Consider the following 72,089-nt stretch of genomic DNA (forward strand, 5'->3'; position numbering starts at 1 on the left):
CAGGGGTATCATCACCTCCCTGCTCCTGCTGGCCACACTGTTTCTGATACAGGCCAGGATGCTGTTGGCCTTCTTGGCCACCTGGGCACACTGCTGGCTCATCTTCAGCTGGCTGTCATCAACACCCCCAGGTCCTTTTCCGCCGGGCAGCTTTCCAGCCACTCGTCCCCAAGCCTGTAGCGTTGCATGGGGTTGTTGTGACCCAAGTACAGGCCCCGGCACTTGGCCTTGTTGAACCTCGTACAATTGGCCTCGGCCCATCAATCCAGCCTGTCCAGATCCCTCTGCAGAGCTTTCCTACCCTCAACCACATCAACACTCCCACCCAACTTGGTGTCGTCTGCAAATTTACTGAGGATGCACTCAATCTCCTCGTCCAGATCATCGATAAAGGTATTAAACAGAACTGGCCCCAATACTAAGCCCTGGGGAACACCACTAGTGACCGGCCACCAACTGGATTTAACTCCATTCACCACAACCCTTTGGGCCCAGCCATCAGCCAGTTTTTCACCCAGCAAAGAGTGCGTCCGTCCAAGCCGTGAGCAACCAGTTTCTCCAGGAGAATGCTGTGGGTATCAGTGTCAAAGGCTTTACTAGTCTAGGTAGACCACATCCACAACCTTTCCCTCATCCACTAAGCGGGTCACCTTGTCATAGAAGGAGAACAAATTAGTCAAGCAGGACCTGCCTTTCATAAACCCATGCTGACTGAGCCTGATTGCCTGGTTGTCCCGTACATGCTGCGTGATGGCACTCAAGATGATCTGCTCCATAATATTCCCTGGCACTGACGTCACTGGCTGACAGGCCTACAATTCCTCAGATCCTCCTTCTAGCCCTTCTTGTAGATGAGCATCACGTTTGCTAACCTCCAGTCTGCTGGGACCTCCCCGGTTAGCCAGGAGTTCTAGTAGATGATGGAAAGTGGCTTGGTGAGCACTTCCGCCAGCTCCCTCAGTACCCTTGAGTGGATCCTATCCGGCTCCATAGACTTGTGGGTGTCTAAGTGGTGTAGCAGGTCGCTAACCGTTTCCCCTTGGATTGTGGGGACTTCATTCCACTCCCCATCGCTATGTACCATCACAGGGGGCTGGATACCCTAACAACTGGTCTTACTATTAAAGGCTGTGGCAAAGAAAACATTAAGTGTCTCGGCCTTTTCCTCATCCTTTGTCACTATGTTTCCCCCCATGTCCAGTAAAGGATGAAGATTCTCCTTAGCCCTCCTTTTGTCGCTAATGTGTTTATAGAAACTTTCTTTATTGCTTTTTATGGCAGAGGCCAGGTTAAGTTCTAGTTCGGCTTTGGCCCTTCTAATTTTCTCCCTGCAAAACCTCACGACACCCTTGTAGTCTTCCTGACCTGTCTGAACCTTCTTCCAAAGGTCATAAACTTTTTTTTTTCCCCTGAGTTCCAGCCAAAGCTCTCTGTTCAGCCAGGTCAGTCTTCTTCCCTGCCGGCTCGTCTTTTGGCACATGGGAACTGCCTGCTCCTGTGCCTTTATGACTTCGTTCTTGAAGAGTGTCCAGCCTTCCTGGTCTTCTCTGCCTGTCAGCAATGTCTCCCAAGGGACTCTGCCCACAAGGCTCCTAAACAAGCCAAAGTTTGCCCTCCAGAAGTCCAAGGTAGCAGTTCTGCTGGCCCCCCTCCTTAGTTCTCCAAGAATCAAAACCTATCATTTCATGATCGCTATGCCCAAGACGGCCTCCAACCATCACATCACCCACAGTCCTTCTCTGTTCACAAACAACAGGTCCAGTGGGGTGCCTCCCCTAGCTGGTTCACTCACCAGCTGTATCAGGAAGTTATCTTCCACTCACTCTAGGAACCTCTGAGATTGTTTCCTCTCTGCTGTATTGTATTTCCAGCAGACATCTGGTAAGTTGAAGTCCCCCATGAGAACAACGGCTAGGGACTGTGAAACTTCTCCCAGCTGCTTATAGAATATTTCATCTGCCTATTCATCCTGGTTGGGTGATCTATAAGACTCCTTCCATGATATCTGCCTTGTTGGCCTTCCCCCTGATTCTTACACAAAGACACTCAACCCTATTGTCACCATCATTAAGCTCCAGACAATCAAAACACTCTTTGACATACAGGGCTACCCCACTGCCTCTCCTTCCTTGCCTATCCCTTCTGAAGAGTTTGTAGCCATCCACTGTAGCACTCCAGTTGTGAGTAGTCCCACCATGTTTCAGTGATTGCCACTATATCTTAGTTTTCCTGTTGGACAATGGATTCCAGCTCCTATTTGTTGCCCATGCTGCGTGCATTGGTATAGATGCACTTTAGTTGGGCTATTGATCCTTTCACCTTTTTGAGGGGAGAAGCCCTGATTCCTTTGTGACTATTCTCAGGTGCTTCCCCAGTTTTTAGCACATCAACAACCCCTGCGTCTTTGCATGAGTCCCCGATGGCAGTCCAAAGGCCCTTGCCAGCACACTGCCCTTCAAACACTGGTGTGCTACCCCCAGGCTCATCTTCAGTGAGCTTGCTTTTATCCCTTTCCCCCTTCAAATCTAGTTTAAAGCTCTTTCAATGAGCTGGGTTCCTTCTCCCTCTCAGAGACAGGCATTCCCTGCCTGTCACCAGTAGGCCTGGTGCTGTATAGAGTGACCCATGATCAAAGAACCCAAAATTCTGGCAATGACACCAGTCTCAGAGCCAGGTATTGATCAGTTGGCTTTTCCTGTTTCTTCCCTCATCATTCCCTGCCAATGGAAGGACGAAGGTGAACACCACTTGTGCTCCTGATCACCCAACCAATCATCCCAAGGCCTTGAAGTCTCTCCTGATTGCCCTCAGGCTTCCTGTTGCAACTTCATCGCTGCCTACCTGAAGAATCAATAATGGATAATAATCTGGGAGCTGTACCAGGGTAGGAAGTTTTCTTGTTATGTCTTTAATTTGAGCCCCAGGGAGGCAGCAGACAGAAATGTGTCTGTTATTTAACTTTCTGTTCATCAGAAGACTATTTCATTAGATAATATATGGAATTTGGTGAATGACGGTTAACAAAGAATAGGCTTACAAAAAAATCCATAAATACTACGTGCCAGGTGGCTGTTTCAGTCAAATATCATGGAGAAAGTGCAGTCTAAACTTTCAGAGGATTTTGGCAATTTGCAGTCTTATCAGGAGTCAGTAGAAAGTTACTCATTAGTAACCACTGTTTTTCAAAAAATGTGCATGGAAATCACTAATCAGGAGTAGGTTTATTTGTGCTCAGTGAACTAAGACTAGAAAGCGTTGTCTCATGCTAACCAGAGATGATACATTTCTGCCTTTTTTTTTTTTTTTTTTTAATGCAGAGCATTTGGCAATGTTCTTATTACAGGCTTTCCAACTTCTTTTCCATTACTTCTAAAATACAACACAGATTCCTGGGGAAAAAAAACTGAAGTAAAAGAGATTGCAAATAAGTGACTAAAAACCAGTATCTACTTTTACCATAACTTTTCTTCTCTTTAAAAGTAACCTTTCTTTCAAGTGGATCTATATGGATATTATATAGGTCAGTCTAAGCAGTTTGTGCTAACCAAAGATTCTATGTCAAGGGGTAAAACTAGCTGGTCAATGTATAGTCAGCATTTGGAGAATGTATAGGCAGAGATCCAGGTAGATACATGATACTATATAAATTTTCCTCAACACAATCCTGAAGTAATTCATTTGACAGAACGCCTCTGAGAAGCATATGCCAGTATCCACCAACATACTGCAGTAGGTCACCATTTGCTTTATAAAGAGTGATGCTTAGATATGGAAGTAATCAACCCGCTCCAGCAGGACACGGACACTGGAAACAAAGAGAAATTCCTACTGACATCAAAACTGTGAAGTACATAGTCATAGAGGACACACATGAAAAAAAGGTCAGAGATTAATATCCAAATTAAGAATAAAGTCTGTCACTGTCGGGAAGGGAAATGTGGAGCAGGTCCAAATAGACACTTTCATAAAGAAAAAAGAAAGATACATTAGCCACACAGGACTGAAATGACCCATATTCCTATCAGTGGAAACAGGACCGTGAAAAGGTACCTCCATGAGTGAAACAGGAGCTACGGAGAACCCAGATGTTTAGGCAACCAACTCATCAAAGCGAACAGCAAGGGAGTCATAAAGCATTGAGAAATGCTGCCAGGTCAATATGATTTGGGTAACCTTGTAAAAGACTGGTTGATCAGCTCGTGATTGTTAGACATGATGGTGAAGCAGACCCTGAAAGGCTCAGAAAAAGTCCAAATTCTTTTCACTATGGTAAGAAACCCAAAATAACCAGGAGGACCGCAGGGAAGCGGGTGGGGATGGACAGAAGCTGCAAGCAAAGCCTGTTCATTGTACTGTTAGCTTAGCAGACTCTTTTACTGTTATTTCTAGCTGTTAGTTAGAGCTTTTCCCCTTGGAGAAGAAAAGCTCCCTAGCAAGCAGAGGGTGAACTGTGAAACCTTAAAAAAATTGGAGGAACTGATCAATAGAGACCTTTTAAAGGGCAGGTTCGGAGGAGACTGCATCTCCTTCAATACAACACATTACACATGGTAGAAAATGGGAATTTACAGCATTTGTGAAAACTCCAGCCTGTGTTAAGCTGGGCTTGCAAAAGTGTGCTTTCTTTCCTATACAATAATTTGAATTATTAAATATATTTTCGCCTTTGCAACAGGCTTAGAAATAGCAGGAAAATGTTTAGTAAAGCATAGCAGTTTAAATAGTCATTCTCAGTGGGAGGGGAGAAATAATAAGAGAAATATGGAAGAAACAGTTTGTCTATGTCTATGCCATGACACAGATGTCAACCAGGAGTAAGGATTCTTGCTCAAGATATTCCAAAGAAAGCAAAAATAAAATAAAATAAAATAAAATAAAATAAAGTAAAATAAAATAAAATAAAATAAAATAAAACAAATCAAAACAAAAATAACAGCAACACTATAGTTTACAAACTAAGAGGACAGAGGATCTGCACACCAAATGCAGCAGAAGACAAAGCTTACATTGCTTCTTTATACTTGTTGTTTAAATAATAGACAAGTGTGTAATACTTGGAAAGGAAGCACCTACAGGACCCAGGAACTAATGATGTTCCTTTAGTTTTCCTTTCTCTGTACATCTTGACATAATGTGATTTTCCATTGAACCTAAGACTGTGAATTTGTATTGGATACAGATATATTCCTTTTTAAAGGTTCTCATACATAATCTTCTGTTTTCCCATGTTTCTCACATATAAAACTGAAGTCCTAAATTATTTGGTTAAAATACACGAGTTTAAATGAACTGACTCAGCTTTTTGTGCAAGTCTTATCAAAGTTCTTTGCCGTTTGTTCCACAGTTTTTAGACTGATGAAAATTACTCACACTGGAGAATGCTTCAAAATAATTTTTGATACACAGTATGTTGGAAGTCTTCAAGCATTTCAAGTCTGGACATGACAACAGATTTCAGATTTCTGTTTTCCAACAAGGCTCTGACAAGGCATGTTGACAGGAACAGAGAGAATGAAGAAAACCTAGAAATCTGGCATTAATACATTGTATTTCTGCTTCACTGTGTACAAGTCAGTCTCTAGCTTGGGTCATTAAAATGTAACTACTCTGTGTTGCAACTGAATAAATGTATATATACATATCAGTCAGAGAATTAAAGAACACTGCAAAGAAAGTTTTTAAAAAATTGCTCTATCTGACAGGAAAATGGAACATAGAAATTAGATACCAAAAATCTTCAGATTGCATTTTCAGGATTATCCCCGTTAGGAAGAAGAAAAGTGTTGTTTGTGATTCACTCCTATGGGCAAAAAAAGTAAAGGGAACATGAGAGCAATAGTTCAAGTCACACAGATGAAAGCCGTGAGTCTGGGGGGTGACAAGGAATGAATCAATACTGAAGCCTCTCAGTGGACATGTTGGTTACACTATAGAAGATCATACAAATCATATTCCCTTCCAAAACAAAATGAACACTAATGAGTTAAAGGTGAACAAATAGAAGTTCTTATTCTTTGTGAAAAATCAAACATTCAAGGCCTACATTTCTGGGGACAAGTTTGCACACCCCCGGCAGAGCAACATGCTTGAATGGTGTAAACCAGGTTGATTGCTTGGACTAAACTGGAGAAAAGTCACCGAGGATCTGCTTAGAAACCACCAAGACATCTGAGTTAGTCTTCACGGAATGGAACAATCCAGAGGAGCGGGGATCACCCCAAGGGACAGTGCAGCGACGTGCCTGGCAGCGAGCAGGTTGGGACCACAGTGCAGCTACGGATAAGGAAAAACCTGAATGTTTTGGGACTGCACGACCATATGTCAGCACCTCTGTGAGTTTCTGCGTACATCTTGTTTATGTGAAACTTAAGGTTCCAGCTCAAGGTTGAGTTTATAGTGTCAGGGTGGTAGTTATAGCGTAAGTGAACCCTTGCAGTTTTGCAGTTCTGCCATGCCTCTTTATGGACATTCATCAGAGTGAATTAAAGGTTGCACATATTGAAAATTTAATGGTGTGTCCAGAGCACGAGTTTCCCACCTTGCAGCACAAATAGGCACCAACCAACACCCTGATGTATTTTGCAAGAAGTCATCTGAAGCTAAACATTATGTACACTGACCTTATGAATGCCCATTGCACAGGAAAGTTTTAATGTAACAATATTTAAGCAAATGGGTAACTTTATATGCATATGTATTTTCCTGAGGTCAAAGCTATTAACATGTTAAAAATTAATATAATGAATAATATTACTGGGACCTGGAAGAAGTTTAAGTTTTCTTGCCATATTTAGCTTCAAATATCTTTATAGCAATAAATAAATGTGACTATTAATTCCCAGAAATTTATTAATGTCTTTAGTAAATGTTTTTGTCTGATCCCATGCAGTTTTGTCTATTTAATGCAGCTCAGCTGACAAAAATCAGAGGAGAACAGTGATAATGTTAAGATCTGATTCAAGGGAAACTGTCGTCAATCAATCTGATTCCTGAAGTTTTGGGGAGAACTGTTAACAGAATGAACAATCTCAACATTTTCTTTAAGTTATTTTTATTCTGCCTATTGATTTTGTGTCAGATAAAGCGTAGAAAAGACTTGCCCATATGTAATAAAGGTATTTCTGCCAGGCATTGAAGATGGGCACAAACCGCAGAATTCCACATACGCAGGTCAAAGTACATGTAGAACTGGGATCCTAATTATGTTTTCATTTCAAGTTACTCAAATATTTTAAGTTTGAGAGTCTGCTTGAAATTAATACACTTTTCTCAGAAGCATTTTTGGAATTTCTTATACAAAGCAACACTAGAATAAACATTCCTGTTAGCTTTCTGCTTTGGACTTGAAAAGAAAACTTGATAAAAGGAAAATCTTATGAGTTTAATTGGAAAGTATTCATATTTGTGACACGTATTTAAAGACAGTTTTAAGAAAATGCTGCTCAAAATACTTTTCTGAAGTTGATAAGTGTTATCCTAGTTCTTTCTTTCAACTCAGGAGCTTACTTAGGAACTCATGTTCAAATCCTGGATTTAGCGCTAGCAGGTTTGACATTTTCAATAACTATTTAATGTGTGACAAATCTGCCTGCAATTCTTCATACTACTTCATTACAAAACCTTATCTTTGACAGGGGTTGCTTCTCCAATTACATCAAACTTGATTTTTTTCTTTTTGGATGGAAGAAGCAAACAATAAGGACAACAGGTGGAATACCAAGAATTTATTATATTAAAATGTCATTCAAGGCAGTCTGAAATTTACTGTCCTGCATGCTTTTTTTTTATTATCAATTTCTCCAAGAGAAGAAAAACCTTCAGCAAATGATTATGCTGTCTCAAGAATAAAAGTGGTTAATGCTGAAAAAGGCTTCTCACTAATCAGACTTGGAAATCAGTGCCTTTCACTAATCATGAAAAGAAATCTATTAATTTAATGGAAAATGTGGAAAGAAAACATGCACACAAAAACCAGCCAGGTCTGTTTCAGAAAATTTCCCAAACTGAGCAGGCCTTTTAATAATCCTTTTGCCTCTTTGACCTAACCTGTATTAGATCAACTGTGGCAGTATGAATGCTGAAACGGAGCTTTCTGGGGTGGCTATGAAGTAAAGGCATCTCCTGAAGTAATAAGAGAATGAGGAGGCAATAGAAATAATATGGAGAATGGGATGAAGCCAATCAGGATGAGGTAGGTAAAAGAAACAAATTGTGGGACAGGAGAAGATCATGCAATATTGATACATTTTTTCCAAGTGAGACCCATCTGTTTGTTAGAACAAAAAGAGCTTAGAGCATGCAGGTATTTTTATGTTTTCCTCATCTCTTATGCTCCAACATACTACGACATAATAAAATCTTTAACAGAATTCAGCTACAAGTGAAGATGGACTCACTCTGAGTGTTAAATGCTAAGGATGACATAAATATCTCTGTCTTGAGAGAGATACAGAGTTCATCTCAAGATCCTTCTCTCAACCCATTTTTACCCCTTCATGGATCATCATACAGAGCTCAGGAACATCTGATTCTTAATCCAGTGTTCATGCCATTTGAATACAGTTCATATAAAATTTTAATCTCTGTGAAATCTATGTAAATTCATAAATTCAGAAATTCATACCACCATCAGTCAGGTCATGTTTAAGAAAATAAAACTGACTCATAGTAAGGCACAGCTGAAAATTCTGTTTCTGTGTAAGTGTTGTGAAAGTGTGGTTAATGCCCTGGGACATTTAAGGAAGTTTTAAATGTTAAATGGCTTGCTGGGATTAAGGGCTTTACAAAAACCATTTTTGCTCATTTACAGAGGGTTAAAATTACTACCTTATTCCCCTCTGTTGAGGCCCAGCTCCACATTTACAAAGAAATATTGTATTAAGAGAGACCTTGGAAATGTGTTGCCTTTTTGTATGAGGACCTATTAAAAACTCATCCTAGATTGCCGTGATGATCCACCAATGAAGATTGCTTTCCTGTGAGGCCTGCAGGGAAATGCATACAGCTTTGTAAACTGTGGTATACAACAAGCAAGTCTCAGGAACGTGAGCAGTGCTTAAGAACTTACAACACCAAAACACAGTAATTGTCTTTTGTGCTTGGTATTAACCTTCAGAAGCAAAGGTGACACAAAAGATGACTTATATTTATGTTTGTTAATAGATAGCATACAAAGTTAAATTCAAGAGTGAAAAAAGTGTATATTAATTGAATGATGCTGTATATAGTTTACTGAAACAAAGCAGAGGACAAGACTAATCATCTAAAGCTGTTTCTATGACAAATATAGATTAAAGCTAAACTGAGAACAGGGTGCTTCTTTTTCAGCTTCCACAGTCTTCTGACACTTTAAAATTCAAGTAGAGTAGTTTCTCCTGCTTTTTCATGGGTTAGTAATGTTATAATTAGTAGAAACATGGTATGGTAAACCAGTAGAAATTAAGAACATTGGAAAGGTCACTAAGGTAGATGGTATCTGCTATTTATAGAATATGATGAGTACTCATATTCCCGTACATTTTCTATGACAATTTTTAAAAGATAAAATGAACTGCAAATTAATCCCCCTTCGTCATAAAATATGGTAATAAGACTGAGAAAATAGCACTGAATTATGCCACTTGTTACTAGTTTGAAACACCATCATTTTTTCATCCTCTTCATCCTTGCTCATTTATTTTTATTTACAATTCTTTCACTATGTACCTGGAAACTTCAGTCTGGACTCCATTTTCCTTACTTAATTTTGTTTGTGCTACACAAAGTCAAAAGGTCAAATTCTGCCCTAGGACAGATGGTTTTTTTATTAGCTTTTGCAAGAGGTCGTGCCCGTCAGCCTACAACTTCGAACTGCAATGACTACAACTGTCTCAGGCACAGAAGACATCTGTAATAAGTATTTATTAGAAATACTGGGTTGACAAGTCACTCGAGCAATTGTAATAGGAATAAATTTTCGTTTAGATGAGTAAACTGCTGCTAAAGCATTCAGTAAAGGATTGCCTGCTAAAGGTAGTAGTTGAAAAAGAAGATATTTATCAGATTTTGCTTTGATCTTCTTGATGATCTTTTAGAATGACAGTGTGGAATAAACAACTCATTTTACCTGACCTCTGAACTCACCTGTTTTTCAGTGCTGTCAATATGAGTTTTGAAATATTCATTCCACTTTTAATGTATACATTTCATCCCACAGAGTGAGTTTTCTGCTCAGCATTCACTTTTTCCTTCCTTACAATTACCTTTTACAACATCATGTATATAGTGTATGTACATAAACCTATGTGTTTTTTTTAATTCAGTCTTTAAATTGTATTAGAAGTAGTCTTAGCATCAGAAAATGTTGATAACACAGGTAAAAGTTTTGAATTTTCTCAAGATTTTAAAAATAGATTTTATATTTCAAGGAAACTTAATATGGGAAGATGTATTGACCATATACGTATGTATATGTATGGGAAAATATATTGAACTATGGGGTTTTTTTTCAGTGGACTAGGGATGGCAGTTACTTCTAGAAGTTTTTCTTTACATAAAAGCAGCTCCATTTTTATCCATGCTAGAATAAGTAAGTTCATTACATCATGTGTCATTCACATGGGTTACTAATGCTGATTTTCTTTAGAGTTTCACAAACCATGACAGCAAACAGCTCCAGAAAGCAATCAAACTTTTATTGACATTAATCTGCATGCATGTTTTCATATTTTCAAAGTGACTGAAATGATCAAGGCATGGTAAGGGCATTTTTGAAACTGAAATAACTCAATAAAAATGTATTCAAATTTCATTATAATTCCTAATGCTTTTTTACACCACTGTCAGTGGCCAGGTTTGGGTTAGGAACATGGAACAAACAACTGCAGCACCTGAAGGATGAGTAATTTAATTTTGTCCCATAGTTCAGTTACTCTCCGACAGGTATGCATCACTGAGCATACGCGGGAGGGTTCACAGGATAATGGACTAGTCCATTTTCACCACTAGTGTTGTTCAGCATCATAAGTAACATGAACAGACTCCACTCAGAAAACTCTCTCAAGATGAGGACTCTCAGGCACTCATCCACGCAACCTTCCCAAAAAAAACCCTGCTTTTTTGGAAAGACAGCTTCCTAGGCATCTGCCTTCAAAGGCTGCTGTGAAGTTGAGACCAACTTTTGTTACCTATGAGGAAGGTTTATGGCAGAGCTGTTTTCATGTTGCAGGCTCCCAAGAAATCTTTCAGGAAAACAAGTCATAATTCTGACACCATCTTAGAAACAATTTACCAAAACATGCTTCTGGAAGACATTTCGGTTCGAGGAACTTGGCATTGTCCTGTTTAAATGTTATTACAATAGAAAAAAAAATGCAGTCAGCTCTAACTTCAGATGCCTTGTGCTTTTGGTGAATTATTATGTGAGTAACATATGCTAGACCAAGCACCCGCAGCTTTCCCACTGAACATTAAAAAATATTAAAGTAATAAAGGATATCTGTGCTCACAGCAATTGAAAAAATATCTAGAACTTCATTTTTGCTGCCCTTATACATACACACTCTTATGCCAGTTCTATATTCATTGTGTTTAGGCTGGATATTAGGAAAAATGTCTTTCCTGAGAGAGTGGTGAAGCATTGGAACAGGCTGCCCAGGGAAGTGGTGGAATCACCATCACTGGAGGTGTTCAAGGGACGTGTGGACGAGGCATTGTGGGACATGGTTTAATGGGCACAGTGGTGTTAGTTGATGGTTGGACTTGATGATCTTAAAGGTCTTTTCCAACCTTAGTGATTCTGTGATTCTGTGTTTAAAAGTGACAGAAACCTCATCCAATTTAAAGTCTTCCCAGAAACCTTTAAAATATTTTCCATTAATTCACTTTCTTTCTGGTACTAATAATAACCGACACATACTTTTTGCCTATTTTTACAATTGCACTTGGTGCAAAATGGTGGGTTTCACCTAACACAGGTAACTCAACTATTTTAGGTGATGTAGAAACTGGGGACAAGTTAATGGCTTTTTTATAACTGCCACTTTGTAAGGACAAGAGTTTCCCATTGGTCCACTTCCACATTTGCCAACCCCTGAAGAGGTCTCAGGTACACTGAGGAAACACAAATACAGTTAGAAGTCTGTGTATAGGCTGCCAACATTCCTAAAGATCTGTATTATAAACTTTTTTTTTTGTAAACTCATGTACAGAAACAGAATTACAGATTTTTGCAATAACAGTCTATATAGTTGAAAATAATTTGCCTAATAAAAATGTGGAATAACATATAGAGTAACAATCCTTTATGACCCATATAAAAACTGGTGATACAAAGCCTCACATGGATCACGGTTTTGCTAAAACAGGCTTTTGTCTGTTCTTACTGTGACAGACGTAGTAGAAAAATTTATGATGGTGCTTGGAAGTCTATTAATGCCTTGGCTCAGAAAGGGATGATGGCACTAATACAGGTGATGGTGTACAGAACAAAGCAGAGATTTCAGCAAGGTTGCAAGTTGATGTTCATGGATTAAACTTTCATACTAGTTGAAACTGTGAGAAGGGATTTTACAGTGGTGGTGTTGAAAGACCGGACCACTGACCAAATTTACACCACTGACAATTTGAAACCTACCTGGCAACTTGGCATTCTGTGGTGTTTTTTTTTCCTTAACGGGCTCTGGGCAGAAAGCAGAATCAGGGATTTTTTTATATATTTGACTTTTTTGTCACCCAGCTTCTGTGCTGGGTAGTCTGAAGCTTTTTTGCTTCTGGTACTGGTATATTTTTATACAATCTGAGAAAAGGCTGTTATCCCTCTGTTCAATATGTCAGAACCCAGAGGTATCACAGACCCAGTACCCCTTCTCCAGTTCAGCTGCAGGGAACATCAAGTGCCCCCAAGAGCTCCTCTACTGCCGTGGGTGCAGAGGGCCTGGCAGGTTTCAGCACAAGGGTGGCAGAAGGGAAACGAGCTTGCTGTTCACCCTGACAAGAAGCTTGAGTAAAATGTGCCCTTGACGCGTCCACTTTGACTTTGACCATCCCTAAATAGACTGCCAGGTGTCAAAATTCTCAAAAATAACTTTGGAATGTCTAAGAAGGTAGTTTTATTTTTTTTGATGAAGGGATAGTGACTACTAAAATCACAGGCATTTATCCTGACACTGAAAAGAGCATCTCTGGGGATCAGAGCTAAGAGCTCTGGGAGCTCCCCAGCTGATTTTGCTGTGACAGCCCATTCATGCTCCCATATAGACCAGATATTAACACCCACTCTCTTTAGGTGGTCTGTATTTTGTTGTGTTGCAAGATACAAATACTTGAAGGTAGCCTCTGCCAGGCGGTTCCAGTGATTTTCATGGTACCATCCAAAACAACTCTGGGAACGTCACCAATTACATTCAAAAGCTGCAACTTACGAATTACTATATAGCTGTCCAAGAAATAGGCCCACGCTTCATATTCACTGCCTCAAAACTCATGGCAGATTTCAGTATTTTTCCTTTTGGCCACATACATAAGTCATTAAAGAGAGGCTGTCAAATACCTTTTTTCCTCTGATGACAGCCACCCAGTGGGAGCCATAACATAGTGGTTTAAGAACCATAAATTGGTACATGGCCATGCAAGTCAAGTCCACTGCGGTATACAGAAAGGGATTTATACAGTGATACACCTTTACATTTTCAACCCTCTCTTTTCATACAATGTGGACTGAGTCATCACCATAATCTCATTCCTGTATGATCTGCAGACCTCTTAAAATTTTCACATCTTCTTACCAATTATAAGATGGTTCCTTGTGCAGGTCAAAATGTTCTGGTGAGCTGTATGCCATGCCAAGAGATGCTTTTTTCTCCCCAAGCACTAGGTTGTCCACACCACAGCATTCCAATTGTGGAAAAGAGCCTATATAGTCTTGACTTTCAGTGTTGTCGAAAAAAATGAGGGAATTTGCCATTTATGTATACTGGTGAGAATAAAATTCTGGCAAGTGAATTGAGGACAGTCTACTTTAAATTTCAAAATCAAATTCACCTGATCCATTAGCCAGTCACCTTAGGAGAATGGCAAACGTACTTATGCAGATAATTTTGTGTTCCTGTGATGAATCTGGATTCTATGCTGTAATTACAGAGGAAAAATAAAACCCATAATAAAATCTCTTCAGCGGATAAAAGTGTAGATTGCCTGTAAAACACAGTATTTAACTTTCAGTGGTATTGTGTTGTCCTCTAACGTAGAGGCTAACAGCTCAATCGAGTGTGAATTTGAAAGGATTCTTAGCAACAGTTTTTCTACAGAAAGAAGTTTTACTACTAAACATTTTGTTTGTTTAGTAGCTTTCTAATTCAAACATTGTGCAGACACAAAATGCTCAGTTACATTACCGGAATAGCTGAAGGACAGAACAATGCCGTAGAAGTAATAAGACTACACTACTGATATAACTTTTAAGACTTGCATAATATTTGAGTTTATGAATTTCTGTGCGTGAAGTGAGATTATTACTTTTGCAGCATATTTTTAATTTTTACCCTTTTCATTTAATTTAAAAAAGCCCAAGGTTATAATTTCTCCAGTGTGCTACAGCTTGTCGTACAAATTCCCTCCCAAAAACAGCCTTTAGCCAATCCTGGCAACATTCTAATTAAATTCAGCAAAAGGAACAATGAGCAAATATAAATGATCATTTTAAATGAAATCCGGATTACCATGCCGGCAAAAGAAATGCAGTTCCCGTCATAAAAATGCCAAAACAGTTTAAGGATTAGAACTTATTCTGCAGGAAATAAGATATAACTTTCAAGATCAGCTAATTAAAGTTTCCACTTGCCTACGGTCAGCATTACTTGGCATATTTTTTGACGAATGGCTTAAACATACGTCATGTCCCAGAGTGCTCCGATGAGCTGCAATTGCCGTGGCCAGCCTCTCCTGAGACCCCCACCTCTACTCCTTGTCCATGGTCTAGGGGCTTTATTTCAGCTCAGACACGTCAAGAACTTAAAGTGTCACAATTTCAGTAATCCATAGTTATTAAATAATTTCACCTGCAGCAAAATACATTCTGATCCTTGCAGAGACCAATTATCCTACAATACATCGATTAAGCGGTCAGAATGTGCCATAATTAGTTGGTATTACTTGAAGAGAAAAGGTCAATATTCTTCTTATTCTCCCTTTAATGTGTATTTCCATTGGCAATAAGGTTAGAGGGAAGAAGGAAATTAAATAGTTTGCATATTGCAGGGGATTGAAGAATTACAAATGGATTATTTCTAAAGTCATTGGGTTTAGTCATTCAGATTTAACTACCGTATAGCAGCTCACCAGTGACACACATTTACAAACCGTATTTGAACTTCCTTAAATAAAGAGATTTTTAAAACGCAACCAAACAAAAAGAAACTCAATTGAATGGATGAAGCATAAAATCATGTAAACAAATGTAATCCAATAAAAACTGAATCTGATGAAACACACCAATATTAACACACCAGTCCCATCATTAAATCATTATAAAGTCAGAAGTATGCCTCTCTGAATCTTGTTATTGTATATACGTGGAAACTTCCTCAGGGGAGTATTTGAATTTTAGGAAGTTTGTTGTGCTCAAAATTTTCTTATGGGCTAAATAGAGACAGCATGATCTGGAAAGCCAAGAATATACTAGTAATGCAATTAAAATCATAATGCTCTATCCAAATTATAACACATGATAATTGTTAGTCCAGTTACAATAGTGCTAAGATTTACAGTCCAAATGAATACAGGAATGCCTCAGTAATACCATTTAAGGTGCTATACAAAACACCAACCTCCTAGGACCCATATTCTTGAATGTTATAGTCGCTCAGAGGTCCTCTGGGTCCTGAGGCTGATGGTTTCTGCTCAGGTGGTGTGGGGAGCTTTCAGTGCCCTGAGGCCTTGGCTGGGAGGAGTAGGATGTTCATGGTATCGTCCTCCTCTTTGCCAGGAGGAGGACGATGTTGATATTTCTTCTTCATTCTTGGGATCCACTTCGTTCATTTATATACATTTTCCTAGCACAATCTGCTAACGTGCTCCTTCTCTTCATTTGTTCCCTATTATTCAGCTGTTCTCTTCTGTTATCTCTGAAACTGGTTTTACCTGAATGATATGAGGTTTTATCCCTGTAATGACCACTGACTGACCATTGTGATTGGTATTAATGGTGTGAGATTTCTGGGATCACCCTGTAACTAAAATCTTCCCACACAATATTTTATTCTGGATGGCAAAGACAACTCAATCCACATAGAATAATTACTTTTTATCTCTCTAAACTAAAGTAAAACTAAAACAAAATGAGGCAACACTTATCTGATTGCTAAACAACTGTTATCAAACCTAACAAAGCTAAAATCCACTCAGCCTAAGATAAACCCAGGGAGGTCCCGAGACCCGGCACTGTGCAGTCTGTACAAAGCCTCAGGCTTTTTATTAGTAAAGGCAAAAATCTTTCCTGGGATGAGAGATGTTATAATGCTGTTGACAGATCATTATCTAATTGACAGATTATTGAGAGAAAATACCTTTTTCTCTTCATGCCAGAAAGAGGAGATTTTTATATTATATTACAAAATAATGTTTGTTTGATTATATCGCAATGCAATAAGTACAGCCAACATTTGGAGCTCCACTGCAACAGATGCTCCGAAAAGATGGACAGTTCCAGATTACTTACATTTTTACCAGAAAAAGATAATGAATAACACAGATAGGTGAAATGACATTTCACGCTTTAGTGGCATAACAGGGAAGGAGTTGCTGGTTTAATTAATAGTCCCGTTTTCTAGACATTACATTTCATTCTTTTGCCAAAGCAAATTCACTGTAAAGCTATTAGCCTATTCTTGCTTAATCATCATATTAACCAGCAACCAAGAAGTCCAGTGTCAGATACAATAACTTCTGGATGTAGAACTACTTCTTTATATTATAAGCGGATATTATTGTGATTCTGTACTTACTCTATTACATAAAACAATACTGATGAGCAGTAGTGAAGAAGAGAATCTGAAAATTAAACTTCTCACGTAAGGATTTGTACAAAAGACCCATAACGCTTAAGGCTTTTTTTCAGAGGGATTTATGACAATCTGTAAGTGCAGCTTGTGAAGGAAATCCATCCTTTAGAGGTGGGTTATTTCATTTATCCTTAAAGGGTTCATTGCAGTGTCCTGTAAAATGAACTGCTATATTAGAAGTGCTGCTTGATCCTTGTCTTTCAAAAAGGGATGCTAAAGGAGAGCAAGGAATATAGTTGCAAGTAACCGTATTTTAAGAACTGTCAGGAAGTACTACATAGGCTTAAAAGGATTTTTTTTGTTGTTCTTGATTAAAAATTATTTTGGTAGACAATTTCTGAATTCTCATCTGGATGTTGTCTGTAAGGAGAAAGTGGCAAGCAGAATAAATTGCGTATCTCAAAGTTGCTGACTGTATGAAGGCAATGAACTCAGTAAGTTACTTTAGCTCTACTTTAGTTTCCTAGAGTGCATGACAAAAAAAAACAACCAACCAACCAAAAAAGCCCAAAACCGAAAACAACCCTAAATATTTCTTCCAGATCAGTACTACAGAAAGAATCTATCTTTAGACAGTTACATTATGTTTTATAGAGGGGAAGAGAGAAAAAAGCAAGTGTAAAATGTTTCCAAATGTTTTCTAGCAAAATTATTTCTTCATGAGTATTATGGTAGAAAATGGCTTTTCTTTCCCCTGACATTTATTTGTAATTTCAGTCTCTTCTGCAGATTCCCTGGAACAGGAATTACTTCCATTTCCGAATATATGAAAGACTGAAGCCACTTTCAACTTCTGGCATGGGATGGATGCAATACTTATTGTTCTGTGTGAATATCTGGAGGGTGGGAGAAATCATTTTCTACCTGTATCACAGACCATTAACTTTGAATTAATATTTCTTTGAGTCCAATATTCTGTGTTCAACTGAACCATATGTTCTTGGAAGACTTATTCTGAAGACGCTGTGAAATGAAAAATACCTACTATTCTACCATTTTTCCTGATAAATTGTTTCCTTTATAAATCATTTTTGCTCTTACTTCCTCTCCCAACCCCCAACACAGTTCCAATTTGAATCTGTCTGTCCTGAGCTTCCAGCTCTGGTTTTCACTGTGCCTTTCTCTGCTAAATTAAACTCCCTAAAAATATCTGTTATTGAAAAGGATTTGACTTTTTGATCAAGTCATATTTCAGTCTTCTTTTAGATCAGCTGAATAGATCATACTCCTGAAATCTCTTGTGTTAATGCAATTTTTTCAATGCTTTCCATGGTTCCTTTAAAGCTTCTTCATTTTTTTTCTGCATCCTTTTCTTTACATTGTAAAGAATGTATTTGCAGATGGTATTTCAACACCAAGTTAGCCAATACTACACTTTCAGATGAAAATGACCCACTAAATACTATCTTATCCCATTCATTCTCCTGTATGGACAGATGGATTAAATCAGTTTTCCTGTCAAGACATTCAAAATCAGACTAGAAGACTCACACTTACTTTCATACAAGGTCACTACACCTCTTACCAGGCTATGATTACCCATTTTGCAAGTTAGCCTGCTTTTTAGCTCCTAGTCATAGGAGTATATTTTCAGTGTATCAATAAAAGAGATCATGTATATCTATATACACGACTACAAAGCATGTTTGGTTTTTGTCTTTATCCTGTATAAAAAGATAAGAAAAATATCTTCAGTTGTGTTGGGTTATTACTTTGGTCCTAGAACAAAGCATTTCTATAGGCTGTGTACCATCCATGGTGCAAACAACCATCAAAAAACTGTGCCAAGAGCCAGGCCACTTGAATGATGTGCTTTGTTCTGATTGCCTCATATGCATATTTTTTTTATCCAAGTCATCATTTCTAACTCTTCACTTGCCTCTCCCCATAATTAGAACTGCAGTGCCAGTTCAGCTGCTATCACTCACTGTTTTTCACTGAAGCAAGGTCTTGCTCATCCAGTAAAAAAGGAAAAACCAAATTCATTAAACCACATACAAATAAGAACTGCAGATGCCTGTGATGCAAGAATACTTACCTGAAGACAGCAGTCTTTCTAGTTCCGTTAAAAATTGCTTATTTTAGCGTGTCTAAAACAAACAAACAAACAAACAAGTCATTTGTCAACAAACAGAGTTTTAAGCAAAATCATAGTTTGCTAAGTTAATACCTAATAACACGAGCATGAAATTCTGTCTAAAATATTAAGGTCCATATGCATTCACTAACACAATGTTACACTACTTGAGTCAAGGTTCCCATGAACACTTGCCTGACTCAGTACTTCAGATTTAGAAAGGAAATATACAATTGCGTGCTATATTTTCTCTATCCCTTGAAGCGTATGAGATTCTGCATACTCAGACATCAGAAGATGAAACAAAGTGAGGACTACTTTACTATGCCCTTTCAAATCATGGCATCACAGGATGATAAAGGTTGGAAAGTGCCTCTGGAAGTCACCCGTTCCAATCCCTGCTCTGCACAGGGCCAGCATAGATCAGGTTGCTCAGGGTTTTGCCCACTCAGATTTGGAATATCTCCAAGTCAGGAAATTCAACAGCCCCTCCGGCAACTTCTGCCAGTGTTTGAAGCCTTTTTCAGGCTTTTCAATAAGTGAATTACTGCAGAGGTTGTAACCATAAGGCATATTTTCTGTTTTGATACCTAAGCACACAAATAAAGATGATTCTATGTAGTATTAATTTATGTGCCACCTGACACTGGTCCAAGCCAAGATCTCCCAAGCCAGGTAGTACTGCTTTGTTTTGTTTTCCAAGACCATCACAAAGAATTACAATCACAGAAAACAAAGCTAAAAGAGACCGCTACTAGTCATCTAGTTCTATTTTCTGTTGCGAGGCAACATCAGCTGTAGGCAAGTTAGTTCTAACAAGACATTTCCCTAACATGCTTTTAAAAGTCTTCGTAATGAAGTATTTCATACTGAAATAAACTACCTGGAATCTGTCAGACTATGGAAATATCTAACCTAAACCCTCAGTAAATTTATCGCTATGTCTTTTATTCACCATGTACTCAGAAGAATAGGTTGCTCTCCGCTTCTTCACAAGGATCCTGTACCTAATTAGTTAGATACTGCTTTCAATATTTATTCTTTATTTGCAACTACTTGGATAAATTAAAAAATTGGATAGTTAGGAACTGTAACAAACATGCCAGATTTGTTTCCATGCAAATTAAGGTTCCCTCACACATTCAAAAACACAACCTTCTTTGCTTTCTGTCCAATTGGAACTTGCAAACGCTTGTAAAAATCTGGTTGTCCAGTATGTTTCATGACTTGACTTGAACTTGTACAAAGTCAATGCTTTTCCTATATTAAACCACATTTTTTTAATGATTGCTTTCCTATCTTGTTCAAGCCATGTGTATTCTTATACTGGTATGTGGCCAAGAAAACTAAAAAGAGCTATAGACTGTCCTGGTAAATGATATCTTGTACAAAAGGCAATGTCAAAGCAGGTTATTCTTGCCCACCATGTTTAAAGCTAAGCATATTTACTACTGTTCTGGGCTGTTAGAGGTATAAATAACATTTTCTCCACCCTATCCATCCAAGTAAATAAGATAACGTAATGTTTAAATAACTCCTTTGTGTAATGTTTCTTAAATATCTACACAAAAATACATATTTTTAGGCAACTGAATTTATCTGTGGAGCACTGTTGCATTCTTGATTGGGACCAGCATAATTTTTCAACTTTCTGTTTCTCCCTGTAAGAGGTACATACCTTGTTCAGGTATATACACAAGCACACATCCACATTTGTAAGGATTCCACAAATTGTAGTCACCCATATTTAAAAATTCAGTCACTATTGCTAAAGCCTACTTTGTTGAGACATAAATGTCACACTGCATGAAGAAAGGGGGTTTTAGGAGCGTGCAATCAGTGTCTGCACTCAGGTGAAGCATGACCAAGTCAGGTTCTTTCCACCTCCCACTGGCATTTATGTGCTTTTATTCTAATTAGAATATGCTTATGCACACACACATATTTACATTACCAGGATATACTCTGATTTCTACATATTTATAGAATTTCTAGAATTTTCCATCTTAAGCAAACAAATAAGCAAACAAACCCAAACCTAGTGATTTGGAAACACCACCAAAGCCTGTCAGTCAGCGCCATGCACATTAGCAACTGGGATGCAATACCTACATCGGTATGTGTGTCTGCCACATCACTTGGACTATGATTCTCCGGTATCGCAAATCAGTTACTCTTTCATAAGTCACAGTAGGCAAATTTATATTTTTTCCCCATTAACATAGTTCACAGAATTTCCCTGAGAAGGCTTACAATTATTGGGATACTCTTTAGTGTGTACACAATCTTGCTAGTGAAACCATAGTTTACAAACTTAATTACCACACCCTGAAATTGAGGACTATTCAGCTAGTGATGCCAAGGGCACTAGAGTAGGATTTATCTACCCAGCATCTCTTCTGCCTCTAGAAACTGATTATACAGACAGCTTTCTCCTGAGATGGCAGAAACTGGAATCGTACCAAAGTTAGGTTAATTGTGTTTGACTACAAAATGTCTATGATATATTTGACTTTGTACATAACCCTAGCAGAATAGCTGAAATGAGCAAGGAAAAATTAGTGAGGTTAAGCTTGACTGTAATTTTAAAAAATGGTTGTGAGCTGAAAGTGCAATGAAACATCCATGTACTTTAATTCTAGAAATCTAGTTTCAGCTTTTGAACATGAAAACTTATACAGAATTTCCTTGTTACTGCTTCCTCCCTTTCCTCATCCCCCACCTCCAAATGCCACAAAGCTGTATTTACATCCTTCAACACCAAGACAAATGCTAATATTTATGAGCTGGTAGAATTTATGTGTTTACAAGAAGGCATAGTCTAATGACATAGAAATACTCTTTACTCTGAAAAATCATTGGTAGGTTATTAAAGAGAAAAAAATACTTACATTTCCAGTCAAGCACAAGAAAGAAGAAAATTATCCATTTATATTCATATTTAGGCTACATGAATCATAAAATGTGCTGGAATACAGTGTGTGTTATAAACATCTTGTTTAAGCAGTTTTCTTATTTGCAATAGGATTTGTCATTACACAAAGAACATATTCATTGGAACAGACCTTCAGCTAATGTAAAAGAAGTTCTAAAATTTTTGATTTTTTAAAAAATATGTTAAGAGAGTAAACTTAAGTTTACTTTACCGGTAAACTGTTAGCAGACAATCATTAGCTGAGCTTCAGAACTGAACACCAAGAATCGGTAGTCATTGTGTACATAGCTTTGATGACTATCTGACCTATATATGCATTTTTTCCTTTATATCTTCTTTTCTGTGTTAAAAATATTCTTTCTTGAATATTATATTTAACAATGAGGTTACTCCCATTAAAAATCAGTGCAAGCTAGCGTCATTCAGTTCCTTTTAGGGAGAGGGTCGATTAGGATTTCTCACCAGTAACGAAGTGGTTACCTTCAGAATTCCATCCACCACTGTTTATGCAACCTGCAAACAGAAGCTCTACCAGGTGAACAGTCAATGAGAAAGGATCAATGGTCATGCCAAAATCATTTTGACCATCACTAAACTGGTTCCCACTTGCAAAAAACTGCTGTGTTAGTGGATCTACATTAACCCACTTGTTCAACCCATAAATGTGTTAATTATTGAACTCCTTAACAATCTTTGAGGTTTTAATTCTAAATTTAATAGCTACTACAAATTTTAACGTCATCTTGTTTTGTTTGATTTAGAACGAGTGTTATGCATCCAGACAACATTTTATTTACCTAATGCAGTAATTATTGAAAGAACAGCATTATAAACAAAACTCATCAAAGGAATTAATGATCTCGAGCTGCATGTTCACTTAAATGCAGAAAATGGTCCAATCACAACTGAGGTCCTTATGCTAGAGCTTTTCCAAATGCCATAGATAAAGTAACATCCCAAATTTTTTCTACTTAAGCTTTTAAGTCAATAATCTGACATGTAAATATTTATGAATAAGTAGCTACTTTCATCCACTATGTGTTCATAAAATACTGAGGTAAAGATACGATAGCAATCCATGGCAACTGATGTTGCTGCTACTGGGGATCACTGATCAAACCTAATGCTATTGCAGTCAATGAAATCATACAGCACACCTAAACTAATGAAGTTTTTGCCCACAGTCTTAAGAGGTTGTGGCAAAATCTCCCTGCCTAAGCTGGTAACCTTCATGTACTCTCAAAACTAATGTAATTCAGGGCCATTTTATGCTCATAAAAGGTGAAAGTATTGCAAAGAAGAATGGCATAATAATAAATTCCATTTACGTCACTCTCATACTCTTCTAATTCCTCCACTGCGATACTCCCACCCTCTTCTGTATTGACAATCCTATAAAATTGATGTTCTATGAAAGCCGATTTCAAAGCAGTATTTTTTCCTATATCAATATTGTCGTATTACATTAATATATCCATATAAAGATGTTATACTGTGGTGGGTTGACCTCGACTGACTGCCAGATGCCGACCCAGCTGCTCTCTTGCTCTTCCTCCTCAACAGAGCAGGGGAGAAAATGAGATTAAAAAGCTCATGGGTTGCGATAGAAACTAAAGACAGGGAGATCACTTACTGATTACAGTCACAGGCAAAACAGATGCAACTTGGGGAAAATTAATTTAATTGATTGCCAACTAAAATATGTTTGGATAATGAGAAACAAAACCAAATTAAAATGACAGCTTCCACCACACACACACTTTCCCAGGCTCAACTCCTTCATTCGCAACTCCTCTACCTCCTCCACTCCCCAAGCGGTGCAGCGGGGATGCAGAATGGGGGTAGTGGTCAGTCCATAAGAGCTCCTCTCTGCTGCTCCTTCCTGCTCACACATCAGTAATTTTAGGAAGGATTAACAGTTATCCATGTTTACCAATAAGTAGATTTAGAAATTGCATGGGAAACAATCCCTAACACAAGCCCCATGGCAATTAGCTGACACTTGTAAGAGTGATGTACACCCCCTATTAAAATACAACACAGTCTTCAGGGCAACGCTGGTTCCTGAGCCCCATGTATTTCAGAACAAGACATACTCAAATTTTATAGCACAACCAAAAAAAAAAAAAAAAAGGGATTACTAACAACAAAACCCAAACAAATAGTGCAGATATGTTCAGCTTTTAGAGGACAGCAGTTAGTAGTGCTTGTGGGAAGAAAATGATTCTGGTGCATTTCAGGAACAGAAAAAGAACAGACACTAAATTGGTAAACGTGATTAGGATAAGAAAGCAGGATCTCTTATTAAGTTTCTGAAAACGCTATTGTAAGAGCTGCTGTTCTGCTCCTTATTTTTCTGTAAAATTAGTCTTTGTAAAATAACAATACTGTTGTCATGAAATATCTGGGGAGATTAAAAAAGAGCACTTTGCATCTATCTATTTCTTCTCACTAAAAGAATCTTGAATGCTTCCTTCAGCTGTGAAAGCCGAACTGCCTTTTGCTCTTCTCTTTGAAAGGACATTTCTGTAAATACTATGTACTTAACTACCATTCCCACTTCAAAAGAAAAGTGCCTGCCTATATTACTGTCCGGCTCCTCTAAGGCATTTCATCCCATTTATATTGAAGAAATCAGTTCCAGCATGTAGGAGAGGAAGGCTTCAGAAAGCTTCACTTCTCAGTGTACAGCACTGCCATGACAGCCCATCCCAGTATCTACCAGTTTTCCCAAAACATAACAGATAAGGCATTCTCAGGCCTGGTAGCACCATATCGCCCTGCATTTGTCTTTCTCTTTTGGTCTTAAAGTTGCTTGGACGAGCTTGCTGACCCTCCTGGGGGTTACCATAATAATCATCTTTAGTGCTCAAGATTATTTTAGTTTTCACTCAATGGATGATCAAGAAGGCACAATGACATACCTAAGGAGGTGTCCAGGTGTCCTCTATCATCGCTGCAAAGAGAAAACTAGCACATATTTATTTTCACTTACATGACATGTGCCAGGAGAAGCAACAGCAAGCACATTGATATACGTTCATTTTTTTCAGTCATACACCACAAAAATCAGTATTTCATTCCAACACTGCGAAAAAGAAAACAAATAAACAAGCAACAACAACCAAAACAGAGCAAGCCAACAAAAAAAAAAGGAAAAAAAAAGCTGTTTCTATTTTAATTTAAAAAAAAATTCAAAAATCCATCTGGAGAAATTAACAACAATTCAGGTGTTCACGTCAAACCTACCTGATGGTTTAGTGAAAACAATGAAAACAGAAAATGCCAATTTTGCCACACACAGTGTGGCAAAACCTGTAGCGTTTTTAATTTGCACTAAAATTACAGTTGTGATGTAGCAGTGTGTGAAGGTTGTGCCTGCATGCATACCCATCACACATGGTCCTCAGTCCCTGGATCATGCAGGAGCCCTGCAGCTAATATCTGCACAGATGAAAGAAGGGACTGGTGTGAGACAAAGGACTGATTTACAGCAAGGAGGTTGACTGGACATCTGGCAGATTCACCAGAAGGTGATTGACTCAAGTCTGCAACAGCTCTGCAGTGACTGAATAATGGGTGTAGGAGCTCTTCGTGAGGGATCTGAGGCAGTTTCGGGGAATTGTCCCAGGCAGCTTCTCCTGTGCTTAGACCAGCTGAGAGGTGCTACTTGCATACCAGGATATGCTGATGAACTCCCTGGAGGGGGAAGGAGACTGGGAAAGTTAGGAGACACCATGCAGTTCCTGCTGTAGAGCAAAGAACAGGCAAAACTCTGTGCACATAATTTTAAATTGGTATTCGAATCTGTTACCACATATCAGCAGAACAACAGCTTGAGGAGTCTCAGCAAATCCAGCTGAAAATATCATTGCAAGGATGTTAGAGGTGGAGATTCCCATTGTCCCCTGGACAACACCTGGAAACCCTGGTCAAGGGATTAGATTCCCCATGTGAAGGTTAACCCTATGCCGGTGATCCCAATAAATTAGTTGTGTGGCTTTTTCTAGTCAACACTCTGTCCATGAGCATCTGTGCAACCAGTCCAGAACAGAAGCTGTACTCACAGCCAAGGAATGGGCCAGGAAACACAATCTGCACTAGCAGCTTTGCACAGTGGTATTCTACCTCCTCGGATCTTAAACCTCTGGGGACATTATCATTCCACCTTATGTATAATCCTCTCTATTATATGGTCAAGCACTGTTTTATTCTTGTCTCCACAAAAATTTCCAGCTGAGGGGCATAATTTAAATACCTAAAAATTGAATATGCTTAAATCTTTGGAGATTGAGTGCCGGAAATGCTTTTACTATTATGCAATAATTTTTGATAGAATTTCACCTTGTACAAAGGAGACAAAGGAATCTAAAAGGTTCTCTCAGGTACATTTGAAGAGAAGTCTATGCATTATTTTAATGTAGAAATTAATAAGCTGGAGTCTTAGACAAAATTTGCATGATTTTTTTTAACTTCTAGTATTTATATGCTCTGAAGATTAAAATGACTATAGTATAGACTATTTTAATGACCACTCAATCAAGAGAGGTCACTGGCTTTTAAGTCAACCTTGGGAATGAAGAACAGAATATCATAGTCCTTGTTTTACATCTGCCTAGAAAATTAATGATGCATTAAAACTTAATGGCAGTAGAGTCCATCACCCCTCATAAATGGTCCATCTCAATGTGTCAGTGTGTACATTAAAACGATGTGTCTTAGAGTAAATGAGAGAGTGATCAAAAATTAACCCAATCCTCAATGTAATTACTGTGAGGCCATGATTGGACTAACGACTCTAACTTCTGACAGTGATTGAAATGCTATTATGCTTCCCCACTGCAGACCTCTATTCAGGATTGAGTTCCATATGGAAGACCAAAGTCACTCCACAAAGCTCCACTGGCGTCAACAAAACACGAATCAGACCCCAGTAGGATTCTATAAAACCTCATTATAAGGGCAATTAAAAGAGTAAGTGTCATGAAGTGGCAAAAAGTATTTTCTCTTTTGTAATATTTATTTTATACATGACAAGTATTTATAATACTTCCACTCTTGAGTTAAGCAGCAGAAAATAAAAGGGTTGATTACCATTAACTGTTTTTTTTTTGAAATGAGAAGTCTATGCATGTGTGCATACAGAGAATGAACACATCATCTGTTACCTGAGGCAAGACAGCGTCTTTCATTGTAGTTAGTATAAAGGCATCCCCTTATGGTCAGTGTTAGGATATACAATGTGGAGCTCACCCGTTTTAGCTTTAACAGTAAAATAGGATAACCTCAAAAGACTCTAACAAACAAAACCAATAGAGAAACAAAGATTTCCTCTCAAATGGTTAGGAAACCAGAATTACTGAGAAAATTTTTTACTGCAAACTGCCCAAGATACTTTTATGGAGGAAGATCTTGAATATAACACTAGGTTTGTTCCTGGGAACCACCAGAAAGCTACCCGGAAGGATTAAAGACCACACATCCTCAGAAGACTGCAGGACATCAGCCTTCACTGACACTAAGAAAAATTTTACTGTTCCCTAGGCTGTTCAGACATTCAGGTTTTTTCACGTAGAGTCTTTCACATTCTCAAACATCCTTCCAGGAAGCAGGGTGTGCATTTGGGGTATTCTGTATCCTTGGGACCTAGAATTTTCTATGGATGTCTTCATTATAGGATGGCAAGAGCAAAACTTTTCAAAGAGAACTCATTAAACCAAAATAATTTAATAATAGACAGCAACACACCAGATGCAGAGGAGTAAGCTAGGACCATAGTCCCAGATTTCATAGACCATGAAACAGATTGTGGTACCAATCCTATCCTCAGGGCTCAATAGTGGAACCAACACCCTTTAATGTTTCACAGCCTGGGATAATGGGTTGGAGTGCACTTTCAGCAAGCTTGTGGACAACACCAAGTTTGGGGGAGGTCAATATGCTGGAAAGCTGCTATTCAGAGGGACCTGAATATGCTGGAAGCTGGAGAAATGTCTGTCACAAACACCATCAAGTCCAACAAATGCCAATTCAAAATCTTATATCTGGGAAAAAATAAGCCCATGCAGTAGAGGCTGGGGCTGACTATCTTAGAAGCAGCTCTGTAGAAAATGCTCTGGGGGTCATTCTGGACAATAGGATAAACCTGAGTTAGCCATGTGCTTTTGTAGTGAAGAAGGCCAACCACAGGCAAGGGTAAAACTGTAGTCAGAAGGTCAAATAAAATGATCTGGCACTTGTGAGACCACATCTGGAATACTGTGTCCAGTTTGGGACTTCCCATTACAAGAAAGTTATTGACATACTGGAGTGAGTCCAGAGGAGGCCTCCCAGATGGTCAGGGAGCTGGAGCACAGGCCATGCATGGATAGGCTGAGAGAGCTGAGCCAGTTCAGCCTGGAGACGAGAAGGCTTAGAGGAGACTTTTTGTTGTCTGCAGAGGATATAAAGAAATGGAGCCAGACTCTTCTCAGAGGTGCACAGCAGTAGGATGAGAGGCAACAGGTATAGGTTGGAACATGGGCAATTCTGATCAGATATAAAGAAAAAAATAAATTTACTATAAGGGTGATCAAATACTGAAAGATGTCCAGTATGAAGTCTCCATCCTTGGAGGTGCTCAAGCCTCAACTGGAGTCCCTGATCAACCTGATCTAATTTGATTTTCTTTGAGCAGCATGTTGGAGCGATGACCCTGGAAGATTCTCGCAACCTGAACTTTTTTATTAATCTCATTAGAGGAACACTAACAGAGAATATGATCTGCTTTTGCAGATTTTGGAAGAGTGGCCTTGTTCATTGACAAATTCACACTCAAAGAGATTCTTGTTCTGTTGGATTGACTTCACCAGGAATACCCTGTGTTGTTCACTCTATCTCGTGTAAGTGCTTGGTTAAGTACTGGTGCGGTCCATGGAAAGGCAAAAGTTAGAGCCAAGTTCTCTTCCCTGTGGTCTAGGAGGCAATTTCTGTTCATTGACTGCTTCCAAAAGAAAACTGCATTGAGCATGTGGGAAGCAAAGGTCTAGTGCCTTTGGCTACCTAAATACCTAATAGTTGAGACTGTCAGGCTGACTACAGATGTGGATCAAGCTCAGGTACAAATCCCTATTCCATAGTAAAAAAGGAAAATCACTGTCAGGTCCTTCTGTCCAAAGGCAGACTGTTTCCCTAGGGAAGTGAGCATTTGAAACTACTCCCCAATTCCTTCCTGGGAGTCAAATTGGCAACCTTCCCTTTCTTCCTCTAGCAACAGCTTTTTAAAACAGAACATATACAGTACACGTGAATTAGAAATAGTTGTTCCTTCCATCATGTCCATTTTCTCTCTTTAACATAGTGAAGCTACTGGGGACACTCCTGTGAAAAGATCTTTTCAAAAATAAGAACTAAGTCAAAATATCACACATGTATGTCATCAAAGCAATGGCTTATTGATACTAAAGAGCACTGGGAATTCTGTGCGAGTATATTACAGGCCTGAAAATGGGAAAATCAAACACATTTCTCAGAAATAATTTTGATAGAATTGAAGAGCTATGAGCACAGAAAAACAACAAGTGGTAAAGGATTATGGATCTGAAGTAGACTATAATTTTGGAGAATGTCACAGAAAAATAATGCTACATAAAAACATGCATTTTTTAAGCAGAACATCTTTGGATACTGCAGGTTTGAATTTCAGTGCTTCTGAGCAGTTGTGACTCCAGCAGCATTTAATGAAAGATATTTTTAACAGCTTTGGAATGGAAAAAGCAGCAAAACCTCAACTGTACTTTGTTCTCAGAAGTGGTCTACTGTATGTGCAAAAAATTAAACTATGATTGAAAGCCCAGCTTTCTTGATTATATCCTGCAGAAACTGTTTATTTTTTAACTGATATTCGCAGACAAATGCAACTGCATGAAGTAAATCCTTAACAATGTAAAAAAGAAAATAATAATTATACGTTTTACCTTAGGATTTTAAACACAGGGAAAAAAGATTTTCATAAAACCCCTAAATATTCTGGAAACATTTGGGTTTTTTTTAAACTTTGCATCGAACCCCTAACAGTTGCACAGTTTTTCGGTCTCAAAGAGAGTAGCATTATGATTCCTACTGAAGGGATATGTAGATCTTAAAAAAACTATTACTCAAGTAAAACAGGTATGTAGCTTTGACATGAGGTCATTATATAGTTTGACAGACTTAAAAACTGTCTATATTTCCTACTGAAATATGAAAATTGTGGAAACTTAGAATCATAGAATTGTAGAATCATTTAGATTAGAAAAGACCTTTAAGATCATCAAGTCCAACTGTAAACCTAACACTGCCAAGTCCACCACTAAAAGATCTCCCTGAGCACCACATTCTACACATCTACATGTCTTTTAAATACCTCCAGGGATGGTGACTCCACCACCTCCCTGGGCAGCTCATTCCAATGTCTGACAACTCTTTGAGTGAAGAAATTTTTCCTAATATCCAGCCTGAACCTCCCCTGTCCCAACTTGAGGCCATTTCCTCTTGTCCTATCACTTGTCACTTGGGAGAAGAGACCAACACCCACCTCTCTACAACCCCCTTTCAAGTAGTTGTAGAGAGCGATGAGGTCTCACCTCAGCCCCCTCTTCTCCAGGCTAAACAACCCCAGTTCCTTCAGCTGCTCTTCATAAGACTTGTGCTCCAGACCCTTCACCAGTTTTGTTGCTCTTCTTTGGACATGCTTACTGCATGGAGAAGGGTTTGTATGTCAGTATCCAGACATCTGAGAAATTCCAGGCTGAAAAAAAACTTCTTCTAGACACAGTTGTTACTTCATATAACAAGAATACTGAAAAAACATTTTTAAATAAAATTGAAAACTGAAGTTCATGGACAGAGAATTTTCCTGAATGTAAACATGCAAAAATATAAAACTGACTGATTCATTAACAAAATAGAAGTTAGCTAAACAAAGCAAAACATTCACAGAAATATCTCAGAAAACAAAAAAAACATATTGCTAGGAAAAATCTTTCTATACTGGATTGTTAGCATGTTTCAGAAGAAGTCTAGCAAAAAAACCCCACAACCAAACCCAGCAATTTGTTCAGAGCAGCACACCTTCAAAAAAAAAACCAAACAAAAAAAAACCCAAACCCAAGAAAAAACCCAAACAACCAAGAAGAAACAGCCTCCAAAGCAAAAAACCACACACATTAAGATACATACATAATTCCCCCCAAATTAAAAAAACTGGGGGAGAAAGAAAAAAAATCATAAGGTAATATTACTATGCAATCTCCTGTATCCAAGGTTTAACTGGATTAAATGAAAAATAAGGTAGCTGCTCAATACAGTTTCAAATCAATTCAAGATGGAGTGATAATATCTTGAATTTAGTAGATTAAACACAAAAATGCAAACACACCAGTAAAAGTAACTAATTCAAAACTTAGATCCACATTATATGCAAAGTGTTGGTGCCGTGCAAATAAAACCCAGCAACAGACACTGTGACAGTAACATGACAGAAGTTACTAAAAATTTCTTCAGACCATTTTAATGCACTTTTTTGAATGAGCAAAGAAGTAAAAATACTTTGAAATAAGGCGTTGTTTTATGCCTCTTATCTTTGATAGGAGCAGAAAATCTTTCCCAGGAGACTTCCGATAACACCTCTTGACCTCTTCAAATGTGTTTCAGACTAGTATTCCCAATCTATGGCTCTAAAATCCTTTGCTGATAGGGGGAATAGGAAAGCAATAGCTGATATCAACTGAGATCATGTTACTTGCTCAGTATTATTGCCCAAGGGCTGGTGAATATCAGGCACTACTGTCTGGAACAATAAGTATCACTGGTGTAATTTAATTCATTAGAGAAGCTTTATGGTTGATCATATACCCCTTGCTTCTGCTTAAAAACATCCCTTACTGACTCTGGTAGACAATACTCGCAGTGAATTGACAGAAGAGAAACATGGGAATTTTATTTCCAAGGAGTTTACATCCCTCCATGCATCACACAAGATGGAGTGAGCATCAGAACTGTGGTTCACTACACTCCACATCACTCACTCCATTCAATATAACCTAGGCATAAATTCCATTATAGCTAAATGGAAATCAATTGCCCTTTTCATATGGTAACTGCAAGTCAATGGTTTTAAAGGATGAAAATTCAAACTTTAGTACTAGTTTCTTATTACCAAAGATATCACTCAAAAGCAACCTAAGTCCTGAATATACTGTAAGTTAATAGTTTGAAAAAAACTCAGTACATTCTGTTAACAATTCTGGGTAGAGAAGCCTCATTTATTATTTAAGCCAGAAGTTTCACAGATTGAATTCTAGAGATAAACATTCAGTTGTAACCTTTTTCCCCCTCCTATATATGTTCCACTGCAAATCACGGAGGAGTCTTGCTACCGAAGTAAACTGTAGAGGAGTCATTCATTAGTCTGAATATGACCTATACAGAAATTTTTACTCATAGCAGTTTGACATCTGAACACAGAGGTCATTCGCAGGCTAGCTGTCTATGCGATGCACAGAGATACCAGCCTCTCCGTACAGCAGTGCCCTGTAGGTCTCAGAACCAGGGCATCACCTTCCTTCGTCTCTATGTGTCTGTTCAGCTTTAGTAACTGATCATGCTCAACTATAATTTTTATTTCATTATGTTAGCTTTTAAGAGCAATGTGGCATTACCTGCTAAGTGCCACTGTTTTTTTCTTTACCTTTGCAAACAAATATGTTAGTAATCACTAAACGAATTGCTAAAAGTAAAAACTAATCAGAAATTATTGCTCTCTTTGCAAAATGAAGTCTACTTCTAATGTAAAGAAATCTCTGGTAACAAAAAAAAAAAAGTCTCTGGAGCCTAATCGTAGAAAATTTGTTTCAGTTAATATTGAATTATTGACCTTCTTGTATAAGTACTGCTAGTTCAGGCAATTTCTGTACCAGCAAGAAAGTTTACCATTCTGAAAAAAGCAGACTGAAAATAGATTGACTGCAGAACTTTGCACATTTGTGATTTCCAAGTATAAGCATATTCTTTACGTGCAAAAGCACACAGACAATCACATAAATCATTGCCTAGCAACAATTGCAGCTGTGCCTGCAATGTTGCAGAAACTTAAAACTGCTGTAAATGTGGGCTGCTGCCCCAGTGGGTGGTTTCTTCCTGAGACTTGTACTCGGCTTCATTAGCTTTCAGATAGACCGGTTTCCTCGTACAGCTTCCCACATGAGTGGCAGTGCTGGCACAATGGATGGGGAACACACATGGGATCCGGGCTGAGAGGTAGAGAACTACCTTTCCCATTGAGAATAACCCACACGTTGTTCACTTTAAATAAATCATGAAATCAAAGCACGACTCCTCTGTTAATATTAGATATTCAAATGTACATTGTGAATAATTTACTGTGACCAGCGAAATTCTTCTGCATTTTTTTCTTCAAGAAAAGTTACTTCAATAGGGAAAACAACTTGCCAGTTTCTAAATTAAGTTGTCCATGATTCTTTTAAAATGTATTCAGAAAAGGCCAGATCTCCTGAACTTTTGCCAGGGCCTTTAAATATCAAATCAGGTTCTTTGTAAAACAGGTTGGTTTCATTAGTATTTCTTTTCTTTCCTGTAAGTATCATTGCAGCTAATTTTTCTAGTAAGTTTTGACTTACGTTTTCTTTACAATGCTGCTTTATATCATTGTCAAATTCTCATACAAACCCATGTGGGGTTTAAATCTAAATGGATATGTTTGTTATGTAGCTTTCAAAATAATATGATTGCCTGCAAAATAAAATATTAAAAGGATACATCGTGCATTTTTACTTGCAAATCTCCAGTGGATCCTGGTTATATGCTCTCTTCTACCTGAAAAACACTATTTCAAAATTCCAAAAGAAACACCTTCCTGATTTTGCATATTTTGGAAGCTTTAAGAAGTCTCAACTTGTAAGTCCCAATCAAACTGCCAAATTTGCATGTGTTTTTCTAAATTATTAAGAATATGCTCAAGGTTATAGGAAGTGTGTATATTGATGTACCCTAACACTAGATCAATGTCAGATGCTCTACGTAATTGTATATAATTTTCCTATAAATATCTCTCAGTTTTAGTGATATGTTTAACTTTGGCATTGTTTTGTTAACAGGCTTATTATTCTGTTCCTTTAAATTTGATTGGGGTTTAAATAATTACTGTGTCATATTCAACCTTTAAGCTCCTCACTGTACAAAACCATCAACAAAATTTTTGTGAAAATAGAACTGTGAAAATAAAATATTCAATGAATGACCATATACCGTCAAATAATATCATGCCTAAGTAATATCTCAAAACAGTTTAGGAATATTATTCTGTATTCTTAACCAAAAAAAAAAGTTCTGCCAAGCTACTCTTTGATTATTTCAGTCCCAGAAGTAAAAAAAAAATCTTCTGCAGTTGAAAAGACATATCAGTTGGACCTTGCAAGCTATCTCAAGCCTTTTTTCGAGCATTATAATTTTCAGTTGGATAGAACATTCAAACTGAGACAAGAAGCAAAGAAAAAAGACAAAAGTTATGATAAACAGAGCAATGATCAAAACAAAAAATTGACACTAAATGAGCAAAGTTTATACTAGAAATTAAAAGTTTACAACTTTTAATGGAGTGATGTTTTGAAATTGCTTCTCAATAAGATAGCTTGCTAAATTTATTCAGGGAATTGTATGATGTGGTTATGAACATGGTAAGCAGTTTTTATAAAAAACAAGTGATATTGGTGCAGATAATAAATAATAATAACAAGTAGTTATGAAAGTATGATATTTGTAATATATTATGATTGAGATATTAGTATATATAGTATATAGTATATTCTTGCTGACCGTTATTTTCCTGGAGTGAGTTGTTCAAGATGTATATGTCACTAAGCTGTGCTAATTAAAAATTAGCTTTGTTATTCCAAAGAGACATCTTGAGTGCTGTTTTTAAAAAACAGGATTATTGCAGGGGACACCAAGAGTGCAAGCACTACGTGATAGGAGAGGCCTTGAAAGTGCCGGTCCAGGAAGATACTAAAGCCACAGGAGTACGAACACAAATGATAGTTCATACTTTTCTTGTCCTTAGAGTAATGCAAACGTGACAGCTGCATAGAACCAGCTTTAGGGCATAACGTGACAGTGTACAGAGGCATGTTTACAATTTCTTGTAGCTCCCAAGATCAACAGCAGAGGCAGAAACAACTTTAGATTGTACACAGGACTGCAATGAAACTAGTTGCACAGGACTTGCAGGCGTCTGACTTCAAAACTAGGTACACAAAACTGATCACTCTGGTACCTTGTATTGCTACATATGTATTACTTTATGATGATTAAACTGAAATACACCTTCACTGACTGTATTTGATCTTATGTTCTAGTATTATTTTTAGTCTATTATTCTGCTCTTTAGGATTGGCTCTAATCTGAATGCAACATCCATGATTGCATCGAAATATTGAATTCGTTTAACAAGAGGGCTTTTTGAGTCTTACAAAAATCCAAAATAAATATTAGCTCCATATTTAGTGTTCATTCTCAGTCCTTCCTTCACTAAAACCGGCTTGGATCTTGCCAACATACATTTCACTTTCTAGTCAGTGTTGGAGAACCAAAACTTGCTGTGAAAATTATCACAGAAAGAAAACCAAAAAACCCCAATAAAATTATCTTCAAATTACAAACTGTCTATCTTGCAATGAGTATCGTGACAGGAGAAACTAGAGTTACCACAGCTTCAGAATATTACTGTCACAGATTTTAATGCTGGAAAGAACCATCAGGATCATATATCATATATCATTATAAATTGCCATGGATTCTTGCAGCAAATCTGTTACATCTCAAACAGACAATAATGTTCAACCAGTCAAAAAATTATGAGACCATCATAACCTTAAGTCAGTTGATCAAATACCCTTAGAAGTTATTGCTGTTCATTCACCCTTAGAAGTTTTCATCCAATTTCTCTAGTGAAGTTGACTAATTTTAGTTTCTAGTCATTCAGTTTCATATGCTTTCCCATCAGAAATCCCTTCTCCAAGCCAGTAACCGATCAAATAGTTCCTAAGACTACCTTGGATAAAGAAAATAAGTCTATATGCTCCACTCTTTTTTCAGCTTCCAAGTTTTTATTTTCTTATAAGATGGGAAAACAGTCTTAAAAAATGTTGGCCATGTAACAGAACAAGTAATCAGTTTAATAATTTACAGATTTGTTAATGGTTATCTGAATAATACTTCACTAAATAAAATTTCCCAAATCATAAGTAAATTAAGAAAGATTAGGAGTGGTTTTGTAATATTATTTAAACAAGATAGATTAACTAATACTATTTCTAAGAGGACTGCTTTCATCATCTGTGCCCTGGCATTTAAGTACATGGGTAAATAGTATTAATATTAGGCTCTATGCTAAACGTTAAGATTGTATGGTAATGTGTCTTTCACACTGTTTACAGAGTGCTTAGTGGGGAGAAGATGTAAATTAATCTCACTCTCTCTTCAGCTCATTTTCCATTTGTTCAAAACTTACGGAATCTTATTACTACAGACGAGAGAATACTGATCTTCTTCTTTTAAACTTTCATTTATGTCCTTATACCCACAGAAATAAATTTGTTTTTAAAGCCACTCAGAACATAAACACATTGAGCTGATTGCAATAAAATACTGGTCTGGATAAATTAAAAATAATTCCTATATCCTGGCTTATTATCCAAAGTTCTCATCTGTAATCCTCTCTGTCCAGGGCTAAAATGAATTTTGATGCAGACTAGAGAGGTTTGAGTTATAAGTGAATTATAATTTGTAAATAAAAAGTTTGTCTTAGGAGAGGAAAAAAGGCAAGATTAATTCTTTTTTTAAAACCACAAAATTTTTAAATTATGTGCAATAACTGTAAACAAATTGTTCCTGGTGACTGCTGACTTACAGAAGAATTGCAACAAGATTTTACCTAAAGAGCATATAAACTGTCAATGCCTACTGGATACTGAGAGTTCATATGATAAGCAATGCATAATCTCAAAATTCCTCTCTCACTGGCTAACAATTGACATAATTTGCACCATACAAAAATTAAGGGACTTTTATATAAAGAACCAAGGTGGGTGTAACCTGACATTCAAAGTTTTTAGTCTCTATTTATTCTGTTTGTATTGAAAAAAACTTTGTTGTTATCATAACAACTGCTTCCACAAAAATATGTCTATACAGTATACAGTTCCTTAGCGTTGTGTTTCACATTGGTTTCATAAAAATGGGTTTAGAAGACTGTTGCTTTTCTTAAACGGTAGATTCTGTATTTCTGAACTGCAGCTTAATGCCAAATCTTGAAGTGGACATGCTATGAATGGTCATCATGATTTCAACATTTTGCAGTGGGGATATTTTCCCCCCGGTGCTTGAAACTACCACAGTATAGGGGGAACAATACAGTAAGTACTTCATTCAGTCATGCTTAAATCATAACCTAAATTCTAGGTATTTGACTGAAAACACTGAAACCTGGTCAAATGCCAGCTGGTGTTCGATTTTTAGTTTATGCATGTTCTTAGCTCTCTGAGTGAGCAGTCTTCTTTCCGGACTTTTAACAGAAAACAAAACTAGACCAGAAGATGTAAAAACTAGAACTCCACCCAAAATTTGACAGGTTGAAATGCTGTGTCAAAGGAAATCTCGAAGAATAAACTTCCAACTACGCTGCTGATATTAAATGGATTACAGGTTAACACACCCACAGCAAACATTCATATTTCTATTTACATCTTGAAAAGTAGTGGCTTTTGAGATGATGTGCTAATCTTTTTACCAACTATTCAAACACAGCAGTGAAGTCTGACTACCCTCTGTATGAAATAGTCTCCCTTGAACCGTTGTTAGAAGTATTGATGCAATCAGAATGCATTTTATAGTTCTAGAAAAGGAGAAAACCACATGACTATGTGAACTAGTTGATCTACTGATCAACATCAGAGAAGGAGATATGTTCAAATTTTATTGTTGCCTTTGGGGAGGGGAGGAGAAGGCAACAGATTTGCACCAAACTTTTGAATTTCTAATTTTTTATTTTTGTATTTCTAAGGTGAAGCCATCTTTCTCCATGGGAATTAGTTAACTAACTCACCATCTAAATTATCCTTCACCATAACATTTATGGAAGCATACACAAACTAGGTCTCAGGAGATGTCACATGCAAATTCCAAGTCAAGTTACTGTAGCCATTTTTGGCAAAAGATGGATATTTTTTAATTACAAAGTCCTCCAGAAATTAAATTTTGAAATAGAAAGACCATCATCTTCATATCCTTCAGGGTCCTATCAAAATCGCAGCTCTATGAATTGCATAATCATGGCTTTGAGTTTTAATAGTTTCAGAATAATGCTGCTTGGAGCTCTAATATACTGCAAAGCTGTCTTATAGTTAAGACAGGATTATTCTAAAAACAGGTCCTCTAAACAGAAAACTAAATTTCATTACTCTCTTGGTTTCTTAGCCTAAAGCAAACTTTGCCTCATATCAAAACACATGCTAGGAGTCTAAGAGAAATGGAGCAGCTCAGTTATTTGAGGAAATGCTAATAAAAAAAGTTCATCTCCTACTGTAAAGGTATGAAAGTACCAGAAATAGTCAGTGTGGGTGTAGGACCACTTAGGGTTTAGGAGCCATTTTCTTCCTATGATATGGATCTTCTAGTTTTGAAAGCAACCAAAGTCTCAGCTGCATGAAGATGAGCTGCCATACAGTCCATGCTAAGAACATACCCTGAAAGTACAGATGTGTAGCTATAACTGTGCTCTTTCTATTTCAACATTTAACCTCAAGGAAAAAAAAGTCAAGAGGAATCAGAGGTGCCTCCCCAATATCTGTAAAGATAAATAAAGTCTTTATGCATCTTTCAAGAGCCCGAGTCCATACTACTTCTTCCTCTTAAAGGAAGACATTTCATAGATCTGACGGCACAGCCTCAAAGATGTAAGCTGAACTGAAGCTTTCTTTCTACCCCTCGCAACGATTAACCTTTTCCCTCAGATCTCCGAAGGCGAGATGAAAGATCCCTAAAGATCAGAATTCCAGCAAGAGAGTGTGACCCACTCTATTAAGGGCTTTAACTGTTAAGACTAAAACCTTGAACTCCATCAAAACGCCAACAAGCAGCTTGTGCACCGTAAAGCAGCGGGAAGGATCAAAAAACCTCCACCCAAACTTCATAGTAATTGCCCTACTGTATTCTGCACAAGGTGCAGGTAATTGCTAAGCTTTTTTAGCAGCATAGTTTAGAGTACTTTTGAAGTAGTTTGACCAGTATATAACAAAGACATGTAATAACGTTATGTCAAAGGAGAGGGAGTGCTGCAGTCCAGTGACACTGTAAGGCTAGCAAAGAAACCAGCCTAAGCAGGACTTCCCCTTGCTTGTTCTGTGGTCCAGCAACGAGCTGCGCACCTTCTGCCAGAAAACCGAAGAGACCTGCAGAATGGCCTCTCTAAATTCCCCTATTAATTTTCCTATGGTTGGTCATAAGCATTATGGCCATAAGTTTAGGCCCTGCACAACTCCATTGGGATAAAAAACATTGCTCAGAATAAGTTATAGCAGGAGGATATCATGGTTATCCTGCCTTATGATTTATGAGATGATGATTTTATTTGACATTTAATCTGGAATATTGATAATATTTAAAGGACTTTTTTTTTTCAACTTTTGTCATGATTCTTGGTAATACCAGTGGAGACCTACTTCGAGAGCTGAAAACACCTGTAATTCTGGCATGTTATAAGCAGACTACTTATAATTAATGTGTTTTTCTTAGTATTATGGAGAAGAAGAAATACAATGTCACAGTCTAATGCTTGATAAAACAGCAAAAATCAAATATATTCCTGTACAACCTGTAAAATTCCAATACATATTTTACTGAAGGATGAGTGCACTTCTTTGGGGTGAAAACCATATGTTATTTGCAAGTGTATAGCACCCAGAACAGAAGTTTTATTCATGATGTAAGCATTTGGGCATTATTATGCTACAAACAAGTGTCAATATTATTCAAATGGTTGATTTTAAACTACCGGTATAAATTTTTTAAAATATTTCAATGGTATCTGCTAATGTTCTAACAGTCTTATTATGAATGGTCTTTGTGCAAGATAAAAATTTAGGTAATATTTAATACAAGGAAAGCCTTAGTCCCTGAGAGAGATGTAGACAACAAAAGCAAGAAAGCTATGTGGCAAAAAGTCTGCTAATCTGCCTACAAAAGAGGACTCTGATATGCAGTCTTTATAAACTACTCCCAGGCTACTATATCTTCATGATTACTAGTTTCTACAAGCTATCTGGAAAGTTTTCTATTCACATTAACAATGTCCTTTAAATCACAGCATTTTCTTCTAAATAAGGAGCAAGAGATATATAAATGTGATGATATACAGCATATATGTAGAAAAAGATTAAGAGCAGCCAGCACAAAACTCCGAAGTATTTTATGGAAGTAAAGATTTTGTAAGTTTTAGCGTTATTTGGCTTATATATTTTTATAACAGACATTGTAAAACCTGACTCTATGTTAAGTAATATCTATCTATCTGTCTATCTATCTGTCTGTCTAAATACAAGATAAATCTAAAGCTACATCTTGAGCATAAAATATAATTTCAATCTTCACACACAACCAACAATGTAGAAAGGACAGTTTACCATCTGACTTCATTGCTAGGCTAATTCCTATGCAGGTGAAAGTATAACATTTGGGAACTTGAGATAATAGAATTTTAAGCTGTAAAATGAATCAGTTTGCCATTGATTTATACAAAGATTAGCTCTGCAATGGTCACCACTAATAAGAAACCAAACATTAAAGGGTTACATCAGCTGCAATATACAATTTCCCTGGACAATGTTTTGTACTCGTGATTTCTGAAATAAATGCTGCTCAGGATCTTCATCTTTCACTAAGTTTAATTGTGAAATCCAAGTTTTAGTCAACTGACATCAGCTGAAAATGTTTTTCAAGAGAAAAATGGAAGTCAGCAGACACTGTTCCACAGTCACAGTGACTATTCCAATGGAAAAGAGTAAGTCCATTTTTAAAGATTATTAATGAAGGATGGGATATTTCAAAATGCAAAGTTAAAGATGGAGTTCACTGTTCTCACTGTGATTTTTTTACTTGTTTGTTGTTTCTTTGTACTTTGACACCACAACAAGCTTTAGTCAGGACTACAGTTCATTCTGTACAAAGTATTCAATGCAGCAATGCATGTCTGAGGAACAAAATTTTTAGTGAAAAAAATCTTCTGCCTAAATGCAATGTGGACAAAATGCTTCTTTTCAAAAGGCAAATTTGAAAATAGATAAAAATATTTCTTCCACCAGCCTCTATTTGTCCAGGACATATCAGGAATGTAAGAACTTGACACCTGAGACATATTACTCACATAACTGGCATGCAGAGTAAAAACCCATTTAATTTTTGTGCATTGGTTCTTTAAAAGTGAAAAGGCTATCCTGGCAACTTTTAGAGAAAGCTTCCAAATTATGTTTGCATTTTATTTTTAAAAACTGATTAGAGAATAAGTGACTTATCTACCCAGGTTCAGGCTTATGGACCAAATTCTCACCAGTAATAATTGGCTTTTCTTGGATTATGCATAAGCAAAACTTTGTATAATTTACTCTTGTGCTTCTTTTTTACAACATAAAATGGGAAACTGGCTTGACATCATACTGATGCAGAAGCAAAATTAGAAGTGAGTTCTACATATTCTTGGAATAGATTATGTATATCTTCTATTTGAAAAATCTATCTGAAGTTTTTGTCCTTGAATTCAGTAGTGCATTCAAAAGTTCCCATTAAAACAAACTCCTATTTGAAGAATTCAGCAGCAGTTTAAACTAGTTACTTAAGGAGCTTTGTAAAATTATTGGGGCTTTGAAGCCTATGCTCCTATGATAAAAGTGCTTGGAAATCAACCTTGTTCCCAGGAAGTCAGTGGTCACTCTTACAATGTCAAGTGGTTCTTTTACTACAAATTAATTGATTTTGTAACACAGTAAATCACTTACATTTTACAAGGCAACAGAAAAAAGAAAGAAAATACACTGCTTTTATAGTGCTGAGGTAAACCATTCACTTCAGTTCTGTTGGCCTAGATGGTTATTCTATTTTGGTGGCGCCTTGGTGTTTAAAAGAAATGACGAGTTAAGATACATTTATAAACAAACTTGTCACCATGACCCCAAAACTTAAATCACATGTCCATTTAGCTGTTTGCTGTATATCCATAGTTCCATGTTCTTTGCCCCAGAAGTAAAAAGCAAACAAACAAACAAACAAAAAAGAAAAGCTGGTATGGTCATTTTTAAAAGGATATATCTTTGTCAAGAGTTTTGGAGAGGAAGAAATACCTTTTTATAAGCAAACAATCCTCAACAACATGTATTTAAATATTTACATGTTTTCCATATTTAATAAATATATAGTGTCCTATATAGGACATAATACAGCTTTTAATAAGCTCAGTCTGAAGAAAACATGAATGATGAAAGCTGGAATAAGAACTTCAAAAACCAAAGATACCTGCAGTCATTCCCATAAGATCCATGCACTGCACCCTCTTTTTCATCTCCTTTTTGTCTCTGAAGGTAAATGGCACATGAACCCAGCCAATTTCACCACTGTCAAATCTGCCATGGAATGAAAATTCCCCATGTGGCACAACAGCTTTGCAGAATCTGTCTTCAAATTCCTTTTATAGGAAGGACTGAAGAGCCTGCTTACATTGATAAAGCAGAAATGACAAGCCAAACCTCAGCTTTTCAGGAAAACATAGGACGGAGATCACCAATGCCATTTTGTTTTTCTTTCTTGTATGGATTAGATCCAGAAGAACTGAGTGTCCAACAGAGAGCCCTCTGTACGTCACACTCCTACTACTACACAAGAGTTGAACCATGGTTCCTACACCATTTCCATGCTATTGCAGACCCTCTTTTTGCTGAAGCAAAATATATAATGCAGTCATAGATAAAAGTTTGTTTAAAAGTGTAAATAAAATCAAGTACTCTAAAAAAAAGAAAAAGGAAAAAAACCAAAAGAGAGCAGGAAAAAAGCATTGCACTGTATGGCAATTCTTATCAGGAAATTCTGTGCAATGTGTTTTACATAGACAAAAGGGAAAGAAAATAATTATGCTGAGAAGCCACACACTTTTGAAGCCTCAAAAGCAACAGACAGGAGTTGTTGTAGTCTAATCACTACAACATTTTAGGCAGTATCACTAAACTGAAAGAGGCTTTACTGCAAATATCATTTATTTACTCAAAGGCAGCTCTACTATTCAGCATCTAATGCTGTCAACATGCACAGAACATCAAAGAAGACTCTACAGAATTATCCCCAGCTACATAAACAATACTTTTCCAGGCAACCTGAAAAATCTTTCTTCAGAATAGCTTTATCCCAATTCAGAATTACTGGTTTTATACATTTGGAGCTTTGGATTGTTACCAATAAGCTAGAGAAAAAGCCATTCTGATTAATTTGTTTATTTCTTCACTCTAAAATCTAAAGAAAAATGTCATATTTATTTTTTAAATACTTTGTCAGTGGTTTTCTCCACCAGAAATGTCAAGGGAATTTTATGGCCTCACCTTAGAAAATCTAACAGGAAAATATCAGTATTGCATTTATTCTATGATGTGAACTATCAAAGGTTACGTGAAATGATGGTATTACCATTTTCAATATTATCAATTTGCAAATTATTGATTTAATAAAAGTTCATAGTGCTTTTGAAACATATTAAGAGGACTCCACAAAAGCTTCTACTTTGCCATCTGAACTGCAGTGCTACCTTTCAAACACAAGCAGTCAATGCAATGGTTTGCCAAAGACAACATCACCAGGGATATTTCTAGATTAATCATTAATCAAGCCAAATTGAGTTGCTCATTTTTTAGTTTTCCAAGTATTTTTTTTTTAAACAGATCTAATTCCAAGCATTAAAATCACACATTTCTTAAGCTTTTTCTCATGCGTCAAATGTGCATAACGAATTGAATGTTTCTTCAAAGACAGAAGGAAAAACGATCCAAAGCAGACAGAATTTGAACAAAGCATCAATCTGCTGCTGCAGTCAACCAAGCCTGACAAGAACTCGTCATTAATTATAAAAGGAAGTTCAGCGTATGGACTGGCATGGTGAAACTTCCATATATATTCTCTATTAGTGGGTTTGGGCTGAAACTCTCGGTATTTTCTTCCAGGCTTTCGTTTTCCTTTTAATCAGGAACCGCTACACTGTTGTCAAGCATTCTAACAACGCTTTCAAACAACTAGTGTGCTTGTCACTACAATTTCTTCATCAATTTTCCTTTATTTCATTAATTTGAACACCTATAGCTGATGACTTTAATACTAGTATTTTGAAGAAACAGTAGTTCTAGACAAACGAAAGAAACAATTGAAAGGATATTGATATTACTACTACTGAAATGTTCACTGTTCCAAAGCCAGCAGCCCCAAAACAGCTACGTACAAAATAGTTCAACGTGTTAAAAGCTGACAAAGAAAACAGTTTCCTGGACATTTTAAATAACACTAAGAAGAAAGTAATAAGACTGTAAGTCTTATTATAGAAAGCAGAAAAATAAAGCTCTGTATAAACTGTGAAGCTAAACTTTTTTATTACAAAGACAAAGCACCACCTGTGACCTTTAAGAGATTTATTTTGTTCCCTCACCCCTTCTCCTGTGTAAAGGATTAAAACATTATTCATTCCATAGCTATGAAAAAATCTGTCATCTACACTGCTTTTTATTTTCTTTTCAACACATCCATTATGTTTCAAATAAACATTTTTTTCCCAACTCCTGGAGTTCTTAAATAACTTCTTCAAACACTCAAGAGAAGTGTTGACAAAACTGTGAATAATGTTCAGCTGAATTGTATGTGTCACAAAGAAACACCTCACCCACAAGCATGCATTTCCCCTGAGACAATACGTTAAAGCAGTGCAAACTTCAATTCTACAGCTCCCAAGGACAGCCGTCTTACCCAGGTACGGCAAGTATGACCACGCTACAGCGTCCTTACAAAATAAAATAGTCACAGCTTAGCAGTTATCCATCTATTTCAGCAAAAGTGACGAGTATTTTCATTGGAGCACACTGGGATTCATTTAGCAAACATCATTGCATTTTATAAGTGTTTTTAATCAGTTTGTGTCACCTAACGTTTATATGACCTGAAGTACCTACTAGTCCTATTTTAACAGATTATATTAGATATACAATGTATAATTTCATAGTATCCTTATTGCTATATCTCTTAATAGTTCTGTCATTGCTGGATTGTTCCCCCATGATCTGATCTTTAAGTATATACATATGCTTACACATATTTCTATCTTGGATAATCTCTGGAGGCTTCTTCAGAATGGGCACAGACATACTGACATGCAGCTGAATGTTGCATTTCCAGGAAATCTGCAAATCATCTCTTGGTTGTGCAGCCTCTGCAGTTCAAATGAGGTATGAAACACTCTTTCCTCTCTTCCACAAACTTCTGCTCAGACATTAGGAACAGATAACTGTGAGTGAGATCTTGGCTTATATACATTTGTGTTACAGAACATTGATTTTTGGTAACATTTGGATGTACTGATTTAAGAGATATTGTCCTATTCCCAACTATGACGTCTCTGCATACCTTTGCAGATCTTACCTGTTGGACCTCCTACTTTCTTCCATGGCTTCTGCTGTTACGTTTGAGCAATATATACACCTAGACCCTGTTGCTATTCAAAAGACATTAAGAGTGGAAAGGTTATTCTGTGCTCCATCAAGTGCAGAACCTGTCAAAAGAAGCAGCAAAATGTTTTCCTACTCCTTTAATTAAAAAGTTAGAGACACTGACATCTTATGCCTCAGCCCATGTAGCAGCAAATAACCGCAATGCTTTGATCTAGCTTCTATCAGAAACAGATAACAGAATAGGCAAAACTAGCCTTTATGCACTGGACGAAGGTTCCCAAATTGTTTTAAAAGCTAATGTTCCAGTGCTGGCCTGGCAGTCTGAAGTTCAAACTCAAAAATAAAATTGTAAGAAGAAAAGCAAAAACAAAAGCCCCAAACAAATCAGAACAAAACCAACAACAAACAGACAAACTAGCTATGTGGCTTTTAAGAACACAGAAAAGGAAGTTTCAGCCAGGGAAATGCATTGGAAATTAGAAATTTGCATGAAGTTCACTGTTTGAAAAACAAAACATTCAAGCTAAAACACTGCTAACACAGCCTGTGAAAACATACTGTCTTCAAAGTCCTAAGAGTGATGACTACTTACCCAACAGTCTCACTGCCAGGGGAACTGTATGGCACACCCGTCATACAAGCAAAACAGTAAACAGCTTCTAGGAATATGTTTTTTCACTCTTTTAAAATAAACTCATTTAAAACAAACACAATCTGAAGTGCTTATGCATCTCCAAAAATACACACTACTGTGAAAAAATCAGCAGCAAAAGGAAAGCAAACTGAAAACCAATGCAGCATGCAGAAAAAAAGCAGAGTCACACCTTTCCATAGCATTAACGATAAAGCCAAGCACACTTTTTGAGATGTTAAGAGGTTTATGTTTTCAATCTACAGAGTTAAAAGAGGCTAAAACACTGAAGCAAGCAGTGGTCCCAGCTGGAGGTGTACTTGCTAAATAATTGTGGTTTTCAATTGGGTAGGCTGCCTCCAAAGCTGGGAATTTAATGGCTTCACTGTGGCAACTGTGCTTTAAAATTCATAACAGTAGTAAGCTGTCTTCATTTTTTTGGTGTTTTGAAATACGAGCCATATGATGTGGAAGAACGAGTGACAGATCAGCATCACTTTCATCAAGCAACTGAGCTATTCCCAAGTTACTCAAATCAACGTTGATCAAGGGGCCTGTTTCATGCATGAAGCAGAAGCAGCCTAAGCAAAAGGTAGCTAACATTTGCTTGCCTTGCATCAAGGCATAAGCACACTAAAATAGTCTAGCTAGCAATGCTACAAAATGCATTTTGCAAAATTTTTTGCAAGAGTGTAACATTCGTCAGTCTTTTGTGATGCAGCTAAGCATAAATATATACATTTACATAAATATATGTAACCACAAAGGGGCCGTCAGAGACCTGTGGTACAGTTGCACAGAGAGGGTAGGGGAAAACAGTAAAATCAGCAAGGTAAGAATAGGGAATTGAGATGCAGGAGAGATGCATGCTGGAACCAGATAATCCTACAGAATAAGCAAGAAAGGAGCCCAGTAAAACCAGAACAGGTCCTGGTCTCCAAAATAATGTAAACTATGTCAAGGGCAGATGAGATCATCCCCTTTTCTTTTGGGAGAAGAGCATAAAACATCAATGATGGGAAAGGAAAGCTAGGGAAGAAGGAAGACTTCCAAGTCCAGTTCCTGCTTTCCAGCTGGCTCTGCCACAAGCATCCTTGCTATATCTTCTGCTGGGCCAGCTCAGACTCATCAAACTGTTCTGCTGATTTCTTGTCATTTGTCCAGCCCAGGGACCTATGTTGCATGTGTTTTATTGGTTTGTATTGACTAGCATAGTCTACGCAAGAAACGTACCTGAACTAGTTGCAAAAGACTCTTCTCGTAACCCATCCCATATGGACTTCATCCTTACGTCACCATCATAACTCATTTCACAATTATAACTTAGATCATGCCACACTATTCACCAGAAGAGATGCATTCTCACAATATCCTCCCTCTTCCATATGACAGCAGGGAAATAACTGAAAAGGAATTTCCTTTTGGCTTGTTCCTCAGACAAGGTGTGCTGCACAGTAGGAGCCCCTTCGACTGACTGCTCCTTTTAAAACACCAGCAAGCACAGAATATGAGAAGATGCTCCAACAGTTTATAAAAAGTCCAGGAAGACATTTAATAATGCTCTCTCTCAGGCAAGATGACTGATATTTATGTTCAAAGAAACCACTTATCATACAGCAATAAAGTTTCATTAAATGACTCCCAAGTCTCCAAACCAGAAAACAGAGAAAGTGGACTGGCCTCAGGCAATCAGCAATTCTAAAATTTACCTTTCCATTCACCACAGGGAAATCAGTCTCATATTTTTAGGGATGTAAAAACATTACATTTGGATTAAATAAAAGAGTCCTCACAGCATAAGCCAAATAATGTTTATTTGCCCAGTGTAATCAGGATAATGAGAAATGAACTATTTACACTAATGATCTCAGACTGTTATGAGTAAGATTAATTTGTTTGCAGAGGCATTCCTTAACAACCCCAAGATACCATATCACACATATGCTACACTTCTGAGATTTATGGATTGAGGGAGCTGAGAACATTGCTAATACTTTTCGATTCATTGGAACAGAAGAAGTGGTTGAAGAGTCCAAATGCTTGTTCTTCATTTCGCAATAAGTAAACCTCAAGATTTAATAGTAAATTTGTTCCCTACAGTCCAATGCTATCTCTGGGAACTGTACTCAGATCTGTGAATAGCAGAAGCATATCCTGAATCTTACTGTAGTTTTCCATTTAACAACCTACCCCTGAAATGTTACTATTAGTGGTCCCAAAAAGCCTACGGAGAAGAAACATGCTAAAGCATGAATTTATCAGCAGATGTAATAATAGTGAATTTATTGCCCAGAGGAGGCAGCTTTTGTAGATTATGTTTTTTTGTACACTGACTTCTGAATGTTTTGGTAATTACTTTATTTATTTGCCTTATGAGACATAGATGACCACTGCAACTATTAACTGACCATTTTCCACCACTTTTTTTGTTCTTATATCAAGACTTAAAGTGTTTGCTCTTGACTAATTGGCTAATATTTGTCCAAACTGACTTCTGCTTGAAATCACTTCCAAGGGTAAGAATTCAGGGCAGAATGGGTTGCTGATTTATTTTTTAACACTATACAAGAAACAAGCTATTAGAGAAATTATGCTATTTATTTTCTTTTCTACAGGATTCTCACTGGAATTCATTGTCCTTCTTGCTCTCCTTTGGTTCTTCTGCTGAGAAGCTATTTCTACACTAAAACACATACAATTTTTGGGAATGAGTTCAGCGTGTGTTTAGACCACTGTTCTACATGGATAATTAAAACATTCAGTGAATCATGAAAAGCTGCACAATCTTTAATTCCAGTCCCATTGAAATAAATTAATATAATTTTAAGACTTGAGCATTATTAATATAAACTTCTCACAGGAATCAGTGGTTTTCCACATGATACACAAGTATGGATATAAAATACTCCATGTTGATCAACAAAATTTGACAATACTTTTTAAAAAAATGAGTTTTAGCTCCCCACAGGTGTCCTTCAGACAGGTGTCCCTTGCTAGTTTTTCTCCTATCTCTCAAAGTCAACAAGATTATAAAAGCAGATCAACAAAAATCCCAGAATACTCATCACCTACTTTCTGATGTACCTCAGAGGGAAAGGTGGTGTTTACTGTAGTGCAATAGTGAAGAGTTGCATGACTCGTACAATTCAAAATCTGAATTTCACCACAATTTATGTACTCATTTGTTTGGCCTGCGCTAGTTACACTGAACAAACAACCAACAAAAATTCTTTTATTTTATTTCTAGTTGAAATAGCTTGGTTTAAACACTAAAGATATTTTTTAAAAGTACTGAATGTTCTAGTTGTCTAGACCTTTTGTAAGTCTTTTTTTCTTTTTGTCTAAATGTGAACTAAGATTTTTAGAAAGCTATCCTGCTTGATTGTTAAAACAACTGACACATTTATAACACCCACAGAGACCTTTTTCTGGGCATACCTGATCATGTATCTTTTTACTATAACAGACAGAGCTATGGCAGGAGACTATTCACTCGACATTGAAACATATCTTTTCTGGTTTTGTGGTGACACATTTGAGTTTTGGGCATACCTAATGTACTGAACTCCTGCTACAAGTGACTGCCTTCCACTCACTGTGAGAGTCAGGGAGGCCTAACCTAAGTTATAAATAATTTTCCTTGGACCTTTCCTATTTACTTGAAGCTATCTTTTTTTTCTTCTAAGATAGGTCTCATTTCATCACTGTGACACTGATAACTTTTTTGAAGTGCAATAAGGTATTATATATATACAGATGTATATACACGATTTATTATATAAATATGTATATGTGTGCATACACATATACGTATGCAAGTCTAACTTATTCTGATATATATAATACTGCATATATTATATAATTATACTTCTGTGTATGCATATACAGGTGTTGTTTTGAGAGAGGGGTTGTTTGCTTCCTTGTGAGTTTTTTTTGTAGCCAAATATTCTCCCAAATTCTGGTAAGTCGGAGTTTTCATGTGGTTAAAAAGTAACCAAAAATAAAAATTTCCCTGACCCAGGCAACATACTAGAGCTCATTCAGTCTGGTGTCAGCATTCCAGTAAGTCTTGAATATTCTACTATTTAAAAATTCTGAAGATAAAATACATGAGAGACGGATTCAGTCCCTTTCCAATGGTTAAGGTCCATTTCCTACAAATGGGTGATGTGTATCATCAGGGTTGCCTTTCTATCTATCACCATACTTCAGCAACATACTGAAGAAGATCTACTTCAGAGAAAATGGAAAGAGTAAACAGATGAACATAGTTTTGGATGACTTACTCTTCTTCCCAAAAAACCCCTCCTTTGTCATTAGTGGGTTTCTTTAAAGCTTACACGTAGTATCTAACTGGAAATATGTAGTGAGGATACAGTATTGTAACTCTTCTAACAGAATGAAAATCTATTGTTTGAAAGTTTTCATTATACATCAATCCTGCTGTATTATTAGGTTATCCATGCTTTGTGGGGCCTTTAATTCATTTGCTCTAGGTGGCAATTATCAAGAAGAAATCATAGCTATTATTTTTTAATCTAACCAGACATGGTCTAGTTTACATCCAGATGTATCCTATTTACTAAAAAAAGAAAACTCTAATATTTCAGACTTTCTCTAGGATTGGTTTGTCATCCTTTGATTAATTCCTTCCTCATCTTCTTCTTGCTTTCTAATGTAATAAATCAGTCTAATGAAATTATTGTCACTTTCTTCATAACAGACAGAAAAAAGACAGTTTTTCTGTACTGTCAGAAGTTGGCAGAATTCTAAAAGATGAAGTTTTTTAAAACATATAAACAAGCAAAAAATACAGACTACAAAAATGACAGCTTCTTTCCAGAGCTAAATAAATAGGGCTTATATTAATCATTCCTAAAATTTTACCTCCTTCTAATCTTCTGTCCTAACTAAATGCAGAAGTTTTGAATCAAATTTATTATTGTAAATAACCAGAATGGGGGGAGAAGAAGAGGACATTTTTGCAAAAGCAGTGATTCACGAGGGAAACTTTGATTTTTCTCTATTTGCCTTGTCTGAAACGCTTTTAAATTGCTTGGCCTAGAGGAGGTATTTCATTACGTTTGCTATTTAGCATTAGTCTGGAACAGCCAATAGTGCTTCTACTGTGTAGAAAACATGGAATGCCAGTGTTTCTTCCCCAGAATCAAAGGCCATACTTCCTTGGTAAATGATGCCTCCTCTGATGTGCCTTTGGCTCTCATAATATTCCATGTGTAGTTTATTCTGAGAATCATATCTGCCCTCATTTTATAACATCAAACTACTCCAGTAATTAATCTGGTTAATTTAAGTTTGGAAGAACATGCTTAGGTAGAGCTTTTGATTTTACTGAGTGTGCATATGACTTTTATAAGGAACAAGTACAACTAATTAAGAATCTCTTTGCTGCTGGTATTACATAATGAAATTAAATCATGAAATTATATAGTAACTGGGAATATACTGATTCTGATAATGTCATGATTTACTTCCCCCAAAAATGAGAGGAGTACTAGGGAATAAAGGATGGAATCCTCACCTGGAATATTTTGCTATTTATAGATTCATTCTGAAGATGGTAAAATAAGATTGGAACAGGTTGTACAAATGACAAGGAAAATAATTTAGAGTTTTATGCAAGTGTAGTTATGCTTGGCCTAAATCTCACACAAAACAAAAATGAGAGGAATTTCAATTAACTATACAATGTCATTAAATTAAAAATTGACTGATGCAATGTTCCTGATGAAAGAGCTCAGAGATTGATGTGAAGTGGGAAACTTTTTCATGGAATGAGAAGAAACTTTGTGTACAAAAAGGAAGTAACATAGGAATAAAACACTACAAGAATTATTTTTTTTTTTTTGGGGGGGGGTTAGAAAACTGCTGTCTATTTCTTTCAGTAAGAAAGAAATGCAAACAGCAAGTCTTCAGAGTAGTCATTAGACAGCTGCTTACAAATTCACGTAATCAAATCAAACATTTTTTAAGTCTTTCCTCTGATGAAGTGTAGTTTACTTACTTAAAAACTTTTACATTACTTCTTCATTCAGTTTAATTACAGGAACATATTTGATTATGTCCTTCCTCCAGATGTAGTACTTGCACTGATATTTTACAGTTCTGAACATAGCATTAAGAAAACTGTCAAACTTGCCAACCTATTAGACTATAAAACTTTTATTCTCCCATTAAACAGATGGAAGATGAGCTTAGACCATACTGTCCAATACTAAGTGCTATAGAAAGGGATAAAACCAGGTAAATGTAGTTGATCCAATATATAATTGCAGCATTACAGAAAGGGACATCAGAAATGTGAATTTACTCCCTTCTGTTTATCATGATATCATGTAAGTTTACATCTCAGCCCAGCATTGGAAAGCAAAAGGCAGATCAACAGGTTCTTGAACCCTTATCCTCACCAGATACATCCTCTGTTGTGACTATAATGAACACTGGCAAAGAACTAGCGATCAATGAAAGAATTAACAAAGATATTAGTAGTCTTCCTCTTTTATTTTTCTTGGAGATGGAACAGAAAGTTCAAGTGAACATTCTTTGACAATTTGCCAACTCACTTCACAGATGTATCTATATGGATTTTTGAATGGTGAAAGCTCACACCCTAAATTCTACAAAAAATAATTGTGTGAAGGATTCCAAAGGCTTATTCATGCTGAGTAACACCATAATCACTTTATTTGAATGGAGTTATTCATGGATGTAAATGTTTCATATGAATGTTTTAAACAAAGTCCCCAATAACAATAGAAAGCATCAGAGAGTAAGATGGTAAGATCAGAAGAAACTTAGTAGTGGAAGTTAAATTCAACGTCCTGTGGTGAATATTTTCTCCATCACATTCTCCACAAATATATTTTTTTACAAGTCTCTTTTCAAAAATCCGGGTAGTTCAATGGCAAAACCATAATTCTGAAACAACCAGCATTACTCACGTTTGAACCACTGAAGTGCCATTCTGTGCACACCATAAAATGTACTTCTCTAAGAAACATGAATCTGCTGCACCAAGGCAAGCATGTGTATAAAAGTGGGTACTGCTGATTATAAAACAATTCCAGGGAAATAAGATGGTTCTATTAAAGAAAAATTCATCTTAAATAAAAGAAAAAAAAAAAGTAACAATTCATAGCAAGTTATCTTGAGTCCTGTCACTTAAAATTCAAACACATCTAGTCTAAGTCAGGGAAAGGGTGACCTAGAGTTGAAATGACGGTCTAGTCATGAAATGAGACTCAAGTGACCTAATTAATGCTCCCTCTTTCAGAAAAGAGCAGAATACCACACTGTAGTTGTGGATGTCCTTGGATTCAGTGTGAAGTAGATCCTATTACTGTTTGCTTGCTGTTTAAACTATACATGCATAACAGGATTCATGTTACACATACCTCTCAGCAAAAAACACGGGGCATTTGACAAGAAACAGGTGCAGGCCAATTGTAGAATAGTGTTATGAGAACCAGCTGAGGAAGCATTTTTTCTGTGCAATTTATTTCCTATATATCTTGTATAAGGTAGTGTCTACCCTCCAGATGCTAGTTAGACTTGCTGGCTCTAGTCTGTTTCTCCTAGGTTTCAAACATCACTTTAAGTCATGTCTTAGTGGTCTTACTGGCAAGTTACCAGTCAAAGAATGGCAAATTAATTGTGTGCTGAAGGAAAAGCAAGACCCAATTTCCAAAAAGAGGAATTTTTCATATTATTAAATAACAGTTCATTAAAAACCAGTTATTAGTAAAATAATTGAACTTCTGTGGCTAAAATTAGAAAGTCACTTCAGCACATCTCAGTCCACAATAAAAGAAGGAAGTATCAGGATGTTACACTCCTTTGAAAAACTCAGAGAGGTGATAATTTTAAGCACATCAATGAAAAACAGTGGGAAACAGCTGTCTCATTTTCAGGCCTTTCAAATGTCAACCAGCCTCATTACTTCAGTCAGAATGTTTCTCTTCTGATGGTCTTTGTGCTTCAGAAGTGTGATGTGTTACATCTGAACATATATCACCAAGGAAATTAGAGATCACTGTGATGGGAGTGTTTAAAAGAATGACAGATCAGGCCAATTTTGTGCTCTAAACCCAAATTTTACCGGATTCATTCACTCACAACACACTTCATGCTAACAGTTAATTGTTACACATTATTAACCTCATCGCTACAAGTGCAAAAGCATTAGCTTTCAACACGCATATTCTAAACTAGCTGCGACGATACAATATTATGGAGCCAATGCTGTTAGTGAGGATTTTACAAAAAAAATTAAGAAAAAAAACAACAAAGAGAGGAAAATAAAACTCAAGAAAAACAAGTGATGCAAAGGGAAACAACTGCTCACCACCAGCCAACTGACGCCTAGCCAGTCCCTGAGCAACGGCAACCCCCACCAGTCTCCACCCCCCCAGGTTTATTGCTGAACATGACATCGTATGGTATGGAATATCTCTTTGGTCATCTGGGGTCAGCTGTCCTGGCTGTGTCCCCTCCCAGGTTCTTGTGCACCCCCAGCCTACTCACTGGCAGGGTGGTGTAAGAAGCAGAAAATGCTGTGCAAGCACTACTCAACAGCAACTAAAACATCAGTGTGTTATCAATGCTATTTTCAGCACAAATGCAAAACATAGCCCCACACAAGCTACCATGAAAAAAATTAACTCTATCCCAGCTAAAACCAGTACATCGCTATAGTCCTTGTCATCTTTTAGTCATGGGGTCAAGAAGGTCATGCTGGAGACCTCTTTGACAAGAGAAGTGGGAACCACAGTAGGCTCATCTTCTTCCTTCTCCAGCCTTCCTCGTTTGTGCTTGATGTCTTTATGCCACTTCTCCCCCTCCTGAAAAGGAGGATCTCATCTTCTCCCAATATTGCTGACATTTTTAATTTTTTTTTCTTGCTGGTCATCTTATTAGGTATTCAGCAGGATTCAGCCTATTTGTAATTACTTGTGCTTATCTTTTCCTTAGTAAAATGCATATACACAGTGTCTGGCTACACCATCACAGCATTACCAATGCTACCAGTGTTGTACACTGTAGCTGCTGATTACACTATTAATTATAACCTGATTAATAAACTTTAAGGTGTTACTCTGCTTTGGTGGCAAACAGAAGTCATGTGATGCTTGTTGTGGTAGGTGTGTACCACAGCCTGTTCCAAGCTGTTTGTAACGAGCCCTGTTTCAGGGTGACCTGTTCTACCGATGCAGGCTTATTTTCTATTCCTTTTGAATATCATGTTATGTCTTTTGAATTCTCCTCACAACTTCATTTCAATATGATAATATATCAACAGCAAAAATTTTAATAAATCTTCCTGTGTGTTAGTCTAACTAATGAGCACAGTTCACCCAAGAGAAAAATGTGGGAGGATTTCTACAGTGCCGTACTACACATGTATCAGGAGAGTAAAGGTTCTTTTTTTCATTGTTTTTCTTGTTTCTCTTTGAGGAAAGTAACTATAATATTTAATATTTTATATTTTTGCTTATTTCCTGACCATCTGTGTTTTTCTTTGTGATACAGAACTGTTCTCAGTGCTGCATTGCTATTGCAGTTGCTGTAACTGATGTTGTAGTTATGGGGTGGACTTAACTCCCATTGAAGCAAGTGGCTACCATGATCTCATGAAGAATATTGGATCAAGCAAGGCAGTAGCTGGGTGTTTGCTTTCATCAAATTAAGTCAGAGAGCAGTGAAGGGCTGCTGCTACCTACGGGACAGGGAGTCAGGTGAGGTAACGTGTGGCAAAGAGTGGTCCTCGCCACAGGTCAAGGACAGGATCTGGTTTACTGATAGCAACCAGTTAGACCCATCCCTGTGATCACTGGTCAGATCTGGGTCAACAGGGTCTCTGCCAGGCCTGGGAATGGCTGTGGCTGAATGGGAGACTCCTACAACACATCTTGGGCAGGCACCTCATGGGCATGGAGTGGACGGAAGCCCCAGATGAGATTCATCAAGGCCATTAAAGCCTACAAAGGCAGCAGGGCCATGACACTGGTGAATGTACCACTGTTAGACTGATTTTCTATCCATCATTACAAATCTCTGAAACAGCCTAGCACTATTCAGTGCAGACTACTGGAACTTCCACTCAAACATTATGTATTATTTCCTGTTGAGTATAGAGTTTGTTTGGAGAGAAGATAACATGTCTATAGCGTTCTGGAACTACCGTTTCCCCCCATTTCAGAAAAGTGCTATGGTTTCACATAGTTAAGATGGAATTTTTTGTGTGAATCTTCTTACACAAAGTACAGAGAAATGGTAAATATTTATAAAACAATAATATAAGTAAGCTTCTTTCTTATAATTCAAGCTGTAGAAACATGACTCTTTCCCTCCTTTATTCCAGTACACATACCAGTTTCTCAAAAAAAAAAAACAACCCTGAGTAAATCTTTTGATCTTCTTACTAAGCCGGGACATGAAAACATTAAGTAGGATTGCTTTCTAAATCCCGGAAATAGGAAACCATTTCTTGCAGCATTAGGAATGATATTTCAAAGACATACAATCAAATAATCACAAAGACTACATGCAAATCTGGTTGTTCACTGTAAAAAGAAAGCAATGAAAATTCAACTGTTTATCCTGTTAAAAAGACTAACTAGGTATTTCTTCAGTTAACATTTAAGAAGCCCCAAAAAGAAAAGCTTAGACTCAATCATCTGCTGTAGTAAGTTCCCTTCAGCCTCTCGTTTGATAATCTCCAGTTTTGCTAGCATATTAATATTTTACTATTAGGCTGGTTCGACAGGCTGGTCTTAGGTGTAAGGTTAGGATTAGGAAAAGTATGCACACTCTTGGTCATTTACACTTCACTCTATGTCTACAAGGAAGACAGTTAGATAAATAGTTATACAGCATATAGTTGTCAGCAGTAGGCAACTGTTTGCAATGTATGCTATGAAATTCAATTACTTTATGGACTTAAACCCCAAAATGGTTTCACACAACTGAAGACTCTTACCTGTACACTGATCTAGCTATTCCAGGTACCTATTAAGACTTTGGCCTTGATATTACATTAGCAGAACTAAGATAGAGAGAAATGAAATAACCTGCTGAAGGTTGCACAGTGTCTGTGACAGAGGACAAAGTGCAAAAAGTATCAGTGAGAAATAAAACTCCAGTTACATATTAAATTTGTGGTCTATGAAATACTCGTGATGTACAGAAAACACTACTCATTTGTTTCCTTACGGTCCATGTCTTTGTGGCTGGAAGGAATAATGGATGATATAATGATTCCCTTAAAAAATACAGGTTTAACCTATGAAAGTCAGAAAATTCTACACCTGCCTGAAGTCGGAGTTTCATACTGTCTGAGTACAGAAAGAGAAGATGTACAGTCTGGTTGATCCTAGTTAAGCCTGATTGAGATAAAATATGAATGATATTAATATCCAACTGAAATATTCTATTCTATTCTATTCTGTTCTGTTCTGTTCTGTTCTATCCTCTTCCAATCTCAAGCTTCACTCACTCCCATAGCTTTTGAGTCATGTCCATGATACTGTCTTCCTTCTGCTTAGTAAGACCGATAAAAAGCCCATCTGCGTGCAGCATGACTGGGAAACAACTTCCGTATGTTTAAAGAAATATTTGAATGTTTGAAATGGAGCGATTATTTTAGCATATAACAAACAAAGCTGGAGAGAAACACTGTGATTCCTTTCTCCTCTTCAGAAGGAATTTTATTGCTAAGGGTTTTCAGTACTTTAATTTAGCTGGTATTGCCCAGCTGCATGACCATCATTTGACACTATAAATAAACAGCTAGAACAGCACTGCTTTTTGGATAAGTATTGATAATCCTGTATTCTGTTTCATGACATTCATCCATGCAGATGTGTGCAAATCTCTTCCAGCCTTGAAGTCTAATAGCTTAATTGAAGGCTGGATCTCAGGCCTCGGACGGGTTCACCTTTCGTCGGTTTACTCAGTTTCAAACCTGTGCCTTCTTCCCCCTTCAAAGGTCTCTTTTCGTTTGACTAATCATTTCTTAATTCCTGCATTCTCTGTCCTAGTCTTATTAAAGCCAGCAAGCAATTTGCCAATGCTTACAGCCTTTTCCTTCACCTGAATTTTCCTCCAGGCTTTTTTCCAAGTCTTTATAAAGGGTATGGTACAATGGTCCCAGACGATAGAAAGAAAGAAGCTGCTTCTTGCTGCTCACCAGTTCTAGACTTCTCACCGCTCCCACTGTGCAGGACTTCTGTGAGCAATCAGGCGGATGCATTTCTGTTTTTTTCCTCCAAGGATGTCTGCTTTACTTTGTTTCTCGAGGAACATCTCCCAGAGACAGGTTTTTGAATACTTGCTCCCAGCTGCCCTGCTACTGCTAAAATTTTTCACTTTGCTCTGCAGTCTGTTTGAACAGACCTTTTTCCCTCTACAGGTGGAACTATTTTCCATGTCTAGTAAAGAAAAGGCCAAAAAATTTTGTCACAATTAATGTAGCTTTATAGAAGCCAGGACCAAAACTTTTTGTAATGCATTAACACAAGCAAAAATCTTAGCAGCTTAAGTAAGTGGCAGACAGAACATTACTTTATTGCTGTAACTACGCATGCTTCTCTGCAACACAATATAGCTTAATAAATTACGACTAAATATAGTTGAGCAATATTTAATTGTAGTTGAATGCTGAGCAGTTGTGTTGACTACTCTGAACACCTGTTGATATAGACTTGGAAATTAATGAAACATTTCTAGGCATCTTTTGTAACAGATGATGTATGTGCAATACAGCTTTGCTGTTGCTGTGTGTCGCACCACAGTAGGAAACACAGCTCTTCCAAACCTTAAAAAATGATTGCAAAACATCTTGGCACACAGAACACTTCACAAAGTAGCTTTCTCATGTCATAGTCTCTGTACATCTCCTGCCTTAATTTTTTAAGGAAGTTTGCATGAAAATTATCTTTGCTACAAATAACTCTTCGATTCCTGCTGCTTAACTCTCTCCCAGAGCCATGACGATTTTTCTGTGACATCAGAATTACCTCTAAAGTAAACAATTATGATGGCTAAAACAGGAGATTGTGAATACAAGTAAAAAATAAGGAGCAGACATCAAACTCTTAGGCAACAGCTATCACATTTTCATGTAAATATACCAAGTGTTAAAGGAATCAAAGATGCTTGGAGGAGAAAAATAAAACAACACAAACAAGGATTGATATAGTCACAGAAAGAGATGCCTGGCATTGTCCATGATACAATTGCTTTAGTTTATATCAAAATTATCCTTTCTTGATTCTCTCTCGTGTATGGTAAGCATTGTTTTGGCACAATCTGAGACATACTCCCAAAACTTACATCACAGGTACGAAAAAATGTACAACACCCCTAATAAGTTACTGTCTGTATTATTCCTAAGTGTTCCTACCCTGCTATGCTACATTATTTACTTGTTAAAATTAATTCTATAACCTACTTTAAATTTGGCCTGAATGGTCTAGAGGTTAAGCATGACCTACTGTAACCTACAGCTCTGTGTGACCCAAAAAACAACCAAACAAACAAAAAAATCAAGTAGATTCAAAAGTGTGAAGACAGCCTTTCCTCCTGCATAAGAATTCAGAAGGTGACGACAATAATGTTTATTTCCCTAACATGAAGAAACCTTAATTTTATCTACTATAACTGAAGATGAACAAACAAATCTATTAAACTGAAATTAAACCTCCTCCCTGTACTGTTATAACAGAGATGACTGGGAGGTGAGGCAGGGAATAATGTGTAATATGTTCAAATACCAGACTCTAAATGTTGAAAGAAGAAACCCCCTACCAGTTATTGTTTTTCATTTTTTTCTCTCATTTACCCTTTTTGTCTCATTTACCCCCATTTAATAGATTCTACATTGAAACAAAAATTCTCTGCTTTGCATCTGCTCTATTCTTCTGATTTGTTCCCTTTTTCACACCTAGGAATTTAATTCCCACCAGCAGTTCAGAAAGCACAATCTTACTAACATAATTTCATCAAATGGAAAAATAAGCAAAGAAATTCATGGGGGCTAGAATACCTTCAATCTATGTATAAATAAGAGACCTATTTTAAGTCATAAAAAAATTCCTATGTAGCTTCTTAAAATAAAAATTTGACTTTATGAGAAAACAAATGAAATTGTGTGATTGTCATATCCCCCCATATTTAGCAGATCCTGAAGGATATATAGCTGATGCAGATGGTTTGGAAATAAAATGTTTTACATTAGCTGCACATTTAAGTCTGACAGGGAAGAAATAGAAAATGAAAGTGTTTTGCGTACATGAACATACACAAATTATTGCAGACAGGAGAGTGTCTGCAGGGTTACATCCTTTAAAAACTGTGTGACAGTTTTTCTCAGAAACATGAGGTTATTAGTTTGTATTTTCACTGGATTGCTTTGCATTAACAGAAGTCATGAGGAAAGTAAGAAAAGTGTACCTTTATCCTTAGATGTACCTGCTAGCACGATGCTAGGATGGCAGAAGGATGTCGATATCATGAGGCCTGGAACAGGCACTGCCACATTGAAATGGGGATGCTCAGGGTACAATATAGTTGGAATAATGGCTGTGGTTCATTGCCCAGGTACAGGTTATGGTTAATCAAATGCACTGTTGCCTAGCAGGTATCTCTGAACAGTGTGGATTGCATTATTACACTTCTTAGTATTCTTTCTAATATTTCTTGACCCTTCTTTTCTCTACCCCAATTCCCAAATAAAAACCTGCTCCTAATTACTTTTTCCCCAGTAGTCCAGTTTTGCTACATATTATCCAGATTTGGTATTTCCAATACCTTTACCTAGATCATCTCAGTCTTAAATGATATTAGTGATGTTGGTACTATTACCCTTGTGAGACTGTACTGCTCAGAAGGTCCTTCTCCAGTTATTTGTGAAGTCTGTCCACCTATCACATAACAAACCATACTTAACTAGCTATAAATTTAGCCATTCCCCTTGGCACATCTGTAGCTTCTGTCATTTTATCTGTCATGTCCACCAGTTTCCACATTCTGTACCCTTAGCTCTGATTCAGTCTAGGGGATAGTCATCTGCCTGCAGCCCTAACAGTAGCACTATGGGCAATAAATTAACTCTGCTCATCCAATTTTTCATTTTCTATATTTTAGTGAGACCCAGTATTTTCTACACCTATACAGAGGAATACATTCCCTGGTTTTAACAGTTCATAAGTAAGGACTTGGATTTCTCCCTAGTCATAGAACCATAGAATAGTTTAGGTTGGAGAGACCCTTAAGATCATCGAGTTCAACTGTAAACCTAACACTGCCAAGTCCACCACCAAACCATGTTCCTAAGTGCCCTGTCTACATATCACCTCCAGGGCTATGGTGACTCAATCACCTCCCTGGGCAGCCTGTTCCAGTGCTTGATTATCCTGTCAGGGAAGAAATTTTTCCTAGTATCCAATTTAAACCTCTCTTGCCACAACTTGAGGCAGTTTCCTCCCTACTCCTGCTGGCCACACTGTTTCTGATACAGGCCAGGATGCCTTTGGCCTTCTTGGCCACCTGGGCACACTGCTGGCTCATATTCAGCCGGCTGTCGAACAACACCCCCAGGTCCTTTTCCACCGGGCAGCTTTCCAGCCACTCGTCCCCAAGCCTGTAGCATTGCATGGGGTTGTTGTGACCGAAGTGCAGGACTCAGCACTTGGCCTTGTTGAACCCCATACCATTGGCCTCAGCCCATCAATCCAGCCAGTCCAGATCAATCACCTGCTTTAATGTAAATAAATGATGCATAGTTTACTGAATTAATTAGCAAGTCTGTACATAAATAGACAGAATATTGAGTAGCAAGCACCTTTCTCTCTTCTTTTTTAGAGAAAGAGTGGAAGGCATGATTCTGACCTTCCCTGTTTTGGGGAGTATTTAACTATTTAACACAAGTCCATAGGATCTGATGGGATGCACTCAAAAGTGCTGAGGGAGCTGGCCGATATCAGTGTGGAGCCACTCTTTATTATCTTTGAAAGGTCATGGGGATCGGGGAACGGATTGGTGATCTGAAGACTGGGAGAAACCAGATGTCATCCCTGTCTTCAAGAAGGGCAGGAAGGAGGATCCAGGGAGCTACAGGCTGGTCAATCTCACCTAACTCCCTAGAAAACTGAGGGAGCAAATAATCCAGAAAGTGTTTCTAACCACAAGGTGATTGGGAGTAGTCAGAATGGATCTATGTACATGAATTCATGCTTAAACAATCCTATAACATTCTATGATGAGATGACTAGGTTGGTGGATGAGGGGAGAGCATGCTCCAGTAAAGGCTGCAGGCCAACTGGCTGGAAAGCAGCTCTGCAGAGAAGGACTTGGGGGTCCTGTTGGACACCAGATTGAATGTGAACCAGAGATGTGCCCTTGCAGCAAGGAAGGACAGTTGTATCTGGGCTGCATTAAGAAAAGAGTTGCCAGCAGGTTAAGGGAGGTGACCCTTCCCTTATACTCAGCACTGCTGAGACACATCTGGAGTGCTGTGTCCAGCTCATGAGAGATATTAGCATATTTAAGCAAGTCCAGCAAGGAATTACACAGATGATTGAATTACTGGAACATCTTTTATAAGAGGAGAGGCAGAGAGAGCTGCAACTGTTCAGACTCAGAAGAGAAGGCTTGGGGAAATCTTATTGCTGATGGCAGGAAGCAAAGAAGACATATTCAGACTTTTCTCACTGGTATCCAGTGAAAGGGCAATGGGCACAAACAGAAATAAAGGAAATTCCACTGAAACTTAAGGAAAAGTTTTTTTGCTGTAAGAGTTATTAAACACTAGCAACAGGTTGCCCAAGATGTTGTGGAATGTCCACCCCTGCAGGTATTCAAAAGCCTGGACATGGTCCTGGCCAACCTGCTCTAGCTGACCCTATTTGATCAGGGGGGTTGGACTAGGTGATTTCGAGATGTGCCTTCCACAGTCAACCATTCTGTGATTCTATGGTGCTAAGAACATTAATTAATGCACAATGCATGAAATTGTAAATTAAAATTATTCCCTACTGCTCAGCACCATAGTAACTGATTCTACATGTTAGTGCTCTATTAACAGACATCACAGTAGCTGTCTTTAGTGCAGAAGGATGCAGAGTCCAAGTTAACAGGCTGAAATCTGATCGTCCCCCACATGTAAGGCAGCAGTAACTAGAACTAGTTACTTACATCTTGAACAATAATAGCAATTCAAACATATTTTATCCACTTTTAAAAAGTTTTGTTAGAACTGCTGCAAGCTTTTGCTCTAGTAGTTAATAATTCCACTTCAACCAGCAGAGATCTGGGAAACAAAATATGGCATCAATGTAGTTGATACTGAAATAATCACAATATTATCATATTTCTAACTTGACAGAGACTACACTTTCTATTCTACAGACTGTTTCAATTTTTCAAAAAAGTTTCTTTGATTTAGAAGAAACATCTGTGGCAAAAAAGTTTTCAGGAACTACATTTTTGAAATAGTGATGAGAAATCTTCGACATTTTGACTCAAGCAGTTCTAAAAACTCCCTTTTCCTAAAGGTAACCAGGAGTGGGGAAAAAATGGTTCAATGAAAATGTCAGAGCCTGTGTTCTCCTGGAGGCTTGTCTGAATGCTGACAAAGTCCTTTTCCAATTTCCTTTAAAATGGATTTGGGAAATGTTTATTAGTTCTTCCTGAAGTGCTTGTAATTACTTTTTCTTTGATGTTCAGTGTACGCCTGCAGGCTGCTTTGCACACAATATCTATTGTCATTCTGTGCAAGTTGCTTTGACAATAGATATTAAGTCTCCAATATAAAAAAGTTTAGATCCTAATCCATGCAAAGTTGATACAGCTGATTTTGAGAATTCTTTCAGATCAAATTTTACAAAAGTAGTAACTAATATTCACTGTTAATATGGCTTTACTTACTTTGCTTATAATTATAATTTTTCTTATACCATACTACATAGTGCTTAAGGACTAGGTTCTGGTAGCCTTAAATTATGTGGAATAGCTCTTCAAGCAAAAACTCACTCTTACTTTAGTAGTTCTGGCTGGTTTTCATAGAGGATATCTTCACTGACTTTGAGTTTGATCAGCAGAGTACTTTTGAAGTAACTCTTCATCATCCCCACTTAGCAATTCAGTTCAGGTTTTGTAAGTCTGGGAGCACAAGAATTTGATTCTTTTTAGGAAAAATCTAAACAAGAAACCACTCTCCAGGAGTATATCTAAGGCACTCCAGGCACTAACAGGCATTCAATCCACGGTGTCAGACTAGAGCCAGTCTAAACCAAAATCCTCAAAATTCTGAGCATTTATTATCAATGTGTACTGCTTTGCTGTACAGAATTATTCCTATCTCACTATACTATTTGGTAAGATAGACATAACATACATCTAAACTGGGTGTTCCCATGGTGTATCACACCAGCTTGAAATAAAACTACATCCAAAGGTTTATGGGGGAGAAACCCCATTTGGCATTCAGAGATATTATCCACATTTTTCCAGTATCCATGTTAAAGTAACAGTTACAGGCCAAATTTCAGAATTAATGTGTGTGATTGTATTTCCTTTACTGATGATTTTGGGGTGTTCCATTTCTCTCCGTGCTTATACAAAACTATTCAGAAAATCTCCTTTGCAGGAAGACAGTTCATTTGTTGAAATTAATCAGTTTCATTCCAAATATTCATTCATTATAGAATTCTCTTTCAGCTTCTGATCTGCATCATGAACATAAGAAAGAACTCTGCAAACACTATAATCAGTTTTCTTAGAAAAAAAGCATTGCAAGAAATTTTCAACTTCAAGTTCTGGGCTCTGTTAATTTTCTCTCAGCAAATAAAACTATTTTCCAGAGGAGGATTTAATCAACATACTATAATAACTATTTAGAGCTGCCATTCAAATGTTTACCACATATTATCTTTGTGAAATGGCACAGGTAATTGCAGAGCAGATAAAGTAGCTATCTTTGCATCTGATATCTACAGCCCAGTATCCTAAGAGTATAATCCAGTCCAGCCTTCAGCTTTAAGCAAAAGCTAGTTTACTTCGTGAATTTACTTTGTGATTCCTTTTAATGTCATTCCTAATATAAAAATGGATATTACTTATGGATATTGAGCATTAATTTACTTGTTTAGGAAGCTAATAAACCTCGGAATATTTTTTCCCCTGGTAATTGTATTAAGTAACTACAACTTTCATTCCAAAACACAAAATCAACAACTGAATGAAAACATTAGAAGAAACAGGAGTTTTCTGAAGTCAAAACTGCTTGACAATGACTATTTTATTGTTTTGGATCTGTTTAAATAGGACAACAAAGTGTTTAAAATACTAGTGCAAGCAGTGCAAAAAAACGTGTAGTCAAAAAACACAGCTTCAATTCTTCTTGACCACTTCAAGAAAAAACAAACATTGCTTAAAGTTATAAAACTTTATAACATTTTCATTTTCTATTCCACAATAATTTTGAGTTATCTTCTGAAATAAGACTTGAAAGCACAGCACTGATGTTTTAGAAATGTTGCTTTCCCAGAATTATTAAACCGGAAACAAAAGCAAAAAATATTTCAGCAGAGATCAGCTTTTACATGTTTTTTTTAAACGTATTTCTATCTTGGTTAACTGATCATGATCAGGAATGGAATGAAATACTCCAATTTTTCTAGTTTTTTACTAATTTTCTCATTATGTCTATTATTAGCCTTTTGTCTGTTCTCATCTAATTACTTAGGCAGTTTGGCAACACAGCAACTAAAGGAAAGGCAGGTTATCAATAGATTATTTTAGTTGTAAGACTGTAGACTGTATATGAGAAGAGAGAATAAAAAAAAGTGAGACCTCAGAGAACCATGTTTATTGCCTTTTATCAAGGCAATCCCAGAAAACCACTGGAAGTACAGTTTACAAACATGGCGAGAAAGACCAGCTGTTCCCTGGTTTGCCATTTCGTTTGTAACTTGTTTTTGCAGATCTCCGCCTAAGTACTTTGCAAAGAAATGTTATTCTTTTTCATAAAGCAGTTCTTTTCTTTTAACAGGGCAATTTCACTCAGCTATAAGACTCACCTAAAATCATCCATAAAAGCTTTGAAAGACTTCAGTGATTGGGAATTTATCTGTTTACTTGACTGTAGTGGCCTAAAAATCTTTAAGCCACTACCTATCCCCTAGGGAAGGGTCTTGCAAAACAGCAGTTTGAATTTTGGGCTATTTTTTAAATACACCTATTATTTTAAATATCTTTTGAGACTACAAAAATGCACTAGTTCAAGTATATCTCCAAAATCAGCATCTAATGTAATAATTAAAGAAAACAGTCTCAAGGAAGAAAAAGCCAAACGTACGGATTATTGTTGCATAATCCTGAGGTGATTTTTGAAAGTTTAGGAAATTGAGGAAGATTTTTATGCATAAAAATCAGTGCTTTTCTGTATATTAGAAAACATTCAAAGGAAGGGTTTTAGATATTTAATTTCACTGTCTTCATTCTGCTTCTGGATTATTTTTTAAATTTATCTAATAAAGCTCCATTTCATTAAGATTTTCCAGACTGATTTTTATTCCTTCCCAATTGTAACAGAAGAGACAAATTATAAACAGAATGGTATGTCATAATCATTACATCATTCTAGTAGATTCATGGCAAATTACATGAATTTAGAGTCTTCCAGAAGAATATATTGCTATGAAAGAGTAATTGTCTGCAAGTGGAATAATACCAGAAAATAGATCCTAGTTGCAGTATCGGTAGAAAGCACAATATAGACTTCTATTTTATCAAATTCACCATCCCTTTCATCTGCTAAGAAAATCTAAATAACCATATTGGTTCAGATCAACCATCCATTTAGATCACTCCTCTGCCCCTCAGGTTCAGACAGGAGTTCTGACTTAGCAGGATTTTGGTATACTTATTGTTATCAAGTATTTACCAGGAGATGACCTGAAAAATTTCCTGAAGACATGTAAGCAGCTAAGTTAGTTACCAGCAGAACAAAGAGAGGCAAAAGACCTTTGCTGTCCATTTTTCATTTCAAATAGGTCTGGCAAAATATGTTCATCAATAATTAAAATTAAAAAACATGTTGTATTGAAAAAAATGAAAATTACTGTTATTGAGGAATTTAAACTGAAAAATACCAGTTTAAAAATTTTGAATGACTGGACTGAATCAGTTGACCAGTCATTCCAGTGTCTTCTAACTTGAATTTCCCATGAATTTTGATCATGGCAATTCATTAGCCATGTTTTCCAGTTTCCCAATACTTTTATCTGGAATTTTTAATGAGCCAGCTGATACCGTCACAAATTCAATATATAAGGAACTGGAAAAAGGAAAAATAAATCAGTTCTAGTCCTTTAAGAGGTATCATAATATTTTTTCTAAAGGTCACATAATACTTTAAGATTATTGCTAGACTGTGCCAGCCTTATATAGCTGTAAAAGATAATTTCTTGGTAGGAGTCATGCAGCAAGGTCTGTTAAAAATGCCCATTCCTCAGCTCAGAATGGCCAAAGGAAGTTTGTTGGTGCAAGAGGCAAGCATGTGCTGTATCTACTAAATGTGCATTAATTGTCCTTTTATACAGAAGAGAATTTCTACAGGAATTTCTGCAGCATGTAAGTAAAACATGGACAGTTTCCTAATGCTTATTCTCTTCCATGTTGTCAGACTTTGAGCTTACAATAGATATCTCAGGAAGAAAAAAAAATAAACCCATGATTTAAGAAAAAATAACATTACATACAAAGTGACAGTTAAAAATCAATAGAAAGTCCTTAACACAAGGAAAGGAAAATGATGCTGGGAAAAAAAGACATTCTTTGATCAGGAAGGCCATTTAAAATAATATGGCATGCAGTTATTTTTAATGAAGTTTAAAAGCATAAATGAGGCTTAGCATTATAGAGAATAAAAAATTAGCACTAGACCAAGTCATGCATTTTCTTTAACTTTTGGAATAAGATTCTTTCAAATGTCAGTAGCATCATTAGCATTTAAAATATAGGTCAGCTTTTCCACTGATGGTAAATGAGAATCTAACTGGTTCCCGCCAGTTTTAAAATTAACAATGTATTTAAAATTCTCAGTTTTCTATTTTTAAAGAAAATGACCAAATTAATTTTATTTTAAAATATTACAGGAAGCTTAAAAATTAATTATATAGACTAAAATATTAAAATATAAAATAATCAATTCCAAATGAACTTTTAACCCTCATTGCATCAATTCTTGCCTTTGTCCAATAATTAAAATAGAGCTTATGAAAAAAACCTGCCCCAACTTCATCTCAGATAGTTTCAAATCTGATGGGTTTTTTTCCTATTTATTTTAAAGAAAACAGACAATTTTTATTTCCAAGACATTTTAAGGACATTTTCTTTTTAATCTGACAGCTTTTGGAGCAATAAAATGCCTCTCTATTTTAAGTAGCCCCTCATCCTGCGACAGACAGGCATCACACGCAGCTTTTTTAGAACAACCTATGCCACCAATTAGCTTGTCTTGTACACAGAGTTTCAGTGACTAATTTCTAGGCCGCTTACAGGAGGATTTTGTGATTATTCCTTTACAATCACAAACAATTTTAAGTTTGTTTGTCTCCTTGTATTAGAGAACTGGTTCGGTTGCAACTTTTCCTATGGCACTGTGTTCAAATTTCATTTTTCTTTGCTTGTTTCCTCTCCATAAGAAGGATATGACACCTCCTTTCTTCGGCTCTTCCCATTGCTATTACTCCAAAGAGTGATATCCAACTGAATATGAAAATGTAAACAGTGCCAAGGTATGGAAAAAACCCTGATCCTTGCTTTAGTCTCTACATGACTATATATATCTGAAAGATATAACACATAAATACAAACAGGACATTACAAAAGATTCTCCTTAAGTAAATGTACTTGTGCACTCAAGTGTATTGTATTTTCTAAGTCCTTTTCCATTTAGTTATATACTACTGCATTAGACAGAGGAAATCACGCAGTCAATCTATGGATCATGTAAAGTAAATGAGACTAGTGAACCAAAATGTCCCATGAAGCATCTTGTCCCATGAATCCTTAAAATCCTACACACTAACTAGATGAAAACTATTTTCATTGGAATAGGAAAAAGTACTTGAACTCAGACTTCTTTTCAGCTGAACTGGAAAGCCATTCAGAGTTGAGGGAAATAATCATTGATAGCTTCCTCTGCTGTTAATACTTCCATTCTCATTTCTTGCAATAAGTTATTTATATGAGTATTTACTGATTAAAAAACAAAAAAACCAAAAACTGTTTTTCACAGAATCACAGAATCCCTAAGGTTGGAAAAAACCTGTAAGATCAAGTCCATCCATCAACCCAACACTACCATGCCCACTAAACCATGTCCCACAATGCCACGTCCACATATTCCTTGAACACCTAATTCACAGGGAAAGAAAAAAAAAATCACATAAAACTGAATACTAAATATCTGAAAGTCTCTTAGTCACTAAAGGTGGTCGAAGCTAGTCTACTAACTTCCAATATTCTTGTCTAACCTGGCATGGAAGTCCACTTCAAATTGTGGACCAAGAAACGTTGGATTGATACCAAGAAAAGAGAACAAAAAATCAAAGAATTAAATTTAACTATAAATGGCTGGAACTTGCTGTTCTTTGCCCTGATATTTCAGTTATGTTGATATAGCTGTCTTTAATAGAGATTAGCTAATTTAAAGCAGGAAAAAGAGAACAAGAATCAGACGTTATACAGCTAGTGTATTACTACACATTTTTTACAAAGAACTAAGAGACTTTCAGATATTTAGTATTCAGTTTTATGTGATTTTTTTTATTCTTTCCCTGTTAACCACTGTGCAAAGCATTCACCTATCCACAAACACCACTACAAAGTCAATACTGGGGTAAGGTAAGGCTTTAGCAGAGAAAACTCAATGGACTATGTCAATGAGGTTTTCATTCTACTTGTACACTTACATATTCCTCTAATTCATAATTAAACACTAAAATTTTCACTAATATTAAGGGGAGATTAATTTTTACATATAAATGTCATGTAACATTAATGTGCTAAGCATCATGCCATCTGGGGACACTAGAACAGGAGGCTTTAAAAGCAGTGCAAATCTCTCTATAGCTTCCCCCACCATTTCCATATTTAAATCGATTTAAATCTTTGTTCCATTACCTTCTCCCCTGCCTACAAATACGTTTCTTCAAAACATATGATACCATCTCCAAATCTGCTTTGGCTGCTTACCAAAAAAAAATTCTGCTTCAATTTTCACTTTTTCTATCAGTTTTAATGACTTTTAAAGCCTACCTAAATTTTGGAAAATTAATTCTAACAGGGAAAATATATTATTTCAGTTCTTCCTAGACTACTACAATAATGTTAGATTGAAGCTGTTCCAGCAAATAGCAAATTTTCATTTAAAAAATAAGGGAAAACACAGCTTTTTATGAGTCTAACCCTATTTCACTATTAACTTTGTATGAAAAAAGTGGAAAAACATTTTATAGATTATTGTTTGGTCTTCTCATCCTGACATGGCACTTTTTGAGCTGTTTTTAAAAATACTGAAGTAAAGTTAAACAACTCAAGAGCTGAAAACATAAATTAGGGTAAAATTCTTCATTTAAGGATCAGCAAAACATGTTAATTTACCTTAAAGTATCTCAATGTGATGGTCAATGAAAGAAAAAGTGAATTAAAATGTAATAAACTTCCACCTACATTACTCCAAACAAAGTTTTTGGTTTTCTATTTCATATGAATTACATTGCTCTGGTGAGCGTGTTATGAACATCTATAGAATCACAGCAAAGTTTAGTTTAAAAAGGACCTTGGGAGTCATCTAATCCAATCCTGTGCTGCAGGTAGGTCCAGTTAGATGACATTGCCCAGGACCACATCCAGCTGAGCTTTTAATATCTCCAGGGCACCTATACAACCTATTCTACATTTGGTCATCTTGGGGAAAGCAATTTCCTTATATCTACCTAAAGTTCCCCATGTTCCAGACTCTGACTGTTTCCCCTTACGCTGTCACTGTGATCCTTTAAGAGGAGTCTGGCTCCATCTCCTCTATTTCCTCCTATAAATTAGTTGTAGATAGCAATAAGGTCTCCCTCCCCTCAGCCTTTACATCTTTAGGCTAAAATGGCTTAGCTCTTTCAGCCTCTCCTTATACATCACAGGCTCCAGGCACCTAACCAGCTTGGTAGCTCACCTCTGGACTCACTCCAGTATCGTTCTTATACCGGGGACCCCAAAGCTGGAAGCAGCACTTCCAATGTGGCCACAAAACTACTGAATAGAGAGGAATGATCTCTCTTCCCTGGGCCTGCTGGTTACACTCTTGCTAATATAGCCCAGGACGCTGCTGGTCCTCTTTACCACAAGGACACACTGCTGACTTATGATCAGTTTGTCCTCCAGGACCCTCAGCTCCCTTTCTGTGAAACTTTTTTATGACCAGGCAGCCCTCAGAGTATGCTGTTGTAGAGGCTTTGCATTTATCTTTCTTGAACATCATAAGGTCGCTGACAGTCCATTTCTCCAACCTGTCAGGGACTTGCAGCTATAGCTGCTAAGAGAGCACTCTATCCCATCA

Source organism: Gavia stellata, chromosome 10 (genome assembly GCF_030936135.1).
Source record: "Gavia stellata isolate bGavSte3 chromosome 10, bGavSte3.hap2, whole genome shotgun sequence".
NCBI lineage: Eukaryota > Metazoa > Chordata > Aves > Gaviiformes > Gaviidae > Gavia > Gavia stellata.